The sequence below is a fragment of the Ixodes scapularis genome, unplaced genomic scaffold (genome assembly GCF_016920785.2).
Source record: "Ixodes scapularis isolate PalLabHiFi unplaced genomic scaffold, ASM1692078v2 PGA_scaffold11__112_contigs__length_91849675, whole genome shotgun sequence".
In the NCBI taxonomy this organism is placed as follows: domain Eukaryota; kingdom Metazoa; phylum Arthropoda; class Arachnida; order Ixodida; family Ixodidae; genus Ixodes; species Ixodes scapularis.
Window position 1 is genome coordinate 13,677,892 of NW_024609837.1, and position 69,307 is coordinate 13,747,198.

The 69,307-nt window shown below is 46.4% G+C and overlaps 1 protein-coding gene across 2 annotated transcripts; it reads right to left on the minus strand.

Moving 5' to 3' along the window:
* Positions 1 to 4,762: 4,762 nt before the first annotated feature.
* On the minus strand, positions 4,763 to 31,552 carry LOC8028531. 2 transcript variants are annotated; one of them, XM_029994519.4, is made up of 12 exons: positions 31,309 to 31,514; positions 28,634 to 28,753; positions 25,922 to 25,975; positions 23,852 to 23,911; positions 23,679 to 23,738; positions 23,519 to 23,566; positions 23,360 to 23,419; positions 23,241 to 23,291; positions 19,932 to 20,362; positions 19,064 to 19,175; positions 17,424 to 17,590; positions 14,377 to 15,350 (listed from the first exon to the last, which is right to left on the minus strand). In XM_029994519.4, the coding sequence occupies exons 2-12, from the start codon at positions 28,710 to 28,712 to the stop codon at positions 15,246 to 15,248; spliced, it is 1,227 nt and encodes a 408-aa protein (XP_029850379.2). In that variant the 5' UTR covers positions 28,713 to 28,753; positions 31,309 to 31,514; the 3' UTR covers positions 14,377 to 15,245. The 2 variants fall into 2 exon arrangements, with proteins under 2 accessions (XP_042144760.1, XP_029850379.2); XM_042288826.1 differs by lacking the exons at positions 14,377 to 15,350; positions 17,424 to 17,590; positions 19,064 to 19,175; positions 19,932 to 20,362 and adding exons at positions 4,763 to 7,176; positions 8,622 to 8,891 and having other exon boundaries at positions 31,309 to 31,552.
* Positions 31,553 to 69,307: the final 37,755 nt, after the last annotated feature.

Genomic DNA, 69,307 nt, shown 5'->3' on the forward strand with positions numbered 1-69,307 from the left:
GATTAGAGCCAATCACAGCTCGGCGTTCTGACGTCACCACAACCACTGCAAAAGAAGCAGACGAATTCTGGCGCTTCGCATTACTCCGCTCACGTGGTGAATACCGCGAGCATCTCATTATCGCTCGTCGGCCAATCAGGTAGCGGCATTAGCCGATTAGAACACCGAGGAACCAATCACGAAGCGAAAAGCGTGAACACGAGCCCCGCGCCTGCGTTTCTTAAAGCTGTCAGTATAGTTCCTGTAGAATACGGAGACAGCCAATAACGGCGAACAATGAAAGGATCCCAGCGAATGACGTACGTTGCTCAGGGTACGATTCGATACGAAAAGGGCCCAACATTTGTCGAATGCGTCGTGATTGGCTAGCTGTCAAATGCGCCGTGATTGGCCAACCAGATTCGCGTGACGCGTCCGCGCATGTGACGTCACGCCGGTCGTCGCCGGAAAAAAATGGGGTCAAGGCGCCAAGTGTGCGTTTTGTTGAAAAACTTAAAACAATACGTTTTCAATAAAAAAAAAGTGAGCCAACAACACTGCCAGTAGATAAATGCGTCTCCCTTTTGTTAGGCGCAAGGTCTATAAAATATAGAAAGTATCAAAGGTTATTGGAAAGAGAACAAAATGAGAAATTACTGTCGTGCAAATGTATGAGCACATAGAAATACAGAAAGTTTTGTACCTGGATAACAATTTGGGTGCACGTGAATATTTTGACGAGCGTGTTGACGTGTGCACTGCCCGTCACTGTTAACGCGAACACGACGGCGGCGCTTTTCATGTTTTACACGTTTTACAGGCCATGAAAAGAACCAAATTGTACTGCTAAAGCAGCACTGCTGTTACATCATACAAAAGACAGTTTGCGGTCACTTTCTGAGACGTGTTTCTTCCCTTTATGTATAAGCATGCATGTGGAGGAACGAAGTAATTGTGCTTTAAACATACTTCAGACGTGACTACGGCTTAGGTGTTGCGCTCTGAACATTGTTTAAAAAAAAATGACGGATTTCCTAAACCCTTCCTTTACAAAGAAGGGTCAGCGGAGGCATTTTTTGGAGGTCTGCGAAGCCCTTGCCCGTTATTCAAACTAAATCAATAAGACTTTGTCGTGCACAGAACACCACACTTTTGCGTGATTTTCTTTTGCATAAGAGAATTAAGCGAGTCTATTTTAACTCTAGCAGTTTTCCCATTCGCTTCAATATAGGTCGACGCATTGTTTCAGCCCTGTCCTCTAAAGATAGAAATCGACCCCATTGAGCCGTCCGAAATGCTTCCCCGCTCCAGCGGCTTCTCCGATCACGTCGGAGCAAGGCGGTGAAGCTTGACTCGCGCGCGTCGAGGCGAATAGCCGTTTTCAAAAGTCCCACAAGGCCCCTCGGCGACCCCATACTGCACCGCGCGGCTCGGGGAATCCTGGGGGGCACCATAGTTCCGATGCACGCTCGGGCCGACTCGAAACACTGCGTACATCCTGGCAGCGATGCGATGCCTTCTTTCTGACCAACACAGAGTTGAGGACACAAAGATAATCGAATAGACCAATCGCACCGAGCATTCGGCGCAGGCATGTCGCCGCCCTAACTTTGAACGATATGGATCATGCCGTGTCATGCTCTGCACGCGCAGAGCTCCAGCGAGGCCGCTGCTCGTGCAAAAAGACTAAAGTTCCCTGGATGCATCGCGGCAGTAGGGTGACCACCCGTCCCGCGAATCGCGGGACTGTCCCGCATTGAGGGCTAGTGTCCCGGGTCTCGCAAGGAATTCTCAAATCATCAAAATGTCCCGCATTTCACACAGTGGTAAAATTCACTCCGCAACTCATGGCGCTGCAGAACAACGGGGCACGGGGAAGCGCCGAGGTCGCTGGCGATCGTGTGAATCGCAATGGTACGCAATTTTCTATCCAAGCATTGCGGGAAGCGACCGTCGCTCTTGCAGGTGAACCGACGAGCATGCTCCGTTCTGTTTCTCTTATTGGTGGCAAAATATTGTAAGAAAAATTGCTCGTTAAAAGTTTAAATAAAAGATGGTGTAATTATTTCCAAATCGCTGTCTCAATGCGAAAGGGTTGTTATGGATTTTTTTCTTTGTTTGTTTAGCAAAGACAGTCACACAAGGCAAAAGCCTACAACTCACAACGGCCGAAAATGAACATAATATTAAAAAAAAAAAAAAATTTGTAGGACCCCGTCGATAAAAGTAAGCGCTGACGGGAAACAATAACCCGAGAAAGATTTACTCTTTCCTATTTCCATTTGATGCATTGAGTTCTGCTACAGACAATTTGTATGTTTTCAACTTCGACACATTTAATAACATTTTTGGCATAAAAATATATATCACTGGGAGTGAAAATTATTTGAGCTTAATTGCTACAATACATTTAGCAGGTGTATAAACAGCACAGGATTTTAAATGGGTTACCAGAGCCTCGGATCCTGTTGTGCGTGTTAATAAAGTCTTGTCGAAGGTAGGAAGCTTGCGCTAGAGGCGGGCTTCCCTACCTTCGCACCCTCCCGTTCTCACCTTGTGACTGTATAAGAAAACGATCTCCTAACACGTTCATAACCCGATATTAAAATCACATTTTAAACTTGTTTTGACAGCGTGTTATATCTTGATTTAAAATGTTTATTACACCTGGTTGTGGGTGTAATGTTCATTATTTTATTACCCACGCCATCCAGTTTGCAACTTCCGGACAATAACACTCTATGCTTCCAAGCTGCTTGCGGCTAGGGTATTCATAATAATCAGTTCGAAAGAGGCGCGTGAGCAAAGCGGCGCGTCCAATTTACCCGGAAAGCCACTTGTGGCGCCACCATGTGTTTGCTTGCGCAAACCACCTGCGATTCTTCTCGTACGCGGACCAGAAGTGTGCTAGGGCTACCCGATAGATAGCGCCTCGTTGCCGGTTTGGCGCTAGGGAGGCTCAAGTATGGTGCCTGGAACGCGTCTCCGACTGGTGTGTTTACCGCGGCCAAAAAAGTGGTCCCTTGATTCCCGCCTGATGACGCCATAAAAAAACATGCTGTCGCCGGTCGCGACCCTGGCGGCGTCCCAACAGCTGTGGTGTCTGTAGCAGATGCCTGTTCTGCTGCAGGTCGCTTTCCACTGTGACAGTTCACGGAAGCTAGAGCAGCCGGAGTTGGGACGCCTGGGATGCCTAAAGGGACGCCGTGACGACAGCGACACTCGCGTTCGCTCGTGCTTTTCGCCAGCATTTCTACGGCCAACCGCCAGGATCGCGACAGGCAACAGCATGACACTCGCGTCATTTGTTGCCACATCGGGACCACTTTTGATGTATGGGCGGGATAGGACGCTAAACACACCAGTCAAAGACGCGATCCAGGCACCATAGCTCAAGTGAGGGTGGGTGCAACTGCTAGATCGGCGATCACGCGACATGGACGCCATTTAATTGCTAAATTTTGCTGGGAGTCTATGGGGCAAAGGGTCGTTTTCTTTCCTAACTCAGGTCATAAAAGCCCATTAAGGTGCTTGAATAATTTACGCAAGGTATAAATGATTACTTTTCTATAGCCACCAGTTTTGTTGCGATAGGTTAAGTATTTTTTTAACGCGAAAAATGGTAAATTCCGCCATCTTGGACGTTGCTGCTTGTCTGGCAACCCTGCTTTCTCCGCTCGACGTTTGCAATCCTCGGAGCGAGAAGGAAGCGAGAGAGGCTGCGCCAAGGCGCTCGTTGCTTGCAATGGGAGGCGAGAGGAGGAAAGGCGCATGGAGCAACAGAGTTGCAACAGAGCAGGCGCTTGCTCTCGTGCAGGCAACACTGGCGCATATCCTTTCTCGAATCCTCTCCCTCAGGCGGCATCATTAAATTGCAAACGCTCTCCAGGTTTTGAGTTGCGCGGGCGCATGGCGTAGATCACGACAGGTGTCGACACCGACGCTTTCGCTGTAAGGTTGTGCCCGTGTGCAGCATTTGGCACGAGGATCCTAAGGGCAATGCCCCTGAATAAAAAAGGTAGAGACATCTTCTCGTTCTTTCTCTGACGCGCACACCTTTTATCTTTATGTTTTGCTTTTTTACACTCGCGCGTCGACTGTAGCGCCGCCTGGATCGGTCTAAAATAGCGGGCGCCATCCTTCAAAAGATGTCGCGACTTTTCCATATAAAGGGACTTTAGCTAAGGGTAGCTCGGGTTGTGAACTAAATCACCAAATATGAAGCGAGGTCCGCAGTGTTGCTCGGAGAGCGCTTGTTTCTTCAAAGCAGTTGTTTTGTCTGAGGAAATCCTTTTTCCATACGTCTCATGTAACCCGTTCGGCAGCAACACGCGTATCAGCTGTTCTGTCACTCCCGATAACGGTATTTTGACGCTAGCTTTGCGCGTTCACCATCCGCACAACCAGAACTCGACGACCTCCCACTAAAAGCTACAGCTGCTTTCCTATCCTGACGCAGTCAGGTACAAGGTCCATCGTAACTTCCTTTTGCTGGAGACCAATTGACACCCAAGATGCATTGTCATGAAGAATTGTAGCCCTTTCTGATTGACTTTTTGGGTACAAATGAAGGGCATAAGCTGTCTAAAGAAACCTTTTTCTGACATACTAAGCAAAGCGTGCAACAAAGAGAAAATCGGGCACCTAATTTCATGCAATAGCGAAAAAAAAAGTATAATACATTTAAATTTCCTATTAAAAACAATTAGTTTTAGTTATAAATCAAATTAAGGCCGGACCTCAAAATGGGAAAGTAGTTGGAGGATCAGCAAGGAGACTGCTATTCAAGGTTCTAAAACTTTATTCACCTGTAGAGCACACGACAGATAATATAAGAACCAGAGCACTTGACACGTTTGCACTCGGAACTACCTAGTATACAGATGCGAACTGGGGAAATCTGCTCTCTTTGCATACCAAACTCGTTGGAGCACTCACAATATATTGGCCCAGGAGCTTTATGAACCCTTTTCCTGTAAAAATCCAAGGACACTGCAGAAGTTCTGAAGCATTACACTGCATTCACAAAATGATAAAAATACTCATACAATCAATGAATATGAGATGATAGGCTCGAGGTGCTGCTTACATCGTTTGGACAAGATTTTCTCTAATCCAACAAAATTCATTGTATCTCGAATATAAAGGTATAAAGCATAAGCTGCACAAAACCACTTGAAACCAGACAGAAAAAGAGGAGTCGTGCTTAGTACTTCTGCAACAATTTTTCCAAGTTTGGTGGGGAAAATATTAAGAAAAGGAGATAGCAAAAAGGAATCCTGTTTACAAAGCACACTGCAATGCCGTCTGCAACAAAGGGAGCCCACAAACTTCCATACTGCACAATAGGAACAGGTGGCACGGTGCTTACGGCTGAAGTGTGCCATCTCATCAAGGATGAGCCAGACCACACCTTCACACCTAGTCCTTCCACGAAAGCATGTTGGGTTGGTCACCGGCATCCACGAAAACAGAAACCAAGTGACAAGGCTACAAAGAGTCACACGCACAGAGACTGCGAACAGCGGAGATACGACCCCGGAATTAATCACACCTTCGCTGCTCCAAGCATCACCTGTGTCCTGTCGGAAGCTGGGACTCCTTGTAATGTTACTGCAAAAACTGACTCTTCAAGTACCAAAGACTTCATTCGAATTCCCTGCCGAAACACCGCAACGCACGTCGTACTGGGCAGGAGGTAAGTTTCGTTTTTCTCCCTTTTCTGAAGACAACACTTTGCTTCCTTGCAAAGGGCAGCTCACACAGACAACACCAGTTTTGCGGTCCATCGTGCATTCTGTTCGTGCCGTTATATTGCCAGCCGTCAAACACTTGTTCAAGCGCTCCCCAAGTCTCAAGGATCATCGGTCTTGTTGGGTGACAGCACATTTCTGTGGGTTCACATTTTAGTTTCTCTCACATCCTACTTAGTCATGATTGATGACAGACTGCAACATGCACTATAATGAAGTATGTGCAATGCAGCAGGCAGTGTAACATGCCTCACAATGCACATTGTGATGTGCATTTCAATGCATGTTGCAAACAGACGCACTGGGTTACATGCACGGGGCACGCAATACATAGCCCAAACACGGCATAATGCCATGATATTCAGTCAAGGCGTCGCACCGTGGGACAATACTCCATTCATGTCTAAGCCGACAGTGCGGCGAAAGAAACATGCTCGTTAGGCAGGTCACACGCCTTTCTTTGACCACCGCGACCATGCTCCTACCCATATCCACATGCAGAGCGGGGCCAGGTGATGAAAGCGAGACTGTCGATTTGTCAGGCAAGCACGTAGCTTTCACTACACCATCAGGTCAAGTGTGAACGAGCGTAATAACTCCCTCGGCACATGAAACATAAAAAGAAAAAGCGCCAGCGAAAGAGTACTTTACTAAGAAACGGTGCAACGGAATGCATGCCAGACTATGAGACAAAATACAACTACTTCAAAACAGTAAAAAACAAAAGAAGCTTCTTCCCCAAGTGTCCTCCAAAGAAGATACTTGAGCTTCTTCCATGGGAACACTTGGTCAAGTTTGATGACAGATTGCAACATGCAGCGTAATGAAGAACACGCGTCGTAGTGCGCAGCGTCAAGTACACTACGACACGGTAACACACAATAGCACAAATGGGGCATAACGTGTCAGTCGAGGCATTACACCTCCAGACCAATGATTCCTGGGGCCCACGAAGCACCCAAAGAAAGTGCCACGACGGCGCGCGCCGTTCCGCAAAGAGGCGACGGTATGACAAAACGCACATCGCACCGTGCTGCGCAAATCGGACCGCCAGACCTTCCGCGCCGTGCAGGTTAGACTCCGATGGAATCCATGATGGTGTTGAGCTTCTCCGGCGGGAACTTGCGGCTCTGCAGGTGGCGCTGCAGCGTGCGCTCGGACGGCAGGGGCTGGCCCACCTCGCGGACCACGTTGTAGCCGCGCGATCCGCACGAGAGCCAGATCTTGAGGGCTTTCTCGAGGGTCTTGTCGCTCCACAGGGTCCCCTGGACGTTCTCCTTCTCCAGGCACCGGACCTGATCCTCTTCCAGGAACTCCGAGAGGCCCGAAAGGATCTTGCGCTCCCGGTCCTCCGCCTCCTGCTTCTGCCGGTGGACCAGCGACAGCGTCTGGCGCAGCGCCTCCAGCTCCGCCTCTAGGCGAGCCATCTTGGTCGCCGGCGACTCTGCAAAAGCGTCAGTCCAAAATCTTTATTCATCCGCAGACCTCCTTGCGACGTCACTGTCACACGACACGAGGTCGCATGACTGTTAGCCTTGTCATCTGACACCATCCAGCTACATAGTCTCATAGTTATAGATGAGTGTGTCGCACTCCGCGCAGACAATGGCTCCTCGACGTAAGGTGTAAGATACCTAAGTACGAGATATGTAAGGATACACCATGGCCTGATAAGGTGTCGCGGTTATCGCTCTGCCTGTACTCTGGATTCACACAAGACTGTCCTTTTCTTTTACGGCGAAGCTGTTTATGTCTAGGGTTGCGTGGATTTTTCATGTGCATCAAAAGAAACTCTTCGCTTAGAACAGTTAATGCTGCAGACTCCGGCGCCCGCACGCGCATGCCTTCCCCGTATAAAAGATTTCGAAGTAAATAACAAAATAAAGCCTTGACGAATGCGCGTGCAAGACGCCATTTGTTTTAGGCTTTTGCTTTAGAACAGTTACAGCTGCAGATGCCGGCATGTGCAACACCATTTCCTGCATTTTCCTTGATGCTTGGGTAATTTAGCAATAGGTCTATTCAGTAGATTAGTTATCAATGGGCACCATTTTCAAGACTTGCAGACTCTCGGGTAGATAATAAAGGTTTCTCCAAGATTTGCCGCTGTGTGACCCGCGTCGGCTATGTCTACGCTCGCACCGCCCCCTTTCTTGCCATTCCAAGCCCCACCTCTTGCCCCCGTGCCGTTTCTTTCCTTTCCGCTCTTTCAGCGTGGCGGTGCTGTCCCGAGTGTCTACTTTCCGCCAGGTGGCGGTCCCGTCGCGCGTGTCTACTTTCCTCCAGCTCTTCGGGGCAGCGATAGTCGTCCACACAAAATAATGACTACCGATCAAGACACTAAGTGTGGTCATACCTTTGTTCAAAATTCTGTGTCACGTCTGTGTCGTGTGCAAAACAGCTTCGCAGGTCGTCTACCTTTACAGAGTGGAATGGCTCATGACTTTTTTCCATCATGTTGCCCGGTAGAGTACCTCATAGTAAGGTCGTCTCGCCTTACTGTAGACTGACCCCCCCCCCCCCAACACTAGATTGGCTGCAAGATAGAATGTCTCAAAAGAAAACTCGTGTTTTTATACGAAAAAGCTTTATGAAATTAGTCCCTCAAATGTTTCTACAAACCTGCGTTTGTCGAATGCCAGCTCGCCTTCTGCCACTTGCACCGAACAAGTGTCTGCGACTTCGGTGAACCTTGTTCTTGCCGAAAGTATGGTGCCTATAATGTGTCTTCGACTGGTGGCTAGCCCTATTCCTAGTCCCATTCCGTCCATGCATTCAAGGTGATCCCAAAGTGGAAACCGACGACGTCACAAGAGCCTCATGCCGTTGGATATCACGACCCCGACGGCAGGCGGTAGAAGCCCCGGCAAAAAGCACGACCAAACTCACCGGGACGGGTGGGCTGCGCCGGCAAGATGACGGTTTGGTCCAGCTCGGCGCCGGGTTGGACCGCCACGACGGGCTGCGTCGACACCAGGGGCTGCGCCCCGACGCCGTACTGCTCCACCTTGTGGAAATAGATGATGTTGGCCGGCTGCGCTCCGTCGGCGCCGGCGGGGGGCGCCCACTGCGGCTGCTGGACCAGCACCGTTCCGAGGCCGCCGGGACCGACGGGGACCAGCTGGGGCTGGACCCCCTGGAGAGCTGCAGCATCCAGACCTGGAAGCGGCAGACGGATAGATGGCACTCTGAACAACCGCAGCTCCGAACGTTACTCTTAAAAGCCTCTTAGGGACCTCATACATAAACGAGCGTTAACTCAGTATTAATCAAGCTCTAACTCAGCATTGAGGCAGCACTGATTTCGCAGTATATCAGTGTAAAACCTTAAAAAAAAAAAAAAGTAAATAAATTAAAAAAAAAATGCTTGGAGAGGACACACGTTTGCTTCTATTCCGCATTTCTAGATAGAATCGCATAGAATGCGAATAGAATCGCATTTCTTTGGAATCGCTCTTCGCTCGAAAGGAGCCTCACCACGTAAATGTTGGGCTAAATATAGGGTGATGTAAGCTGAGCTTCCACTGTAAAATGAACCAGAAAAATCGAAAAACAGGTGCGAGCACATAGAAAGCTCAAACGTTTACCGGATGAGCAGGTCAGTTTTACCATACAAAATTTCAAGGCACAGTTCTCTTCCTGTAAAAAAAACGAGAGCAGCAAACTCGCCCAAGTCGACGTTGGGTGCATTTGCAGACAGTCGAGTTAATGACTCCATTCCTTTGTGGCACCACCTCCCAACGGGCAAGGCGAGCAGACGATGCACTCTGTCATCTGCTTGCTGCGCACATCCACGTCGCTAAATTTTGTCGGCTAACGTACCCAATGTTGACTTAGGCAAGCTTGTTGCTGTCCTTTTTTTATAGGAAAAAAAACTATACCGTTTTCATAATTTTTCAGCTCGTTGTGCGGCGAAAAATTCGCTTGCATCACTCTATAATCTTTTTATTGAAGGAAAGATTTTTTGTAAGATGCATGTCTTAACCAGATGATTAAAAGAAATGCTTTATTTGGGGAGTCGAGTGTCTCTTTAGAATACACAATTAAGTTTGTTACTTGAGCGGAAAAACAATTTTACAAATACAGTTGATTTCCACAAATGTTTGCCGGCATAGGTACAGTAAGCACGACTGGTGAGCAACTGTCCCATTTCCAAAGCCAAAAAAGTTGTTGGCAAATTTGTTTTAATACCACACCCTGGTCATGGTAGAGTGAGACGCAGTAAAGGCGTCTCACTCTGCCATGACCAGGTTCTGACATAGACGCAGTCTATGTTAGGACGCAATATGAATTTCAGCACCTGAATTTCAGCACCTGAACCATAGTCATAAGTTGCTCTAAAAGGTGCAACAAAGTGTGCTGCTATTATAATTTAATTGTACTAACTTAAGAAGTATGCAGTCACTGAACTGCAGCAAATAATACTAACTTTGCCACTCTTAATAGTTGGATCAGAGCTCCGCTAGCTGTCCATCGTACGAACCCAGAAGAAAATACTTTCAGCCTTTCCACTCTGGTGAAGAAGGAAGAGCAGCAGAGCTGTAGCTTCTGTTCACAGCGGTGGCTTTCCAAGCGAGCGATCTGCTCTTCTTTCGCAAGGGAACCCGAAGTGCTCGACACAGTGGAGGTTTAGGCGATAGCGGCCTCGCGGCAGTTGCAGAACCATTCGCGCTGCTGCGCACATTGCCGCACGTTCCGTTCCCGCTCTTCTTCCTCCGAAGAAATGTTGCCGCCACCTATGAGCGCCGGCTGCAACCAGACAACCGGCAAAAAAACACTCTGGACAGCTACCGCCATCTATGAGCGACAGCGGCAACCAGAGTGTTGTGTCAACCACGAGTGTCGACATCTGTTTGGTGTAACACCCAACTGCTCAATACGGGACATTCCCTTGAACTCGCGTGTCAGGTAAGTACCACAGACGCCAGACTTGTCAACCCCAAAGTTGTCCTGGAACGCATCAATGGTATGATTTGCGTCGAGGACGTTGCACTGGATGAGATGCCAATGATCCAAACATTCATTACGCACACTCGAACAAAGCATGTAGATGACAAAGTTGTAGCGAAGCCAGTCAAAACATGGCGGACAAACGATTGCATCTGCTTGTCCCTACACCTTTTCTGTTCATGACCAAGTTAAAAAAGAAAACATGTTTACGTTTAGGCAGCGAAAATTAGTCTGCCTTTAAGAGTAGCGACACAGGATTACACCGTGAATAAAAAATTCAGTGAGTGCAACACAACTGCAAGCCTGGAGTCTCCATGGCGCAGTAGTGAAGGATGACCGCACGCCAGTTCATTGCTCATCCAGATTGGAATGGGAGGGGGTGGGTATTGAACTTAGGATTTCCAGGTGCTGCAGCGTGAGCTTTCACTCCACATGCTCCGAGTTAAAGCAGTCGATGACCACTAAGCGATGCTTTTCAGCTTTGTGGCAGGCACGTTCTGAGACCTAAACAATAAGTTTAAGCCTTAAAACGGCGAAAATAAGACCAAACTCTACTGTCGAGCGCTTCTACTGCTACCGTCGACAACGGCTTCTGGGATCAAGTGCCAGTTGCCGAAGGCTGCTGTAGCGACTGGCTTTAACCTTTGATTAAACAGGCGGCAGATGATCGACCACTTTTGACCAATAAGCAAGTCGTCCTCCTTTCAGTGTTCCGGTTTTTTGGGGGCTTAGGGCAGTTTTCGGGGCACTGTGGCAACTGTGAGCGTCCGTTGGTTACCCGGAGAACGGTCGGCACGCTGGTCACTGCCATGGTCCAGCGCTTCAGCCCAAGCAAGATGCTGGACCAATGGGTACGGCGTCACATGAGAAACATGTATTCCTGCCTTCTCTCTTCTTTGTCTGTGCAGGGAACAACATTTCGCTTGTTTCTTATTTTATGATCCCGTGCTGTACCGTTTGCTTATTATGTCAAAACTTTCACCCCTATTGTTGTTTGTCCTTTAATGTATGTATGTATATATATATATATATATAAAAATAGGCACATTTGCAGTGGGTTGCAATCGTGTTAAAATGTGGAGAGTCAAGTGTGTTTAAGGCTGTCTTCCCATAACAGTTGTCAAATATGTTTCAGTGTTGTATCGGCATTTGCAATAAGTGTGCCGAATCGAGTTTTCGTAATTTAACGAATACTTATACATCTAATAGGTTATGTCATGGAAGCGACAATTAAAGTTTGGGAAAGCACTACGGAAAATGTTTTGAAAACATATTACTGGCAAGTAAAACTTACGAGCGATGTACTGTACCACATAGTTTTTGTCTTAGTCATCAGTTGGAAGAGGCACCCCTGATTTTGTACACCAAAATAATGAGAAAAGGCAGCTCACCAGGTTCACCTTCAGACTTTTCAGTTAGACCCATACTCGAGCCAGGTCCGCAGTTGCAAAGATTGCAGCAGGCCACCGAAACCGAATGAGCAGGAGGATATTGTCGCCCCGCTAGATTAGCTGACCCAAGAGGTGGACCGACGGTAGGACAGGGCAGATTTTGTTCAACGAAAGCTTCGTGCGGGCTAAAACGAGCCAATCACTGCTTACCTGGCTGATCGTGACGACGAGACATCACAAGGGCGCTGCGTTAGCGAATGAATGCTACCTTGAAGGTGCCATCGTAAAGGGTAGCCTTCGTCGAGTTACAAAGTGCAGCAAAGAGCTGGCACGCAGCACAACCTTGCAACGCGACACGAGGTTGGCAGAAAATGGACCGAGAGTTCAGTGTGGAGTAGAGCACGGTGCCGGCACTAAGCCCAACCGCGTGAACTACTGCGCACATTGAACGCTATGACGACGATACGCGACCGCTGGGTTCTCTTACTGTTACACGCAAACCACTGCAAACATGTGCCCACACAGTCACAACTTCGTGTTGCAAACCATGTTGTTGCTATCGGTTGGCTGACAACTTTTCTCTCTTTGCTTTCAAAATTAGTGGCTCCAAGATTTATTGCAATCACTGTCTCGTTTACTGCCACATAGAGAGGCAACTAAGACACAATGCCTTGGTCCATAAGCCATATGATGGTCCTATGATGACGATGCATTTCACAAGTGTTGTCATTCAATGATTTCAGCAAGATTAATCTGTCCCGGGCATCTACTGGTTGCACTTATACTTATTCCCTTGGGAATGAATACAAGTGTTAAAAACAGTGAACATTCCCAAGGACACCTAAACATTTAGATTCTCTATCATGAATGTTCAAAGTTGGGGACGCCTGCACACGTTACAAAGAATATGGAACAACACGAAGAATCCAAGGACAATTAGAAGAACTGAGTGGTGCTTGCATCCTTCTACTGGTCTGCCTTCTTCACTGTCTTATTATTCATGGGCTTCTTTCTAAAGCAGCGATTCTTAAAAGGGGTTCCGTGGACCCGCCGGGGTTCGTGAAGCCCTCGCCTCAACTCACCATCCTTCTCCTGAAAAAGAAAAAAAAAAAAGTTGCTTTTTTGTTAAGGGGGGACACTACCCAAAAAAGTAAATTTTTGAACAACTCGTCTGATTTGAATGACATTTACAAAACTTGTTTCTGTTGATGTTGAGAACATTTCTGCCAAATTTTGTTAACCTGGGTGAAGTACAATAAGAATTGCAAATGTTTAAAGATGAAAGTGGGCGTGTCTGCATAGGAAAACTATTGTTTTGAAAATACTTAAATTTGTCGTTTTGACGTGTTATATTGCTTTAGGACAGTCCAGAACGGATAGCTATGGAGCTATATTTCTATATTATTACATCTTTCATGACAAAAAAGCCACATAAACTCAAATACTGTTTTTTAGATTTCCATTCTTTGTCCAAAATTTTCATTCTTGAGCATGAAAAATGACAAAAATAAAAAATACAAGGTCATAGCTATCTTCCCGTTTAAATTTCACGCTAGAAGAACTCATAAAAATTAATCCAAGTTACATAATAACAAAACAATAGTTTTCCTAAAGTGATATGTATGCCAAAAAGTGGAACGGAGAAAAATTTGTTCAAAGTGTTCCAACCCCTGCCTTTTCTTTAGCATCGGAGGACCGAAAATAATTTATAAAAAATTAACTATGCAGTGTAAACTAATGAAACTTTCTGGGAATACTCTAGGTGTTGGTGGATGTAAATATGACATTTTCTAAAATCAACTTTTTTTGCCGAAATTGTTTTTCTGGGTAGTGTCCCCCCTTAGACCCGGCTGAGTGGAACAAGCTCCCATTCTAAAAGGTCCAGCCGTCACCGCGTATCCATCCGTTCATTTCTCACTTCTGTTTAGAACAGTAAAGGATACCTTTTCCACACTGCAATTAGTTGTCTTATTTTATACCCCCATCACATTTGGTGGGTACCCAAAAGGACCCCGAAATATCAATGCTTGAGAACGATTGTTCGAGTGTCGGGCATCATACGGCTAGTGTTTCCGCATGCACCAACCTTGAAGGTGCTTGATGGGCAGGGAGGTAAACCTCCAAACACCGTCAGCCTGTATACCTCATTGCATGTGCCAGGCAGCATTCAATTATGAGAGCGACCCAAGGCAGCCTGTGACCAAGGTTTCGCACAAAGTTTAACACTCAGGCACCACCCTATGCCAGATCAGCGAGGGTGATCTGTGCTAAAAGCACTTGCTATGATTCTACGTGTGTCCAAAAACAGTGCCTCAGCATAGTGTCTCACAACAGATTTACTTCCCAGAAAGCATTACAGATTACAACCGTACACAAGCAATGTCTGACAATTGCCTGCCACATGGTCACTCGTGTGAAGGTCATTCAAACATATTTACAAAAAATCTTATAAGCAGGGTTTCATGTTTTACGTAATATTTTTTTTTACAAATTCAAGGATGTTTTTTCGCGGTTGATCCCCCCCCCTTGAGATTCCGTGCTTTTCAGAGTCAATTTTCGGTGCCAGACAAAAATTCGGCATACCAAGGCTTATTTTGAAGAAAACGGTAAATGGGCCTAAGATTCTCGACTCTAGGAAACATGCGTACGATTTTAACACTTGGATATCGTACGAGCATCGATACGGGAAGGAAACCAGGTAAGGGATGTGGTTCCCAAAGACAAAAAAAAAAACAGCCTCACGGACAGTTCGATGTGGGCTGTGGTTTTCTTCATTTAAGGTTTTTTGGTTTTCCTCATTCAAGGTTTTTCACCTTTCCTCATTCAAGGTTGTTTTTTTTGGTTTTCCCCGCGATTTTAATAAAACCGGCTGGGGGTTAAATTAATTTTCGGGGTTTATCGGTAAGCACTGACAAGGAACCCTACTTATAAGATACGGATGTGTGAGCATTCCAGGTAGAGACAATAAAAAGTTCGCAACTGTATCACAGAGCAGTTCCATGCAAGACGAAACAGCGAACAATACGAAAGATGTAATGGAGCCATCCACCGGCAGGTGTGGTAATCTGGATGAAGGGGGGGGCTCCTCCTATGAGACGAAGACAGGCTTCGGTGTTTGAACGGCACGACCAAAATGAGTCCTTGGTGCAAAGCGGGGTGCAAACCCCGTTACCTAGTCGAGCCCGGAGCCTGCCCCCATGCGCCGTATTGCCAGGAAGGCAATCAGGCACATGAGTCCAGAAGCCTGAGTTCCCACCCGGATCAGCTCGTTGGTGGCCTGTGTGAGGAAGGAATTTCGGCTTCACTCTCTGCACCGGTTGTTCGTCATACAGACTGGCAGACTGAAGGGATTCTACGGCAACAGCAGTTACAGGCACTTCCCAGCTGCATACACGGCGGCGGCGGCATCGTGCCAGGCGAGACACTCCGTTTCACATGCGCTCGCGCGTGGATTGGACCGTCTCGCGGCGTCGAGCAAAGTGCACGCACTTGGCTCTTGCCAGGAAGCTGTCTACTACGTCTGGGAGGGGGGGCGGGGAAACGACAGATGTCGCTACTCATTTTCTCACCGCAGAACTCTATTTGCACATACTATCGGATGTAACCTGCCATTCGTGGCGGTAGCCATTAAATCTTAGGTAGTGACGTTGGCTCATATATGCAGCGTGTTCTTTTTCTTACATACTTTGGTAACAACAAGGCGGTGTTACGAGCGATCGAGCATGTAAAAAACAGGTGTTACCACATGCAACAACAGCTGTTGTTTCTTTGCAGGCTGCAACGAAAAGCTTCGGATTTTGTCTAAACACCTACAAACACGACAACTTTTTACTGCAGACTGTTATTTTCACGACTTTTCTTGGAAGTAGATGCTTAGGGTGTTGCATCGTGTTCAGTGGTCTGGCCGTCGGATGTCACGCTGTTGCTTAGCTGTAAAAATGGTAATTTCAACGGATCACTATATATACACCTGAGAGAAAATCTAAAGCAAGCAACTGCTTTACCAGCTAAACAAACGAGGCAATCGGGAGGTATATCTCGCTGCGAGTCCACTTCCTACAACGCGTCGTTAATATGCCGACTGCATGTCATTTGTTCCATACTCTGTTGCAGATTAAGGAGACACCCTGGTTTTGAAACAAAAACAAAAAGCTGTTTTTTGAAACATTATCTTTTTTTGATTTGTAAGTCACAAACGACATGTATTGTAACTACTACACTCAGGAAGTGCACATTTGTATAGTTGCATCAATTAAATATTTCATATGCAGGCGTTTATAAGCATGTTTTGAAACACTTTTTCTGTTTTCTTTGAATTAATTTCTCCCATCACATCTTGGTATCTTTGGACCTTGGAACTTGGACCTGAATACTTTTATCAGGGTTTAATACCTCATAAATTAGAGAATGCAGAAGACTACTGGAAAATGTTAGCTACAACTTTTTCCAACAGGCAGACTTTAATGACTTGTTTCTAATTATCAGCAAAAGGAATTCAACTCGTGATAAAGGTGGTAAAATTAAAACAATGGTATTGTAACACCTTCTGTTGTTTGTAGAACATGCTGGCACAGTTTCTGCCATATTTTCAGACGATCGGATTCTAAAAAAAAAGTTGGGCAGAAACATTTGTGGAAAAGTTCAGGTTTTCTCGAAAACTATAAAGGATAAAGAAATCTGAGCTTATGTTCATGCTTAGCGCAAGAACGTGAAAATTTAATACAAACTATACTCCGCGACAACTTTTCTTGGCAATGCAGTGGAAGGTACGTCCCACGTCCCCTCTCCCATTTTGAGTGCACGCAGGCTCTCCTCCTCTCCTCGGAAATGGGGGAGGAGGAGAGCCTGCGTACACTCAAGATGGGAGAGGGGATGCGGGACGTACCTTCCACTGCATTGCCAAGAAAAGTTGTCGCAAAGTCTAGATCAGAGATGACAATGTTCAAGAACAGGGAATCCCCTAAAGAAAAGCAAGGTAAGCTTTTACCAGAAAGACCTCCCCTCAGTCCACTCTAGATGAGTACGGTAAGTGCTGAAGAGGAGGCTAGACCCTGCTCACCTCTCTTCCAGTGCTCACTCCGCTAAAGTGGGAAGAGCCGAGTTCTTTACAGGATCCTGTTGCACTTTTCTTAACCCGCAACAAACTCTAGTGGCTAATAAGGACCCCAAACAACCACTTTAAGAGTAACAGCTTAAAAAAAAAAAAAAAATGCCCACTAAATTTAGAGGCAAAATGCACAGACAGACGAATAATTTCTCAAATTGGGGGTTCTTAATAAAAAGCTATTTAATGCTTACAAAAAAAAAAGTGTGCACGCACAGAAAGAAAAGGGTGGTCAAGGTGGCTCACCTCGACCTGCTGCCGCCGGATCCTGGTGTCTTCTAGGACGGCCTCCGTGAGCCGCGCCACCTGCGCCACCAGCTGGGCCTGGTACTCGACGAGCAGCCGGCCGGACTCCTCGCCGGAGTGGGCGGTGCGCCGGTTTGAATTGCGGGAGGGGCGATGGGGCACGGCCTCTAAAAGGAGGGAAATCGCCGAAGCGGAGCAACAGGTCACCACCTCCTCTCGTTCAAAAAAAACTCGCCCCCAAAATTTATTTATCTAAGTACCCTTAAAGGACACAGTGGGGCATTACATAGAAAGGGGCATCGTAAGAGCCCTTTAAATAATTATGCGCTGCATAATTATGTGTTGCGCAACGTCACAGTGTCAATTTGTGGTGCCGGCGTCGCACAATGTAATCTGACGGCACGACTTCTGTAGCGTCGCACGATGTCGTGCTGTCACGTGACTCTACGGGTTGTGACGACCGTCACACTGATAATGTTGCACGAATGCCGTGACATTGTTGTGGTGTTGACGTGATGACGTCGTGAAGGATGTTTTACAACGCCCATGATGTCACGTGAACACTGCGACGTCACCGGTTAGATTTATAGTGAACCCCAGCCTGAACAAGATGTTCAGATAAACAAACTTTTGTTAGAGTTCCCCAGCAAGATTTCATTGTGTACAATGCCTTCAGCTGAGTAAACTTTCACTTGAGCAAACCTTTTTCTTGAGGTCCCGAAGTTTGTTTGAGCGGCATTACAATCTATTTGTTGTGGGACTTATTCGGGCGATTCCAAAACATGCTTCTATTTCGAGGTGCTTGTCTCAAAATGAAGCATGCTCTGGAACTGCTCGTAACTTAAAGGGAAGCTACGGAGCTTCTTGGAAAAAATGAGTTAGAAGTGAATTCTAGTGTATTTTTACCCCGTGAACCCGAATACCCAAACCATTTGCTGCGTAAGTATTGTTAAACGCGAGAAAAACGCGAAAGACAGTCGCTGTCCGTGACGTCATCGACGGCTCTTTTGGCTGCCCAAGGCTAGGGGGGCGGGGCTTCAGCCCTATTTTGAAATTGCTCTTGTGGCTCTCCGGCGCGTCGCATTGAAGTATAATTTTGATATCTGCTATTCTAAAGGCCAAATGAACGCAATTCAAGCGTTTTTTCTCAAATGTAGAAGTGCCCCATCTTCCCTTTAACATAAACCTAGCAACATAAACAATGTAAAAAAAAAAAAAAATTAGAGGGGGGGTGGAGGATAAAAGAATAAATTTAATTCTGTGAAAGGAAATTTTTTTTCTTTTAAAGCATAGAGGTAACTGTCATTGATTTGGCATTTAGATATATTATTACTATAAACCAAAACAAAGTTCAAAATTATAGTAATACGGGATACAAAAAGACCTGTTGTTACAAACAGTCAAACTACTCAGTGTGGACAACGTCAAGCCCAGACGCATCACAAAATTACTTTTGTGGTAAAACATCCATCTATTTTAACAGATGTACGTATAGGAATCGTCCCGTAATGTATTTAGTTGTCCCGCCTTACCGCATTCAATTTAATAAATTTAAATAACAAATCATTTTTGCGCTAGACCCATAATAGTATGTCTTCGGTTGCGCCTGAAAATTAGTTTTCACTGGGGCAAAGACCCACCTGTGTCCTGCCCGTTAGCAAGGCTCTCGAGATGCTCGTCCTCGCACATCCAGGTCGACGCCCCAGCTGCTGCAGTGCCTCTGCTGTCGGCACTGCTGTCTTCGGCCGGCGACTGAAATCGATTCGGACAGCTCAGAGGTTCTGGGTCACGGGGTGGTGTATGCACTAATCTCCAGAGTAGCATTCACCAATTCACTTATGCACAGCACACCAAAACACCAATCTGTTTGGTGTATCCCAGAGGCGCAACTATGAAATGTGCAGCACTTATGGGTTCTTTGTGACGTCACGGTGTCGTACGACGTGACACGACACCAAGGCGTCATGCGACATCAGTGTTGCATGACTTTGTGGCGTTACATGATGCCACGTCAGTCTCGCACTATGTAATGACGCACCACGACATTAGTGTCCTTTAACGTCACGGTGTTGCATGATGTCATAGTGTCACGCGAAATCTGTCACACAGTCATGGTGCCATGTCAGTGTCGTGCGACATCACTGTTGCGTGACTTCACGGTGTCGTCGTGAGACACCATGACATAGCGTCGCATAGTGTCGTGATGTCACACGTCTTCATGGGGTTAGGTGCCACGTAACGACCATCACACTGATAATGTCGCACAAATCCCATGACGTAATCATAGTGGTGTAGGCATGACGACCTCACCGAGGACCTTTCAAAATGCCAATGATGTCACATGAATGCCGCGACGTCATTGGCACGACAGCCCAGGGAAACTTCGTCAGCCAGGAATTGGGACACCACGACGAAATCTATGCTCGCATTGTTTCACACTTTTTGCCGGAACTTTTACGACCACCGCAGCGAAATTGATGGGTCAAGGCAAATGCTCTGTGGCCTCACCTGAGCTCCGAACCCGAGCAAGGGACCGCCGCACACCCCGGCTGTGTCCGCGCCCAACAGGGCCACGATGCGCTTGTCCTGCTGGGTCAGGGGCGCACTTGCGGCCCCCTGGGCCAGCTTCTCCCTGACGACCCGCACCCTTCCGCACCAAAAATGCTTCCACTCACTCCGACTCTTTGTTGCGGGCCCCAGTGCATTGAGCTGCTCCACGAGCTGGCTCCACCACAGCGTGCGCTCCTCTCCGATGGACCCCCCGGTGAATTCGTAGCAGGGCTTTGCGAGGGCCAGCCGCTCTTCCATCAAAGCAATCAGGGTGTCTATTTGCACTGAGGACGCGCGTGGTTTGAGCTTGCGACGCTTTGCGGAAGCGTTGGGGACGGACGGCGATGTTGGTCGTTTTGTCTTCTCGACCTCGCCGGTGCTACGTCGGCCTGAAGAGCGATAGAATGCTTGTCAACGCGCACAAAAATGTAGCAGCTAATATGGCCACACCAACAACGCTAATAATGTCTCATTCGGTTTTTCTTGTTTCATTTTCCAGACTTTCCGTTCACCCCAAAGAGACTCAATGAGCCTGACCCGGAGTGGAAGGGTGACGCGTCTCGTTCTTAAACTGTGCCTGTCCCCGAAGGAGAGTGTTCTTCCAGTCTAAGCACCATTTTAACAGATCCGAGTCACTCACCGACACCCAATAAGGGCCAAACACACCCTTGTATGTGCATTTGTAGTCTCCTGCACCACTCTATTGCACCGATGCAGAAACCACATCTTTGGCTGCCATTCAAGGCAGATGGGGGGTTTCTTGAGATCAAAGAGAACCTTTGCCATAAGGCACCGTGCAGAACCGGCACCTTTTAGCGCAGGCCCTGGAAGCCCTCGGTGCCTTGGGGCGGAATGAACGGCACAATGTTCTCCGCAGTAGTCGGAACTGATAAATCAGCTATGTGGAGCAGTTGCATAGCCAGGGGAGGGGCGTATCAGGATTCAGCCCTTCCTCGATGTCCAGTCGATCTTATAATACACGCACGCAAATGGTATAGCAGTTCTGCCACTATGCCTGCAGCCCTCGTTGTGCTCCTAGTTAAAGGGACCATGAAATGATTTTAAAATCGAGTTTCATCCACCGCACGTCGTAAAAGGTGTGAAAAGAAACACAAAAATAGGGAGCCAAAAAAAATTATTTGCTATAGAGCTTTTAAAAGAAAACTGGACTCTTTTGCGCCTTCCTTCCTTCGCCTGTTCACTACGATGCATCCGCGGAAATGGAGCACGTCAGCCAAATCCAGGTCGCCTATTGGGTAAGAGCCTACCTCACCAGCTCCGCGATCGTAAACAATAAATAGCCGGCGAATGTTTCCTAAAAGTTTTGTTAAACAATATTCAGATCCACATTTTGCAGCATAATTAGAGATGTGTGGCGAAAATTGCCAAATTTGATAATGCTAAGAGCCAAGCGCCATCTATCGTGTGGTAAACGAAGCAACTACTGCGCGTGCGCAGTAGGGCAGGGCCGACAGTTCCTTGGGTGGCGGCGGCCGCCGACGAACGTTTATTTTCTTTGTTTTCCTTCCTCTCAAAACTCTGACTGACTGAACGTTCATTTTTCTACGTGTTCTTCCCGCACGTGCCGACTTCAAGCAGCAAGAAAACAGTACTTAAAACAGACCACGACGAACAAGAATGCTGGATCCACTGACTCCGACGAAGCGAGGTGCTCAGAATATAGGCCTAGCAGGCATTCCGACTCCGTGCTGCGTTGCTTCGTCGCAAGACCGTCTGCCTACGACCGGCTGGCGTGCTAAATGGAATATGCCCGCGCGACCCTTGTGGACCCTTCCCGTATTATAGTTTGATCACTGACCTCAATTCTAGTAAGAGGTGAGGTCAATCTCTTCCCCTTGTTTCCCGAGGCAGTGTTGACGAACACTCGTCGAAAAGGGACTCTCGTCGATTCTATCTTGTTTTGTGTGATATAGAGCTGAAATAAACGCCGTATGGATTACCTTCGTAACACGGTATGTACACTTTGTTATTGGTATGCCATTTTTATTCTGACAGACTGCACGTCACTGTCGAGCTATAACAGTTTGTGGGAGGTATACGTACAACCCCGGTCCAACCTTTCTTTGCCGAGTGTCGCGTCAGTATAGAGTTGCAATCGTAAAAGAACGGTCCCGAAGCGCTTACAAACAGCGCGAAAACAGCACTTCCATCGAACGCGCGCGTCCGCTCCGAGTGTAAACAGGTATTTACGTGGCTCTTGCTGACACTCGTAGTTCAAACGTATCTTTTTTAACGTCTGCTCGCTCCTGCATCTCCGAGGCCGCGAAAAACGCCATCTACGTCGCTTTGCAAACGACTGACACGGGCCGGCCCTTCTGCCAACAATGACAGGGTGGTTGACTTCTGGAGTCTTCACCGGAAGACTCGCTGCACTTCCCAACAGGCATACCGACGTATGGGACTAGTCCCATGCTGTCGCTGTAGCGCAACATATCTCATTGAATTTTGCTCAGCTGCGATGCGGCGATGAGAGGCGCCGATTCAGGAAATACGTCGGTGACATCAGCGCAGTAAAACCTACCGGCGCACCCCAACTCGTTGCCGCTAACACTCCCATTCTCCTATTGCCGAGAGAACTTCCGGTTCCGGAAACGGTTTACGTCACGGCTTGTTTTGCGGTCAGTTGGAGAGAATGAAAAAGTCGATATTTCAATAATTTTTTGTGTAGAAGTTAATAAACCGAGACGAAAACGGATGCCTGTTCGGCATTCAGTGAACATTGACGGTTTAATGTAAAAGTTATCTGGAAAAAGTAAAAAGGTCATTTCATGGTCCCTTTCACACTTGCGACCCCTTAGAACCGAGAGCCTTAAAACCTCAAAATCTCTTGCGACGGGAGAACACACTGACACGCTGGCGCCATCTATGCGGTGAGCCTGGAACTGCATTTCACTAGAGCGAAGGTTTGGCGGTATTTGCGAGGTCAAATGTATGTACTACTTATGAGAAATGTCTGTTTATAACATCGACAAAAGTTTTTCATGCCAAGAAAACAAGAATAATGTGCAAAAGAAATTGAAAATATACGGGACCGCCCAGTGTTCCATGATACCTGATAGGTGGTGCCAGTGTGACCTCTCATCATAAAAAATTTGAAGAGGTTCCAAGGCACTCGGTTGTAAAAAGTTGCAAGTGTGTGAACGGGGCTTTAACGTAGAGTGACATACAATTTCTCTCCTCACAGCAGAACATTCAACAGTTAATGGAAACTCCGCGTAACAAAAAGCAACGTATGTAACTACGTACCGGTCTCCATGGACAGCTCTGTAGCACCGCCTTCCGTCGGATCTTGCGGCTCTGCACACAAAAGGAGTTTCCGAACGTAAGAATCGCACCTGGCTGTAAACACCACGTAAAGAACACACCTGTCTTGATGGTCACCGCTGTTTCGCTAGGTTGCTCCATCCCTTCGGGAACTGGCAGCTCTGCAAAGAGCAAGGTCAGGTTAGTCTTTTCCCAAACAAGGCTGCTCGCCACTCCTCGCCAGTGAAATGTCGAAACTTCCAGGTTAGTGTTGTACGTACCTGTATCCATCAAGTGGATTGAATCCTGATTCATTACATCCGGTGGCTCTGCAGGTACGAAGAAAAGACGGTACGGGACGTAACGTTCAAGCCAGATGTTCTCAATCACATGAGGTGTAGTCACAAACATTTTTATGAAGAAACGCAACCACAAACGCACCTATCTTGACGGCCGGCGTCGGGCTGCTGGGCTCCCGAACTTCCTCGTAATATTCAGACTCTGCAATTAAAAAAAAAACGGTCCATTTTTTTTTTTTTTTTTTTGCTTTCTAAAGACGATGTGTTTAAACGAAGTGCAAAGCCCCTGAGACGGGCAGCGATTCAAAGACGGACCTGACTTAACAGATCCAATGGGGCTGCCAGGTTCCTCGCCCGGCTCATACTCCGGTGGTTCTGTAAACAGAGAGATGGTGTAGTGACATTTTAGATTACGTTGACGCATGACAAAGAAATCGAGTAAATGGCCTATCCCAGTGATATGTCCTGGTATTGCTTCCCCCCCCCCCCCCCCCCCCCCATTCGGTGTTGCCAATCTAGCAGTTCGCTGAGTCATCTGGCGGGAGAAATTACCGTTTTTGGGGTCAGCAGGATTTTTTAGCGGTTTTTGAGTCGTGTTAGCGTTGTTTTTTTTTTTTTCTGGCAGTTTAAAATGCTCTTGAATTTTCACGTTTGAGTCATAAATATCTTAATTTCTGTGGTTAGTTAGAGATACAGAGTCATCATTTTTGCTTACAGGTAGCGAAATATTTGGCAGAGAGTAACACTTGCCACACCATTGAGATATTACAATGACATATATACATCGAAACATGCCTTCAACTGATTTGTGCGTGAATGCATCAATTCGTTTTCCAAGTCTGCGAGGTGAAATGGGCCCGGTGAACTGATGCACAAAACTTAGAAAACACGAAGGAAAGAGGATTCTAAGCTTCGAGATTGGTTACTGGCAGCTCTAAGCGGCGTCAGACAAAATACCCTGGAAAATGGAGCTATTTTTTCCCAAAGCATCTAAATTTGGTCACAGAAGCTTTGAACTGCAATAAAATATTGTCGCATGCACAGCCGAGAGGAAACGTTCCTCCATACTTCCAGAACATTTCCGTTTACTGTTACCCCGAATGTTTGGTGCTAGAGCATTCTAGGAGGAAGGTACGGAGCGTAAAAGATAAGGTCGTCAGCATGGTCTTGCCGAGTCAGTCTCGTGACCTTGCCAAGTCACAGACTATCGCGCTAGCCAGCCGTCATGCTGACACCTCGACACTCATTCTTTTTTTTCCGTTTCTGCAGAAGTTCACGTTTAAACCATAATTTTGCAGTTTTACGCTTGTCGACCCCTTTCCATTTGCGACAATACTGTATTTAAGATGGGAATGGAGGTGTATGTTAGCAGGAATGGCAAAAAAACACACTTGGTAACAGTAAGGTCACGCACACACATTTCAGTGCATGGAAGCAATTTGCACTGGACGTAGATCCCTTCTAAGGGTTTGTCTATTTATTCTACCCTTTTTAAACTAATTACAGCAATAAGTCATGTGCACCCAAAATCTAGCAGTTTTTCAAGATTCACACAGCGGGTTTTTTATTTCGAAGTTGGCAACACTGCTTTAGTTATCACTTTTACTGAAGATATGTAAACTGATTTCATTTGCTTGTTTTCATTTTGATTGTTTCTACATTTTTTTATTGATTAACATGCTCATATACATATTCTCTGTTTCAAACCCCCTTAAATCCCTTAAAAAGAATAAAATGAAAAAAAAAAAAAATACTAGCTTGAGATGCTACCCATGCTTGGCTTAACTCACTATTACTTCGCCAAGACAAATGCCATGTGCTTGTTTGAAGGGAAGACAAAGGTCTCAATGTCCTTGAGTCACTCTCTGATCTGATTCGGATATTCACACCATTTTTACCTCAGGTGTAAAGTAAGAATGTAAGCCTACCCAGTCCTACAAAAAATGCAACAATACACAGACTCAATTTACTCCCTAAATTCAGCAGGGAAATGCTTCCTGCTACATTCATGAGGTAAGCCCGCTAAATTTAGTGTAGTTTAGCATGCCACTTGACGCACAAGTCCACTGAATTTAGTGGTTTACACTTCTGCATTGTTTCTTTTAAGACATTTATTTTATGGACCTACAGCCCTTGACACATTCTTTTAAAAATGAATAAGAAAAAACAAAGGCGAAGGGGTGGCGAGGCCGGGCTTCAGACAAAAGTCATTCACCAAGCTCGCTCGATTATTTCAATACCGACAGGTATGTACAGGTCACGCCCAGCTATCTGGCCCGTATGCTTCCCTGCAGGAACCTTGAATTCTGGCAGCCTCTGTGGTCTTATCGCTTTACCCAAGATGAGAAGCTATGTAATACAAAGACAATCCATGCAGCAACATACCTGTCTTAATAGCAACTGCTGGCATCACACCAGCACCAGTGGAACCTTCCAGTTCTAGAAGAAAAAAAAAAAACGATGCAGACAAGCTTTTAACAAAACTGGGCGACTCACTGGAAAGTTAGGCACTATTCATGTTTAAACACAGAAGTGGTTTGCACAGTGATCAATGTTGACACCAAATGAACTAATATCTTCCTATATATTTTCAAAAACTCAATGCTTCGCATGACAAAAGAAAAAAGAAAAGAAGGCTTCAGGCAACTCTTGGTCGCCGTACACACTTAAATGTGCCTACCTCAACGCGGAACTGCGTGCACCGCAGGAGTTGTTGCTCTTTGTTACGTCTTTGGCGCACAATAAAGGTTATATTTGCACGGTGTTTTTGCCTTGCTGAGGCTATTTATAATTTTTGTTTTTTCCAAAGAGCGGGACTTTATTTTGGCACAATAAGTAAAATTGTAACAAAGAAGATAAAAAACAAAACTGCTGTTTGCAGTTTTTTTTTTTTTTTTTACACATTCTTTCTTTTACACATTTGTACACATTCTTTTACACATTTGTAACTTGCACGATTGTCGCTTTGCGTTTCAGCTGCTCTGGTGGTAGTGGCAATCGCAGTGCCGGCACTTCCAATTCAAACTTCGAATGCTTTTCATAAGTGAATTGAGAGGGTCAAAGCTTTCCGTTCAACAGAGAAGCTCTGTAAAGTGCCTTCTCTGAAACAGTCTGAACACTGCAGAAGCGGACGAGCCAAAATTAAACCGAAGAGAAGAAAGGTGACAACTTTCTGCCTTTGATATTTTCATCTGAAAAGCTTGCACGCATTGTACATTCACCCTCTAGATAATTAGGAAAAAAAAAATAAACTCCTTTAGCTGACCTATTTCTTTACCCTATACCTTTGGAAACAAAATCCAGCTACTAGAAAACCTTCTTTGCGAAAACAAATTTGACCGTCAAAGGGTTAACACGAGGTTACATGCCTCGAAGTGCCATTCACACTCGAAGCCTTTTCGTACACACAATGCAGCACTATTCCAGTGCCTATTCAGCTGTGACCTTAGTCTTCATGCAGCACTTGCTACACTCCATTCACATCCAAGCTGACAGTGCCGCGTTATGCGTTCACCGAACCAATCGACCGCCTCCCTTTCGTCACCTGACCCCACTCTTTGCGCCTGGGCACAGGAACAAGCGCGATCACGTGGCAAAAGAAAGACGTTTGACTGGTCCAGCGAGCACGCAGCTTCCACCGCACGCAGAACACCCGATTTGCACCAACACAATACATCTGGTTTCTATCGCCTGGCGTGATGCCATTTTACCACCTGAAGTTTCTTCCCAGTCTTGCTTCGACAAGCTGCGGCGGCACTCGATGCAAGAAAGCTAATATCGACCTTGAGACAGTCAGTCAATCGTGCAGTGTAAAGACGAGTTGACCATTGAGGATCGTTCCCACACTTGCAACTGCATAATGCTGGTTCACACGCCTGCGACTGCTTACAATCGTGTGCCGTATCGTACGCCTCTCTTTCGCCACGTCATCGCGCTCCTGGCCATACCCACGTGCGGAGAGCCGGGTCGGGTGACAAAAGGGAGGTTGTTGATTGGGCCGGCAGGCAAGTAGCGCCCACTGTAGTCTCAGCTTAAGGGTGAACAGAGTATAGTGCTTCTACCAGGTGGTCGTAAAACGCTGGGCATTTCCGCACATTTCTAGGCAAGGTGGCGCAAGCTACTGCCCGATATAAAGGGTACGGCCATTAGCATTCATCCATCCATCCATTTCCTATTTATTTCCCGCATCATTCTTTCTTGGATTGAAATCTTTTGTCAAGGTTATAAATGACTTTCTCATAGATGGTATACCGGGTGTTTCAGCGATGACTCCCCGAAATTCCTAAAATTAGTGTATTTCTCGGGATCGCATTACTCGTGGTGTCGGATGTCAGAAAATGCGCAATACTTACTGATCACAAATTATTTAAAATAAATTAACTTTTTAATTAGTGAATATCGAGACATGGTTCCAATTACAAACTTCCTTAGCATCATCGAGGACCACTAAATTAGTCATTTTCAGAAAGACTGAGCGCATGGGAAGCATAGTAGTGCGCTGAGCTTACCATTCGTGGAGCAGGTACAAGGCTGGGGCTCTAATAAGAGACGGAAAAATCGCACAGACGCCTTATCGCATCCGCTAGCCCTGTACCTGCTCCACGAGTGGGAACTCCAGTACACTACTACGCTTCTCACGCACTCAGTCTTTCTGAAAATGACTGATTTAGTAATTTTCGATGATGCTCAGCAAGTTTATAATTGGAACCATATGTCTATTTTCACTACTTAAATAGTTGATTAGACATTTCTAATTAGCGAATTAGTAAGTATTGCACTTTTTCTGACGTCCGCCACCGCGAGCAATGCGGTCCCAAGAATATTAACTTTTTACCTCAAATAATTTTTGTCAGCCTTTACTGAAACATACGGTACACATTTGCATGTGCAAATACCGCAAAAACTTCACTTTAATTAAATGCAGTTCTAAGATCATTCCACAAATGGTGCTAGCAAGCCAGGTGTGTTTTCTCATCGTAAGAGATAACAAGAACTCAGTCGTAAGCAAGTGCAAATGTGTGAGCCACCCTTCATCCTGAGTGTTCTCTTTGGCATGCATGTCACTGTTGAGACCCTGAGAGACGTCACAATTCATACCATCACTGGTTTTCTCCTTCTTGACCGGTGGCTCTTCATTGTCCAGTGGCACTCCGAGGATGCTGGTAGTGGAAGTCATGGTCAGCTTTTCTTCACCAGTCCCCAAACAAGGTGTGGGTGCTGCAAGTGCACAGAGACCGGTTTTGTGAGGGGTGAAGCATCACTGTAGACCACGCTGCCACGAGTTTGCCTGCAAGCTAGATTTGACGCATTCTTTTACATACACTCTAGATATTTTGAAGTAAAAAAATACTATGGTTGCTCCAAGAAAAGAGTTTTAGTAGATCATTCTGTTAACTCCGACATTGACACTGCGCTGGCGCCTTTCGCGGTGCATCATATCATCACTGGAGTGTAAAAACAATCTACTAAAACTCCCTGGAGTTTCATAATGCATGAAATGCACTCGTTTGGTAGATATGAACTACTGCATTTCATGCATTATCAAACTTAGTTTCAAAGCAAAGCCACGTCTTGCACGCAAAGCAAACTCTGAAGGCATGCCCATTCTCTGTTGGGAACATTTGTTTGAGCAACACTTTAGAATTATTTAGCACTTTCTGCCCACCAGAAAATGCATTTAGCATTTTCTGGTGGGCAGAAAGTCACCAGCCCATCTTAACGACCATAATTTTATAACAAATGAATAGGTTCACGCAAAGCAAGACACCTTTATACATTTGTGGTACACTAAATTTCCACTGCATTATTAACCAGGCATTGCAAGCGTCATGGCACATTTGTCCTTTGACATAAATACTGGGTAGCGCTTCCTAACATAGCACTGATATGCTCCTCTAGCCAGCTTGAACCAACTCTAATTTAATGCGGCAATTTCGTGTCGTGTTGGAGTGAATGAAGTCTGGTGTAGACCGTGAACACCTCACTCCTATTGCTGCACGAAGATGACAGATTTTCACACTTCCAATATAAAGCTATCTGGGTGCAATCCTGCAAAGACAGTTTGTCTGCAGTTGTCCTTACCCACTCACAGTAGATGTTGTGCTACTAGTATACTCAGTTTCAACTTATGATTAACCGCAACAGATGTTACAAGCTATCCCAGCACTGAGAATGTATCTTGCGACTACGGCGTCCCGCACGTCGCTGCTCACCTCCCAAAGGTCACGCAACACACCACACGCCATTAGATTGGCTTCGATGGCGCACAGTGTCGTCTACGGTCCATCATAAAGTGAGGAAATGGAGTATAACTGTCTTCGTTTCTAAACCTATCACGATGCAGCTGACACTCGACTTGAATCGCTACTTTGATTACACCGATCGCATTGGTACTAATCAGTGGAAGTGGAAAAAAATGTGGAGCAGGGCGCGCTAAACCACTAAACCACGCTGGACTCAGTTTCGTCGAGCTCTTCTCAGCGCAGCGTAGTAGGTAACGTCAGCACAATTACATTCAGAGCCTTAATCTAAGACGATGCATGCTCGTCCTCGGCGAGGCGGCCATGAACCTAACCCACAGCCAATAGATATTTTCTGAAACTGTGAAATGATGCATAGATTATGCGCAGCCGCCATTAGTCTGGTTATTTCCAGCGTGAAGGCCGCGATTAGTTCTCAGGTCGCACCGAGCACCGACGCAGCTCTCGTGTGGAATGCGTTTCAATACGAGTGCAGTCTGAATGCTGACAAAACGCTCCTGTCCAATCCGTGCTCACAGTGCATGATGTCTCTAATAAGTAGCAAAGCTCAAATGATTTGCTCAATTTCGTAATTTTTCATTTGCTCGTAACTCCCAAAAATAAATTGCATCTCCAAGAACCAGTTTTTCCTTTGTGTTCCTACGTCCTGATGAGCTCCTCTGTCTCAGCGCAAATTCCAAACCAGTCTAGACATGATCACAGGGCCCCTTTAAACCAGCCTTCGTCAGATGGGTTGCACACTTTCAAATTAATCGTTTGTAAAGTGCTTGATGAAGTGCGAATCGGCATATTCCAAGGTGCGCGGTGCCAGCACAGCAAATGCGTTCCCATAGGCTGCCGCCGTAATGATGTGCGCGCTTGTGTTATGCAATTCGGCTCTTCGTTTTGGCAGACGGGGGTTCACTTTCGCGCGGCATCGCGGGCCTTCTTTTGTGTGCGGTAAAAAAAGAGCGTCGTGCGCGGAATCGGCGTCCTTATGCCACCAGAGGCATTACCGGGCACCGCTGCTTGGCAACCACTGCCGGCCGGACAGACGCAGGACAAGTTCCAGACATTTCATTTTGTTCAGAAGGCTTTTTTATGCATAAAAAACAGCGCGGTTGGCCGTAACTCTTGGGTTCGAAGCTGCTCGCGACTTGTCCATGCTAGGGCGGCTTCATGTGCACTTTGCTTAGGGTAGCGCTGCTTAGGGTGATGACATCTGGCCATTTCGTTCCGATAGCTTTTAACTATTTAATTTTTTATCCTGAAACGTCCGAAAGAGCGTGTCCCCGCACGTGCCCGTGGCGCCGACTGTGCTACGGCGACATTTTGGGCTCGGCGATTTCTTTGTATTTTCTCAATGAGCGCGGGCTGTCGGCATTAGGCACTACAAAGGATGGCGTCACCTTAAATAAAGCACTGAGGCATCCTAGTCCACGCTTCACCGCCAAAACTCACGATAGGAAGCGATGACGAACGAACACCACCAAACAACGGTGTACCGGCCCAAACCGGCGCAAGTTTAGTTACCTGTCAGAGTCGTGTATGTCCGTGAAACACTTCAAGCCGGGTGTATCAGCGAGGCCAGCGAGGTTCTTGTTCCCGCTCAAATCAGGACCAATTTGTTTTTCACTTTCTTCGCGAGAAGCAGCCGTTGAAACAGCCCGACAGCCCTTTGTCATGAAACACCCACGAAGTCAACGAAGTCCCACCAGTGAGCAGTGACCAGTACCTGGCAAAACTGGCAAAATGCCCTATGAAACGCCAAACACCCTCGAGGCGGCGCAGCGGCGCACCACTCGTGGTGACCGCTTGAGGGCGCTATGTTCCCAGGGTTAAATAGAATATTGCAGTTGAGAGAGCTAGTATGAATATCTGATGGTTCAGAATATGTCAGTGAGCATGAAAAGTATATGATAGGTAAGGGCAACAGAAATGCAGCTGTAATGAAAAATAGAGCACTTTGGAATTACAACAGGTATGAGGTGGTGAGAGAGATTTGGAAAGGGGGTCATGGTGGTCATGGTTGGTCATGGTGCCCTGGGTTACAAGTCAAGAAGGTAGGAGAAGCTCCTCCCACAAGTGTGATGCGCCCGTTTCAAATCTCTCCGCAGTCGAAAGAAGAGTTCACTGGAAACGCTCCTTGTTCCGCTTCAGTGGATTCCCACTTGTCTCCGATCCCACTTTTTAAGAAAGCGACCTTTGTATTCATCGGAGAGGGAACCGAGCCAACCGAGCCCCTGAAAGCAGCCTTTGTATCCATCGGGGGGGGGGGGGGGGGGGGGGGGGGGGGGGGGGGGGGGGGGGGGGGGGGGGGGGAGCTAATCCCCGAAAGTCGTATTTGTTTCCGTCGGTGGAGGAGAACTCTAATCTCCCTCTCGTGGCTTCCACAATGCTAAGTCAAAGTCGAAAAATAAAGCAAATATGTACAGAAAGGCAAGACCCTCCTCGCGCGTTGGCCGCGACGTCACGGAAACGGTGGGACGCTATTGGATGCGGAGGTGGCGGAGGGATATCCGATTCCCTTTGAGGAGCATTTGCCGCTACCTTCTTAACCTGTAACTGACAGGAGGGGGCACGTTGCAATATTGGTGAAGCCTAGTCATAAAAAGTTTAAACGATTTTGTGCCCAGCGTGACCGCAGATCTGTCTGGCGATTGGTGCGCGTAACATGTACGTGTGAGATGGATGGTTGATTGTAGAAAGACTCTTTGCAGGCTTGTGCGCGCTCCGTCCGGTAGGTTTTATCACATCGAAGGCTAGACTGTGGTGTCTTCTAGTACCCCATAGCAAGACGAAGGCCAGCTACGGTCACGTGATGTGGTCACGTTGGCATGGTAAGTGAGGAGAGTAAGGAGGAAAATGAGAAAGAGGCGAGGCGTCAAGGGAGCATGGCTTGTGGAGGCTACGCGGCCGACTCCATGCCTGGGGTGCTATGTTGCGCTTTTTGCACTCCCAGGAGACTTGGAAGAAGGAAGTGACGTCAACGACTAGAGCAATCGCAGATTGGATATTCACAGAAGAAAACAAAGTCCACATCCAATCTGCATTTGCTGCGTTGTTGACGTCACTTCCTTCTCCCTAGTCTCCTGAGAGTGTAAAAAGCGCAACATAGCCCCCCTGGCTTGACTTTTGGAAACGCAGTGCTATGCATGAAATCCGCGACAACTTTTCTTGGCAATGCAGTGGGAGGTACGTCCCGCGTCCCCTCTCCCATTTTGATTGTACGCAGGCTCTCCTCCTCCCCCATTTCCGAGGAGAGGAGGAAAGCCTGCGTACACTCAATATGGAAGAGGGGGCGCGGGACGTACCTTCCACTGCATTGCCAAGAAAAGTAGCGCGGAGTAGGTAGGCTGGCTTTAGGGGCACATTGCAAAACGCCAAATTAGGGAATCAGGCACGTAGCCAGGGGGGGGGGGGGGGGGGGGGGCATGCACTCACCCTCGAAATTTTCCATTTTGCTGGGAGGCACCCAGGGATAAAAAGAGGAGAAAACATAAGAACAGGCATAAACAAACAGCACAATCAGACATTGGTATATTAACATGCAGGGTGGTAGAAATAGGTTAAAATGGGAAGAGGTAGAGGAGCAACTAAGAAAGGAGGATTTAATGGTGTATGGGTTTGTGGAAACACATCTCAGAGACATGGAGCAGCCACCTTGCAACCCTGACTATGTGTGGGAAGAATGCAACAGAATGGAGGGAACGAGGAAGGGAGGTGGAATTGGAGCATTTATTAAGAAGAATAGGAACGTCCAAAGGATCAGAAAGGAGTGCGCCGAACATTTGTGGCTGAAAGGAAAAGTCGCTGGGGAATCAACAGTCCTTGGAGTGGTTTACTTATGGACAGGGACAGGTGCTAAAGAGGAAAACAGAAGAATGATTGATTGCATATCAAGAGACATTAGTGAACTAGGGGAAGGCTCCGAAATAATTATTATGGGAGACATGAATGCCCATATTGAGGGTCTGGATGGGTATACGGACTCAACTGGAAGCATATTACTAGAACACCCTGCCCGCCAGGGTGTTCTAGTAACTCTAGTTCTAGTTCTAGTTTTGGATCCGCCGAGGCAAATCCAAAACTCCGTCTTTTTTTTTTTTTTTTTGGGGGGGGGGGGGGGGGAAAGGGGCGAAAATTTTTTTTTTTTTTTTTTTTTTTTTTTGCGTGTGGGGAGGGGGGTATTTAAAGTAAGATAAACAGGACTCCGGTTGCGACCTACCCTACTTTGAATCCTCTTTGAGTACCGAGCCTTCTACGACCTGGCAGGCCGGCCGGTAGTCGTTTTTATTTCGGGGGGGGGGGGGGGGGGGGGTCGACTTTGTTTGGGCTGGGGCCGGCCGCCCCCGTCCCCCCCCCTCCCCTTGGATCCGCCCCTGGTGGAAGGCGGTGAAAAGTTCTGCACGTGGTATTATTTTAAAAGCGATACAAATCATAGTCGACTAAAAAAAAAAAATCCGCAGTTTAGGTTACAGTTGTTTGCGGAGGCATGTTTGGAGATTTTTAGAAAGATTGGAGTGACGTATAATCAGGGGCGGATCCAGAACTCCGGTGTGTGTGTGTGTGTGGGGGGGGGGGGGGGGGGGGGGCGGTAAATTTTTAAGGATACCAGTGTTGCGGAGTTGCCACTCCGGAGTTGGAATGGTCCCGGAATCATTCCGAATTTTCGCGACCCCGGAATGGAATGGGAATGGAATGGCGGAAACGTTGAGGGGAATGGAATGGATGATGGAATCAGATGCCTTTTGCTCGGAATGGAATGGGAGTAGAATGGGGGCCCGGTTCTTCTATTTATTTATTATTATTTTTTTTTTTTTTTTGTTTACTGTTAGTGAACTTGAGCCAGTCAGCGAGCCAGTTTCTCAGAAATAAAATGAGCGGGCGGAAAACAGCTAACCGTCTTGGAGCTCTAACAGACTTATACGCAAAAAATGCAATACAAAAAAGTGTCAAAGCAAAGAGCAGAGGGGGAGGGAGGGGAAGGGGGTGGGGCTGGTGGTGGCGCCTTTCGCGCAGGCGACGGGCTTTACTGGCGTTACACGAGAGCGAGCGAAACAAGAAACCAAGCACCAAGCAAAAGAAACGAAGGCATGGAGAATACACGCGCGCACTGACTGAGATCTGGGAGCGGGGGACGACTCATACATCGCAGAGCTCTGGTAACTCGTTGACTCGCGCACCGCCGAAAGATGATCAGTTATTGTTTTCGTATAGGGAGTATTCACTGGACGCCATATTTGTGGGTGCTGTTTATTGGAGCGCATGCTCAAAACGAGCTCACATTAATAGGTTGCTAAGACCGGCAATCTTGGTGGTTTGGAACGCACGTTGCAAAAGAACTGTGGAAGCTCGCCATCAGCACGTGCATAGCGTTCGCGCACACAGCTATGGCCGCCACTGAATACTCCCTATAGTTCGAGGAGCGTTGTTTAGCAGGCGGCCTGTTGCCTTCCACGTTCATTCGCGCGCACTCCTTTGAAGTGCGAAATCTGGGTTTGCTTCGGCATTAAAACAAAGCGAGATTCACTTCTCTCCTCTTGCGCTTTGCTCCGACGCTTGTCTTTTTATACTGCATTTTTACGTGAAGGTCCGTCTTTTACTTGGTCTTTGTTCCGATGCTTGTTTTCTGTGCTATATGTTTTACATTGAAGTGGGTTAGGTTTACAAGCAAGCTAGCGGATTCCCGCTCATTTCCTTTGACTTTAGTCTCTGCCTACTGTGTTTCACCTTGTGATGGACCGCTGCGGACGCTACGAGTCACCCCAGGCAATCCAGCACCGTGAGGGGGACTACACGCACGGCGCGTTGCTGCACCCCAGGGTCACACGACACTCAGAAGAAGGCACTGGATTGGTTTCGATGGTTCTCGTGCTGTTGCGGTCCATCGTAAGGTGAAGTAGATTGTTGCCACCGCTCTTGTCGCATGACCAAACTGACTAGACCTGTAGAAAGACAGTTTCGTGACATGGTATATACAGTCTCTCGTGCTGTGCCGTAGAGGTTGCACTTTGTCAGAGGATGTGCTCTTGCCACTGTACATGGAGTCGCCTCCAGCAGCATACTAGCCGTATTGCTGTGCAGGTATTTGAAGAATACAGTTGTATATCTTATTTCTGCGCCACGCACGAACTGGACATTTTTATGGTCTTATCAAACAAACACGCTCACCGCGTATGTCCTAGAAAACAAATGCAGCGTGTGACTCGTCGCAACTTTAAATGGCAGACCAACTACACGCTGTATAAATATCCCTACAACCCAATTATTATTATTATTAAAAAACAAATGCAAAAAATTTTGCAAAAAAAAAATTGCGGATTTAAGTTTTGCTGTTTGTTGCGAGCCACGTGGTCGAAAGACCGACGTTTTAAACACGCATCGAGATATCAAGGGGCTTTCTCGGTGTTTGCATACAATGCAAAGAAACAGTTTGTGCCACCAGCGCTCCGCTTAGTAAAATCAGTGCTTTTTTTAGGAATTTAGAATTTTATTGCAATAGACCCTTTCCGAAATTCAGTCTGGCCACTTTGATGACTATCATCATCTGTGGAACGACATCTGTGCCATACCAATGGCGGCCTTCTAGTGACTGATAAAGGAAGACGTTGAAGGTACTCCTAAGCGGATCTTGCGAGGCCTGTACATTCGGGGGTTCAGTACGACGCGACGTAGGAATGGAACACAAGAGCTACGTAAGCGTTTGCTTCTAATAACTCACATTCAGTCAATCTGATGGGCGGCACACAATCGGCTTTAAAGCACTTTGGCGTATAGAATTTTCTCGAGGGACCTGAGTGGGTTGGAGCTTTGTTCTGAATGTAGGTTCTTGGTCACCATCGAACTGAGAGGGATTGAGAAAGAACTCACACTGAACAATTTCTCGCGTGCCGTTGACTTGCGAAAGTGACGGTGCCGATCCAAGTTCATTTCCGCCATTGATAGGGCAAAACCTAAACTGCTTTACAAACCACCAGATGGCACTGAATTTCGGAATGGGTCTATTGTCTATGCATTTGATAATGTCACCTTTACGGTGCTTATACCGGCAACACAATGTAGCTGTCAAGTGCCAATTTTTACGTTTCGGAATTAGAGGAATGGAATGGAACGATTCAGCCATTCCAGGAGTGGGAATGGGCCCAGTGTTCCCATTCCTAGGAATTGAAAGGAATTGAATTATCGCAAACTCTAATTCCCCGGAATTGAATTGGAAGGGAATGTGGGTGCCCATTCCGGGGATGAGGACGATTCGTCACATCCGCACTCGTCACAGGACGATTGGTCACAGGACGATTCGTCGCATAGGAACATTCGTCACAGGATGACTCGTCATGCGGGCATCTGGTCACATCGATCGGGCGGGGGACGATAGTAAATTATAAATTTCAACAACTTCCCACACTCCCTGATGAAGAGTTTCACGACTTCCCACTGTGACATAAACCAATACGGTTAAAAAACTAATCGTACAATACTCATCCGCTTTTCCTTGCATTATATTACGAGCCTTCAGCAGGTTGATCTCAGTTGCTGGCTTGAACGAGCAATAATTCGACTGGCAGCCAAATCAGTTTTTACTTTTGCCTTGCATACACCTACTCGACAAAACCAATACGTATCGGAATTCTTTCTGCTGAATCTGTACGAGTACCGCTCGTGCAGCTGCATGGCTCTACCTCTCTCTGTTGCGATCACCTCCACCTTTTTGAATGTAGTCTGAGTTTAAAAATATTCGCTCTTATATGGCCTTCGCATTTGAATCCCGAAGAAAAGCTCACCGGAGAAAAGCTCACCGCAAAATCGGCGGATGCGGAGAAAAGCTCACCGGCCATTAGGCGTACGGCGGAAAAAAGATCACCGATTTTTTCTTCTTTTTATATAAAGGCTGTTGGATCACGCGTAACATATGTCAATTTATTATCATTAAAAATCGCCGGCTTTGTAAAAAAAGAAAATGCCCTTCTTTTGTAATATTTGTTAAGCTTATTGGGTATATTGCTCCCAAATCAATAATGGCGGGTGAGTGTTTTCTGTGGCTTACTCTCTAAGCAACGAAAGCCTAACTGAAAACTTTATGAACTTGAAGAACAAGAAAAAGTTCGAAAACTTAACAATGTCTGCTTAAAACCTAAAAATCCAAACTGTAAATGCCGAAAATCCTTAAGTGCATGCGCAACAACGCGGTGCCTCAGATTCTTTTTGAAGCTTTTGTTCACCTTTGAAAACAGGAAAAAAACAGTCAGTAGGATATCGAGGCCTCCTTCTTCCATGGACATGCACGTTTTCTAGCCGTTCGCGCTGGTGTTTCCACACGTTGCCTTTCTGTGATAGTGCCCTTCTATGGCGAGCCACCCATGACCTTCAAGAGCTGCACACTGGCACCGTTGTTACTCGTGACCTATAAGAAGTGGTCCTCTGTAAGGTTTCATTTTTGAAACCTTACAGAAAGGTTTGTAGGGCGAGTTGGTAAAGGTCATGCATGATAAAAACCGCTCGAACGACGACTACGGAATGAAGACAACAAACACGACAGGACGAAGCTGTTCTCGGAACTGAAGTTTTGTTAGTGAAATTAACAGAAAGAAAACAGCGTAGCCGACACTGATTACATAAACAAACACCTGCTTATCTATTAGGCACTACCAGGGCCGCACCCAGAAAAAAATTTCGGGGGGGGGGGGGGGGGGGGGGGTTTTCGGGGACAACGGCGGCCATTTTGAAAGTGTCTATTGTCTTATTTTCGCCTATGAATCATGTGCATCGGTGGCATATAATGGAGAGTTACAGCAAACCGGAGAACCGGTCCCGGTTTGGTACCCGGTAGCCGACCGGCGCCACTGCGCGTGCGCAGAGGTGGAGATTAAAATCGGCTGGCTGCCAGTGCACCGAGCAGGGCCGTACCCAGAAAAAAATTTCGGGGGGGGGGGGGGGGGGGTCAGAACCCCCTAACCCCCCCCCCCCCCCCCCCCCCCCCTGGTTACGGCCCTGGGCACTACATAATATTTGGAGCTGAGATGGTTCATACACCGCTATTCATATTAGCTCGCAAAGAACAAACCTCTTTATCTGACAGAGCTCCTGACGGTGCACTGTCAGCTGTCAATAAAGCGTTGTCTTTCTTTACCGGTGTACGATGTTCTGATTTTATACTTGCGGCTTCATTAATAAACAAAATGGGTGATTACAAATTTCTGAGGAATTAGTAAATATGCCCAATGAACCTGAAGAATATTACAAAAACGATGACATATTTTTAATGAAGTGACGAGTGCGAATTGTGTTAAAATGCTACGTTTGACACAGAATCCTCCTATAGTTAAACAAAAATCGGTGAGCTTTTCTCCGCATCTGCTGGTTTTGCGGTGAGCTTTTCTCTGGTAACCTTATCTCCGGTGAGCTTTTCTCCGGTGAGCTGTAAAAGGGTTGATAAGTGGGCTAGTTGGTAGTTAGACATATTAACGGCATTAGCGCACACGTATGAGGAAGAGAGAAGGGACAGAAAAGAGCGCTACTCACAACTGTATTTACAAAGATGAAGAAAAGAAAGAACATCGTCCAGCTCCCCATAAAGATGAAAAAGGAAGAAGAGGAAGCAGAAATATAAAACAGGAATATAAAACACAAAGTCGGGTGTTCCCTCGCGCGCACAGGCTTGATACACTGGTTCTTTGATTAAACCCTAAAACCTTTTTTGGCTGTGCCTTCGTTGTCGTGGTGCAGGGTGTGTTTGCATGTCTTCGCTCGCGCCTGGTCACCCGTGTCAGGGGGGAAGACGAACCCATCATCCATGGTCGGCTGCCGCTGGGTCGTCGTGCCTGATGTCTCGCGGCACCCGTGACTCATGCGAGTTCTGCATTGTCCGTCTTAAAAAGTCTGTTTCCTTGCTTGTCAAGGCTACCGATGCAACACTAATGCATTTAGTAGCTGCGGATATGATGTAGAAGGCTTCTACCACTTCGCGGGTCATTTTATCCTTGTGCCTCTCTAGGGTTATTGTTTCCCCGAACAGCGGATTACAATTGCACTCCTTGCAATGTGTTCCAAGATGGCCTCCCACTGTGGCTCTCAAAGAATAATCATGCTCGCGAAGTCGGTCGTTAAGACACCTGCCTGTTTGCCCTACGTAGACCTTGCCGCACGAGAGTGGAATCTTGTATACCACGCCTGAAGTGCACGGAACAAAAGGTTTAGCATGTTTTTTTGTGCACCTCTGTCTTGTGGCACCTTCGGCTTGCGAGTTGACTATGGAGCAAATTTTGCTCAATTTTTGCGGGGCTGAAAATACCACTCGTACCCCATACCGACCTGCCACGTTCTTTAAATTGTGTGACGTCTTGTGAAGGTACGGGATTACCACCGGTCTTGTCTTTTCTACATCTTGTTTGTTGGCTTGGAGGCCTTTTGCCCTTTTCAACAAGGTGTCCGCTACATTAGCCAGTAGTGGTAACGGATAGCTGGCTTTTCTGAGTCTTTCAACCTGCATCGAGAAGCTGGCTTCCATTGTGTGGCAACATGATTTCTTGAGCGCGGATCCCAAACATGTCAGAGCAATGCCCCTCTTGACGATCTTAGAGTGAGCCGAACTGAAATCCAAAATTCGTTTCTTGGAGCGTGGAGAGTACGTCCAGCACACATGCGTATCACCTAAGTGAAGCGAAAGGTCTAAAAACTGGAGAACGTTTTCTTGAGGGACCTCATACGTGAACCTGAGGCCCCCTCCATACTCAGTGAAGGTCGCCAAAATATTGGTCACCTGTGTGTGCACATCGGTGTTATCTTGAAGAACAACCAAGAAGTCATCCACATAGCGGGCTACCTTGTTAACTCCTCGACTTCCAAGCTCCCTTTCAATGGCACAGTCTATTGCTCCCAGATAAATGTCACTGAGGACTGGGGCTACACAGGAGCCAATACAAACTCCTGACTTTTGTACATAGCACCCATCTCGCCACCCAACAATCATGGACGTTAGATAAAAATATAAAAGCTCTAAAAAGCTCTCCGTTGAAATTCCACATGAGCCCCTGAAGGAGAGCTCTCCATTGGCTTCAATACATGTCTTCACAGACTCCAATAATTGTGCATGTGGCAATGAGTAAAACAGGTTCTCCACATCTATACTGAAGGCCGTACCGATCTCATTGCTCTTTAACCGGAGAAATTCGACGATTTCCTCAGAATTCACTACTTTGAAGGGGTCCTGTATTTTTAAAGATGACAGATGTTTTTGAGATAGGACGCGACTTGTCTTTGCCAGGAACCCTTTTCGGTGACAATCGCTCTAAATGGGCTTCCTTCTTTATGCGTCTTTACTGAGAAGAAGACTTCAAGATGAAACTTGTCAACCTTCCCGATTCTCGCTGCTAACTGAGTTAGAGACAGACGTTCACAAAGACGCTTTGCTGCATCCCGAGTTTTCTTGGTGTCCACTTCTACCCGTTTGAAATTTTTCGTGATTGCTGTTGAGGCTCGTTCATTGTACATGTTTTCTGGTAGAACCACAAACTGTCCTTCTTTGTCTGATAGTAAGACACGCAGTCCATTGTCACCCATAAAATCCACCAGGGGCTTAAAATGCCCAACAGGTTTTTTCTTCTGCTGAGCACTCTCAGAAAAAAAGGTGTAATATTACACCCGTTGTCCCATATAGTACACCCCAAAACTTCAATTCGACGTACAGCGCCCCATAATCGAACAGGCGGCCCCAAAGTTTACGAGGAGCTTGATAGCCGTGCGGTACAACTTATTAAGATAGCTGATGTACGTATTATTGACTACAAAAAAAGATTATCTGAGTTTTCTTCGCCGTACTGCAAAAGCTCCGTGTTTTCTTTCTTTGGTCTTTGATAACGTACTTTAACAATTTAATAAGTTATATCGCACCGTTATCAAGCCCCTGGTAAAATTTGGTGCCGTCTGTTCGACTATAGGGCGCTGTACGTCGAAATGAAGTTTTGGGGTGTATTATATGGGACAAAAGGGTGTAAGGTGATACCCTTTTTTTTTAGAGTGAGGGTGAAGGCTGTCAACGCACTCAGAGATGCACCGTGGTCTGTCCGTTTCCACTGTCCTATGGGCGATTTGCTTTGCTAGTGTAATCAGCTCCGGTGGGCTTACCACAGGTTCGAAACAGTACTTAGGGCCTACCCCTAGACGCTTGCCAATATCCGGTGGCATCCTTACCTCCCCCAGTGTTGTGTAGAGACCCACCGTGGAGGGCACCGGTTCATTTGCTTTTTTGGTCGGGAGATGTGGCCTGATCCTTTCCCAGAGGAACTCCGTAGAGTCTTTTGCTGTGTTGTTCATTACATGGTAAAACCTTCTTTTTTGTCGTTCGTTGCCATTACCCGAAAAGCAGGCAACTCTCAGGCAGTCCCTCAGGAACCTCTCCTGACGCCAGTATTCGGATCGTAGGATACGGCAAATTCTTCTTGTGTGTCCTATTGAAGGAACCAAGAAGCCACATAGTCCCCTGAGTTCCACAGGACATGTACCCCTTCGAATGTGCCAAGAGGCCACCCGAGCACTGCACACACTCTTGGCTATCAGGTCCACAAGGACACACGGAGGCAAAACAGGAAGGTCAGAACTCAAAGGAGAAGGGCCCGATGCAAAAGAAATAAACTGTAAAAGGGTTGATAACTGGGCTAGTTGGTAGTTAGACATATTAACGGCATTAGCGCACACGTATGAGGAAGAGAGAAGGGACAGAAAAGAGCGCTACTCACAACTGTATTTACAAAGATGAAGAAAAGAAAGAACATCGTCCAGCTCCCCATAAAGATGAAAAAGGAAGAAGAGGAAGCAGAAATATAAAACAGGAATATAAAACACAAAGTCGGGTGTTCCCTCGCGCGCACAGGCTTGATACACTGGTTCTTTGATTAAACCCTAAAACCTTTTTTGGCTGTGCCTTCGTTGTCGTGGTGCAGGGTGTGTTTGCAAGGAAACAGACTTTTTAAGACGGACAATGCAGAACTCGCATGAGTCACGGGTGCCGCGAGACATCAGGCACGACGACCCAGCGGCAGCCGACCATGGATGATGGGTTCGTCTTCCCCCCTGACACGGGTGACCATTCGCGAGCGAAGACATGCAAACACACCCTGCACCACGACAACGAAGGCACAGCCAAAAAAGGTTTTAGGGTTTAATCAAAGAACCAGTGTATCAAGCCTGTGCGCGCGAGGGAACACCCGACTTTGTGTTTTATATTCCTGTTTTATATTTCTGCTTCCTCTTCTTCCTTTTTCATCTTTATGGGGAGCTGGACGATGTTCTTTCTTTTCTTCATCTTTGTAAATACAGTTGTGAGTAGCGCTCTTTTCTGTCCCTTCTCTCTTCCTCATACGTGTGCGCTAATGCCGTTAATATGTCTAACTACCAACTAGCCCAGTTATCAACCCTTTTACAGTTTATTTCTTTTGCATCGGGCCCTTCTCCTTTGAGTTCTGACCTTCCTTTTTTGCCTCCGTGTGTCCTTGTGGACCTGATAGCCAAGAGTGTGTGCAGTGCTCGGGTGGCCTCTTGGCATATTCGAAGGGGTACATGTCCTGTGGAACTCAGGGGACTATGTGGCTTCTTGGTTCCTTCAATAGGACACACAAGAAGAATTTGCCGTATCCTACGATCCGAATACTGGCGTCAGGAGAGGTTCCTGAGGGACTGCCTGAGAGTTGCCTGCTTTTCGGGTAATGGCAACGAACGACAAAAAAGAAGGTTTTACCATGTAATGAACAACACAGCAAAAGACTCTACGGAGTTCCTCTGGGAAAGGATCAGGCCACATCTCCCGACCAAAAAAGCAAATGAACCGGTGCCCTCCACGGTGGGTCTCTACACAACACTGGGGGAGGTAAGGATGCCACCGGATATTGGCAAGCGTCTAGGGGTAGGCCCTAAGTACTGTTTCGAACCTGTGGTAAGCCCACCGGAGCTGATTACACTAGCAAAGCAAATCGCCCATAGGACAGTGGAAACGGACAGACCACGGTGCATCTCTGAGTGCGTTGACAGTCTTCACCCTCAGCAGAAGAAAAAACCTGTTGGGCATTTTAAGCCCCTGGTGGATTTTGGACTGCGTGTCTTACTATCAGACAAAGAAGGACAGTTTGTGGTTCTACCAGAAAACATGTACAATGAACGAGCCTCAACAGCAATCACGAAAAATTTCAAACGGGTAGAAGTGGACACCAAGAAAACTCGGGATGCAGCAAAGCGTCTTTGTGAACGTCTGTCTCTAACTCAGTTAGCAGCGAGAATCGGGAAGGTTGACAAGTTTCATCTTGAAGTCTTCTTCTCAGTAAAGACGCATAAAGAAGGAAGCCCATTTAGAGCGATTGTCACCGAAAAGGGTTCCTGGCAAAGACAAGTCGCGTCCTATCTCCAAAAACATCTGGCATCTTTAAAAATACAGGACCCCTTCAAAGTAGTGAATTCTGAGGAAATCGTCGAATTTCTCCGGTTAAAGAGCAATGAGATCGGTACGGCCTTCAGTATAGATGTGGAGAACCTGTTTTACTCATTGCCACATGCACAATTATTGGAGTCTGTGAAGACATGTATTGAAGCCAATGGAGAGCTCTCCTTCAGGGGCTCATGTGGAATTTCAACGGAGAGCTTTTTAGAGCTTTTATATTTTTATCTAACGTCCATGATTGTTGGGTGGCGAGATGGGTGCTATGTACAAAAGTCAGGAGTTTGTATTGGCTCCTGTGTAGCCCCAGTCCTCAGTGACATTTATCTGGGAGCAGTAGACTGTGCCATTGAAAGGGAGCTTGGAAGTCGAGGAGTTAACAAGGTAGCCCGCTATGTGGATGACTTCTTGGTTGTTCTTCAAGATAACACCGATGTGCACACACAGGTGACCAATATTTTGGCGACCTTCACTGAGTGTGGAGGGGGCCTCAGGTTCACGTATGAGGTCCCTCAAGAAAATGTTCTCCAGTTTTTAGACCTTTCGCTTCACTTAGGTGATACGCATGTGTGCTGGACGTACTCTCCACGCTCCAAGAAACGAATTTTGGATTTCAGTTCGGCTCACTCTAAGATCGTCAAGAGGGGCATTGCTCTGACATGTTTGGGATCCGCGCTCAAGAAATCATGTTGCCACACAATGGAAGCCAGCTTCTCGATGCAGGTTGAAAGACTCAGAAAAGCCAGCTATCCGTTACCACTACTGGCTAATGTAGCGGACACCTTGTTGAAAAGGGCAAAAGGTTTCAAGCCAACAAACAAGATGTAGAAAAGACAAGACCGGTGGTAATCCCGTACCTTCACAAGACGTCACACAATTTAAAGAACGTGGCAGGTCGGTATGGGGTACGAGTGGTATTTTCAGCCCCGCAAAAAATGAGCAAAATTTGCTCCATAGTCAACTCGCAAGCCGAAGGTGCCACAAGACAGAGGTGCACAAAAAAACATGCTAAACCTTTTGTTCCGTGCACTTCAGGCGTGGTATACAAGATTCCACTCTCGTGCGGCAAGGTCTACGTAGGGCAAACAGGCAGGTGTCTTAACGACCGACTTCGCGAGCATGATTATTCTTTGAGAGCCACAGTGGGAGGCCATCTTGGAACACATTGCAAGGAGTGCAATTGTAATCCGCTGTTCGGGGAAACAATAACCCTAGAGAGGCACAAGGATAAAATGACCCGCGAAGTGGTAGAAGCCTTCTACATCATATCCGCAGCTACTAAATGCATTAGTGTTGCATCGGTAGCCTTGACAAGCAAGGAAACAGACTTTTTAAGACGGACAATGCAGAACTCGCATGAGTCACGGGTGCCGCGAGACATCAGGCACGACGACCCAGCGGCAGCCGACCATGGATGATGGGTTCGTCTTCCCCCCTGACACGGGTGACCAGGCGCGAGCGAAGACATGCAAACACACCCTGCACCACGACAACGAAGGCACAGCCAAAAAAGGTTTTAGGGTTTAATCAAAGAACCAGTGTATCAAGCCTGTGCGCGCGAGGGAACACCCGACTTTGTGTTTTATATTCCTGTTTTATATTTCTGCTTCCTCTTCTTCCTTTTTCATCTTTATGGGGAGCTGGACGATGTTCTTTCTTTTCTTCATCTTTGTAAATACAGTTGTGAGTAGCGCTCTTTTCTGTCCCTTCTCTCTTCCTCATACGTGTGCGCTAATGCCGTTAATATCTCCGGTGAGCTTTTCTCCGGTGAGCTTCTCTCCGTCGTCCCCCGCATTCACCGCTCGGGACGGACCCAGAAGCTAAACTTGGGAAGCGAACGACATGCTAAGATAAGAGGTGACCCACTTTGTCAGGCCGAACCAACATTCAATGTTCGTGACCGAACCAGAAGCTAAAACGTTTGCTACAAATTTTTCGGCTTTCAGAAGCCAAAGGCATACTAAGATATGAGATGAGCCACTTTGTCCGCCCGAACCAAATTGAACAATACATTTTTGGGGGGACAAACTATTCTGGGACCGGTTGGCCGCGTGACGAGTAATCCTATAACGAATGTTCCTGTGTGACGAACCGTCCTGTGACCAGTCGTCCTGTGACGACGAGTGCGCTTGTGACGAATGGACCGTATCCCGTGCTACTCCACAGCATTGGACTTTGCTGGAGCTCGTCAACACCCGGTTCACTGCCTCGGCATCTGGGTACGACAAAAGGAGGTCAGAAATGGCGGCTGACGCGTGTGCAAAGTGCCTACTTCTGCAGCGCACGTTTCGTATCCCCAAGTTTGTTTTTCTTGGCATGTAGATATTACCTCCAGCATGGTGCGATGATATCCTGAGCAAACTATACTTTTTCGCAAAGCATCCAAAAGACAGTAACTGAAATCTCCCGAGGAAGTGTGGCTTTGCCCAACCTGTTGATTGTCTTCTCTGCAGACGTCAGGCACAATTGAGCTCGCTTTCATGTTTTGTTGGGACGCGGTTTTCGTTTGCGACATTCTCCGAAGGACGCTGAAAAAAAGTTTGTTTATGACCCATGAAACTATTCGTTTCCTCCAAGTCGACCGGTGTAACACCGTCGGCCAAATCGTGGTGCGCCTGTTTAGATTATGGAAAGCACGAATGAAATTTCGTCGTGCATGCCAACCTGCATATTAAATCGGCTCCTGTTTGTTTCATAGAGGTAGTAACGCAGCTACAGTTCGTGTACCGCAGGACTCCTGGTACCCGACTGGGCACGCTTGTTTAAAGAAAGAAAGCAAATCTAAGAATTTTAGTGAGCCCACGAGTGTTTGGGTGGTTCGTGTGTATATTGACAGCGAATTTTTTTTGTTTATTTGCTGCTTCCTGCGATCATTAAAGGAAAACTAAAAACTGAAAAAGTGCAGCGAATGACGGGGTCGAAACACGCTTCCTTTGGAAAAGGACGTTTGGTACGTGGATGTTATGTTTTACACACTCACGCCATGCTTAGTGAAATAACGCACTTGTCTTTTTATTTCCATTGAACGATTGGAACTACTTTTTTCTACATGCCACAGATCGTACTGTATCAGTGAACAGACGGATAGATGGATGGTGGATGGATGAATCCGGCTGAGCCCTTTGGATCGGGCGGTAGCTTACGCCACCTAGCCAGTTTGTTTTATCATTTAAGCTTAAAATATTTAAATATGAAAACTATATGCACTCCGACTGCAAAGAAAGTGAGGCTATTAAACCCCCTTGCCATCAGTTAATAAAAAAATACCTAGTTTTCTCTCGCTTTCTGCCACCATTCATTTAATCTTTGCTTGGTAATCTCTACTGTCTTGAAATCCACACTTTCTTCGCTGTCTCTAAAACGCAATGACTTTATTAAATCTATGTTGTCTTCGGTAGGCATAGGGTGAAGCCCTTTACAGTAGAGTATCAAGTGCTCAGCCGTCTCGTCCTCCTCTCCACAAGCAGTGCACACTGTATCCATTTCCTGGTACTTCACTCTGTATGTTTTGGTTCGCAGAACACCCGTCCTCGCCTCAAACAACAATGAGCTTCCCCTAGAATTGTCGTGAATGCTTTCTTTGTCAATAAGTGTTTTTTTTAAATATATAGCTTTCCAGAGCCCTCTCTGTCTGCATTTACCCTAGCCACCGATTTCTTTCTGTGGTCTTAACTTTCTTCTTAACTGAGACCTGCTCTTCCGTAACTCCTCTATAGCCCAAAAACTTTCCTCTTAACTTCCTAGTGCGCTGTCTCCACTTTGTGTCTATACTCCTCATGTATAAATAGCTGAAAACCTTACGTGCCCATTGCTCTCCATCCATTTGCCTCAACCGATCCTCAAATTCTATCTTGCTCACCGCTTCTCCGCTCTCAAAAGACGCCCATCCCATGTCTCCTTGTACTCCCTGGTTTGGCGTTTTGCAATGTGCCCCCAAAGCCAGCCTACCTACTCCGCGCTGTTTTATTTCTAGTCTCGCATGCACTTCGGATTTCATGCATAGCACTGCGTTTCCAAAAGTCAAGCCAGGCACCATGACCCCTTTCCAAATCTCTCTCACCACCTCATAACTATTGTAATTCCAAAGTGCTCTATTTTTCATTACAGCTGCATTTCTGTTCCCTTACCTATTATGTACTTTTCATGCTTACTGAGATATTCTGCACCATCACATATCCGTACTCCTAGATGCTTGTATTTACTAGCTCTCTCAACTGTAATATTCTGTATCTTCAGCCTCTCAACTTCATCCTCGTTAAAAATCATGACCGCTGATTTTTCGCTACTGAATTCTAAACCTAATTCCTCTCCTTCCCTACCACAGATGCTCATTAATTCCTGCAACTCTGTCCAGTTGTTAGCCATTAGTACGATATCATCCGCATACATCAGTCCCGGTAAGGATTGCTGAATTTTTTTGGCCTAGCTTACTGTACGAAAGGTCGAAGCCAAGCCCACTCTTCTCTAGTCTATCCTCTAATTCTCTCAGGTACAACATAAACAGCCAAGGCGATAACGGGCACCCCTGCCTAAGGCCTCGTTATCTCTATTTTCCTCGTCACCTTTCCTTCCCATGTTATAATCACCTTATTATCTTTGTATAAGTTCCTTAATATTGCTGTTAGTCCTTCATGTAGGTTTAAGCTCTCCACTATGTCCCACAGGTTCCTTTGGTTCACATTGTCATAGGCACCCTTGATATCCACAAATGCCAGCCAGAGTTGTGTTTTGTTTTTTTTTGCGCTATTTCTACACACTGTGTTGGAGAAAATATATTGTCCTCCAACCTTCTCCAATATTTTTCCACTAAAAGACGACACCAAGTGGCGAAAACTAGGAGTACGTTCGGCGTCTGCCACCTCAAGAATGAAAGATCTCTTGTTTGTGTTTTCTTTTGTCTGCTTTTATTTAGGCGCGTAAAATGCAGGGCAAGCGCCCGTGAAAAACTGGGCAATTGGCGCTTTTGTTAGGTCCTCTGAGAACAAAAATTTCAGAAGAGGAACAGGGTAGGGCGGGCTTCACCGCTCGTGTCCACAGCTTCACCTTATAGCACCGGTGCGCGCGCGCGTCAAAGCTTTGCCGCTTTGCACCTGCGTGCTGGGGAGGAGCGGCTGCAACGGAGGTGCAACTCCTGCCACGAAGGACAATCTTGTCCTTCGTGGCAGGAGTGTGTGCGCATGTGTGGGCGCGCGTGTGCGAGTGTGTGCGTACGTGCGCGCGCATGCGTTTGCCTGTCGCGCATGTTTCATACGTTCTTTTTTTAACGGTCCTGCTCTTGTGAGCCGACAGGCGGAACAGGGAGACCAGACGGCTTCTCTTTGCCACCGCCGGCACGCGAGACGGTGCTGCCATTAGGGATGTCGCGAACCACCCTAGGTTCGATTTCGAAAGGTTTCGATATTTGCGAAGCGAACTGAGGTTCGATTTCGAAAAATTTCGATATTTTCGTACCGACCGAGGTTCGATTTCGAAAAATTCGCAACTTTTGTCCACAGCGGAGTTTCGAATTCGAAAAGTTCGAAGCTTTCACGGTTTCTAAAATTTCGAATTCGAATATTTCGAATATTTTTTTACTTCAGGTTCGATAAATTCGAAGATTTCGAAATTCTTTGTAAAAAAAATTCGAAAACTTCGAACGCTTCGAATTTTTATAGACATGGTTCGAACAATTCGAAGATTTCGAATTTATTTTTGCATAAAGTTCGAAAAGTTCGAAGGTTTCGATTCTCTTTTACCGCTAATTTAAAAAAAAAAAAAAAAAAAAAAAAAACTTCGAAGATTTTGAATTTTTTTCTAATCCAAGTTTTCAAATTTCGAAGTCCGATTTTCAAGTTTTTCCACAGTTTCAGTTTCAAATAACGTTTTCACGACTCACTGGTTTTCACAAAATCAAGTTTAGAAGAGTTAGGGTGTGATACCTAGATTCTGCGAAGTTGGTCAGGCAATTAAATGAGACGACGAGTGTCCCGGACGTGCTAGAATATTTGCCAGTGCAGAATTGTGACCGCCAGACCCGGGGGGAGGGGGGGTGGGGGGGGGGGGGGGGGGGGGCGGGGGGGTGGGGGGGGGGGCTTTAACCTGCATCCCACAGTAGTGATTGCACGAACACACTGTTTTACGAGACTCTTCCAGTTCGAAACGGCCAGGGGCGAGCAGGAGATTGAGGCTCAGAAAAACCGTGAAGCGACCTGGCAAACTAGCTCGCCACCCCTTGCACGCTGGTAGTAATCCGATCCGGTGAAGTTTATAATTGTCCTGGAGGTTTATTTTCTGGGACGGAGGAATCGCCTCGCAAAAAGCACAAAAGCCGACACAACTCGAGGTCGAGGAGCGTTCTACCATACAAGTGGCGTCGGAAGAGGAAAAACGGGGGGAAAGAAAAGAGGGTAGCGGGGGGGGGGGGGGCTTTAGTTTCTTTTTCCCCCTTGCAGGTATTTGGGACTGTTAAAGAAAACAATACGGGGAAAGAGGGCGTGGTCGAACTTATTTTAATCTGAAATTATTTATGCATATATATAGCTGCTGTCGCTCTTCACTGCATAAAAGGTTGCGTAGATGGTCATTGTTAGAAACTCGTTGTCAGAAGGCACTGCTCGTCGCATGCTTAGTGGTTCGGAAGTTCAAAGCTGTCTTTTCGACCTAAACACCTGTGCCGATAGTAACAAAAGAAAAAAAAAAAAAGAATAAATGCGGGAATAAAAAGCAGGAGAAAAAAAAAAAAACTATCAAGAATTCGTCGGAAGTGTTCTATTCTTGCATATTCAGAGGTTCAGAACTTCGAAACAAGTTTCTTTTACCAAAATGTGTACAGGCTAAAAGAAACACGTCCCAGGAACGTGAAGCGAAAAAAAAAAGAAAGTTTTCTTTTAATGACGTGCTGAACTTGAACACTACTAGAAATCTTCTCCCATGAGTTAATTTATTCCTTAACGTGAAAAAAACAATAAATATATTATTTTGTATTCTGCAGATGGCAACGATGTGTACTGTCTGTGGTGTTAATTTAAATGCGATACCTCAAACAACTTAGACGAAAATAAATATCAAGTTTAGGTCATAATTGCATGCGGATACATGTTTGGACATTTCTTCGAAACTCACGTTGAATAACAATAATCACATCTTAAGACGGCACTTCACTAGGCTATTCATAGATCATTCTTAAAAAAGTATAACTTATGTACCATGAATAGCTCCCGCTGCAGCGTGCTTCAAATCTGGCACAAACGATAATCGTCAAAAAACCTGTCGTCCTTCCTCGCCCCTTCAGGGATTTATTTCTTTAAACCTAAGCATGCCAGAACATTGAAATAAACGACATTGTCTTTCGTAAGGAACGCAGCACCGCGTGTAAAAGTTCGAGAAAAAAAATTACGAATGTACCCCACTACTTGAAATCAAATGAAACCGTCCGCCGGTCTTTCGAAGTTCGACGAACGTCGAACTTTTACCCTAAAAGTTCGAAGTTCGTCGAACTTCTGACTTTTCAGAATTCGAAAGTTCGAAACTTTTCGAATTCTCTTGATAAATAAGTTCGAAAGTTCGAAATTCATCGAATTTTTTGGTCAGTCAAGTTCGAAAGTTCGACAAGCATCGAACCTTGCAGCGCAATAAATTCGAAAGTTCGAAAAAGATCGAATTTTTAAGCGTAATAAGTTCGACGGTTCGAAAAGCGTCGAACTTCTTAGCTTAACAAGTTCGAAAATTCGACCTCCGTCGAATTTTACGATATAGACAATTCGAAAAATCGAAATCTTTCGAAACTTTCGAACCGCTTGATTCGATCATCGAAACGTCGATTCGAAAAAAGTTCGCGGCATCCCTAGCTGCCATCCAGTGGGTAACTTGCGCAACGACCCGTTACCTTCGGTCGCTATTTGATAGGCCCCGCCGGGCGCCGCTAACAAAACAACGTAACCTGGGGCTCTGGCGTGCTTACACTTGCGGATGCGCGAGGGTTGATCAGCGCAGGCGGAAAGTGGATTTTGGAGCAAGGTGGCGAAATCGACTTGGTCGCTGGCGGAAATTTTTGGATATGGGTCTCCACCGGTCAAGAGTTTTCGCAACCGACGAGACGATTTCTCCAAACGGCTCCAAAAGCCCCTTTCCCCCTGCTCTGATCCGCCCTCGTGAATCCCCAAGTGTAAACGTGCGAAAAATGTCGGCGAGGAATCCGGTGGCCGTGATTGGTCGCCGCCGCGTTTGAGCTTCGCGCCGCCGAAACTTGAGCGCGGCTTCTCTTTTTTTATTTTTATTTTTCTTCTTTGCTTGCATTTTTTGTGTGTATTGGTGCTTTCAAGCACTATGTTTCACTTGTGTTTAACAAGTGTGACGCAACCATCCCTTACAAAAATGTTTGCTACCGATGAGGCGTTTTGGGGCATGCGGCGACAGGTTGCACGGCCCTTGCCAGCGGTGCGGCCACGGCCACGCGGATTGCGTCCAGCGTAAGTCCTGCGCCACCGCCGCCCGGCAACCCATCCCTCTAAGGGTCTCTACGTTTCTCCCCAAACACTCTAAAAAAACGTCTGTGCGTCTACTTTCACACACAACACTGGAAAGCCAATCACCGCCACTTGGAGGCAGCTCAGCGAATAACGATGCGAAAACATATGTTTGGACCAAAAAACACAGTCTCAGTTGCGACATTAAGCAATGCAAGCGTGACGTTTTGCATTGCTTAATGTCACAACTGGAGAGCGTTTTTTGGTCTAAGCGTATGTTTCGGCACCGTCATTCGCTGAGCTGCCTCCGTAAGTGGCGGTGATTGTCTCTCCGAGTGTTGTAAAAAAAAAAAAAAGACGCACGGGCTTTTTTTTTTTTTTTTTTTTTTTTTTTTTTTAGAGCGAAGGAAGGAACGCTCTTGTAAGCTATGTTCCTTCAGAAGGGGAGAAATTTTCGTCCTGAAAGCAGAGGAGCAAAGTTTCTCCGTCGCCTGCATCTCATTATGGCGGCCCCGAATCGGGCAAATCGATCTCAATAAGAGCAGAAAATAAAAGCGCAACACGAGCTTTCCGTAAACTGTGTTCATTTCCGAAGCTATAGCTTCCCCCCGCGAAGTAAAGAAACTTACGTTTCCAAAGCAGTTACTCAGTCTTCTCGTCGTCAGCACTGCGATGTTAAACGGAGACAAACGATACCCAGTTACTTCGCGCACAATAAATCTTACCTTTGCTATTCATCTAGCCAGAATTCCTTCGTCAACCGCACATCACGGAGGAATGGTAAACCATTCACGAGACCAAAAGCCGCTCTCAAAAAAGCAAATTCAAAGCACTCTATTCGCGACTCCAGCAAAACGGACGCCGCCAAGCGGGAAAACCGGGAACCAGCCGGTCCAGGTCGCTCCGCGCCCCTCCGCGTCTCTGGTGGCTTTCGCGGAGACGTGTTGTTGGCGCGGTGGCGAACAATGTAACTTGACGAAGGTCCGAATATTTCTTAAGTTCGCCTGAGTGATCATTAGTGTGGTGAAGCCTCAGTAGATTGTTTTCTTCTATTACGTGTTTGAATGCCCGTTTACTCCAAGCACACGGTCGCGTGCTTTCGATTTCTTGGATGGGGAGGAATCACGGAAAATCTTTTTGATTTCTTGTCTGTTTCGAATCACATTCAAAGTGACGACTGCTTGGTAACTGATACTGGATGGAACATCAATGTTGCAGTCAAGTGAATGGGAAGGTTCGATAGCTGCTTTTCTTGAGTTTGGTTGTGTTCGGTTAGCTTCAAGTTTGAGCCACCCACGCCGGTCGGTGCGTTGGCTATTCATCTTCGCTGTTTTTCGCCGAAAAAGCCTCTGGACCACACTGAAGGAGTTGGGCTGATTTCGCAATTACTTGATTCAGGAAAACTTGCTCGCTGCAAATGATGAATGAGGGAAATTATCTGTTTTCAAAAGGTGGGAAACAAGTCTCGCAACGTTAGATGCTGTCACGGCATTTTGACCGATCGCGCCTCCAATATTTATATTACGAGGATGTCGAAGCCAGCAGCAATATACGTCTACATTGGTCAGGTTGACCGGCCACAAAAAATACTAATTTTCTCCGTTCAGGATTCGAAGCAAAGTTCAATGCAGAGAGGTTCTGCGTGGATCTTCAATACACACTCTCTTCAGTTTGTCTCCGTGCTGCCGGCTATAGAACCATTTGGCTAAGTTTAAGTAGTATGTCTCAGCTAGTCAACTAAGCTCATATTTCAACCCGAAGGATATACTAATATCGCTTTAGTGGGACCATAGTACGTAATATAATACATAACCCGCTTGTCAAAATGACTTCTCGATTGCTACTAAAACCTGAATTGAAATACGAGTATCAGCTGCTTAGTGGGGCACCGGCGGGTTAACATGGTCCTTGGCTCAAAAAGCGGTTGCTTAATTTTCGTAATTTTCCTGGAGCCTGTGTTGTTGGCCGAGCAGACGACTGGAGCTGTTTCGTAAACGCGGATACGCACAAAAGCTCGATTTCGCGGACAGATAAGTCGCATGGTCGAGGCATGCGAGTTAGCTGAAAAGTTACTCTCTGTGGAACAATTCTATAGTCATCGCCGCTTTCCTTAGATGATCAAAACTGATTAGTATATTACCGTCTCTCCGGAGCCCGTAGTTTCGGTTTTGAACGAAATCTCCGAAACGAAAGTTTGACACGAAAAGGACAAAAAAAAAAAAAAAAAACACCGGCAAAACAAAACTATGCTTTGCAAGTTTATCTGCACCGGCTACACTTAACCGTCTCAGTTCAAATGCCTATAAAATTGGGCATTAAACAAAAGAAAATCTGTTAAATTGAACGCGCCACCTGTTCAGGCGGCCCGGCTACAGCCCGGCCGCGTATTTCCAAAACCTGGCCCTTCCACTGCCGCGGAGCGGTGTGCTCTGATTGGCCAGATTACCGCCGCAAAAAATATTGACGGCGACGCACATACGGCGCCGGTCGCCGGCAGGAGCGTCTGCTACACTCCGGCGGATACTTTGGTGTTGTGGTGACTTGGTGGGCACGCTGTTGTGTAGAATACGTGTTGTTTCGTCTACCAGTGCATATCCATTGAGTTATTCCGCATATCACGCGCATAAAAGTCGGTAGCAGAAGTTTCGAGCATGCCGATGTCCACAGTTCGACTGCTCCAACCTCGGCGATTCTTTACCCAAGCTCGAATGAAGTAGGCCTCGCTGCTCTGTTCCGTAATTGAAACCGTGTACACGTGGAGTGCTTGCAGTGCTAATGCGCAGTGCTTTTCAACCGTAATTCAAGAAGCGAGAACGATAGCCCTGCACAGCGTGTGGCTGGTGTCAACGTTTTCCGTGTGGCTCTTATCAAAGTAAGCCTTGTCGCCTTCCTACGCGCCCGCGTAGCGCCCGCAATGTTGTCAATCGTACTGCTCAATTAATTCGCTGTTTTTCTTGCTCTGAAACGCTATGCAGATTTTATATCCATTTCAATGCTTCACAGTTGAATGAACACTTGTTTGTGCTGAACAAGATTGCCATGAACGGATTTACTTCCGCGGTTTTACGCCCCGCAAATGTTTACTTTTTCTGCCGTATTTTCACGTTTTATTGCACAGACTGCTTTGATTTGTACCGGTTTTAGGCTATTTGGCGCATACCAAGTTTTGTGAAAATAAAAGGACGCGAATTGGTTTCAAGCTGTTTGTTTCTTACGCCTATCATGATTTCACGTCGTGTTATTTTGATCAGCACTGGAGGTGAGCTAGGACTGCTCCAATATGTCTTTTTAACCCCAAGGAGCAGAGAATAAAAATCCATACAGAACTCGGTTTCAATAGATAGGGACCTTTTCCTGGTGCCTTTTTGTTCACTGTTCCCTTCTCTGCACTTGATACATAGGTATGTGACCTGTTCAGTTACCTGGAATGTCACCTTCCCTTTCAGCCTGTGGAGGTCCATGGGAATTAGAACAGAAGCATTAATGCCATCTTCAGAATTACTGGTGCATCAAATCCTGTTACCCACGGGACATTCTTGTGTGAATCTGAAGTCCATGCTATTATACAGTCTAGTTTTGTCATCTTTATTTCGGTCCCATCAATTTCCAGCTGCTGATGTCATCACAGTGTAATGCTGAAGTTCTAAAGGCCCCATAAATTACAGGCACATCCACACAAGATCCACAACACTGAGCACAACGAATGCAATGCTGCTGGTTCTTACGACCAGCGACTTATACGCACACACCCCTAACATGCCCCAGGTCGAGTCCCTAATAGCCGCATCCCACTAGAGCAACAGCAACAAGCGACAGACGACAATGAGCGACATACGACACCGACAAACAGCCTGTTTGTCGGAGTCTGCTGTCCCACCTGGCAGACACGACAAAGAACACGGGGACAAGGAAACTTGTTTCCTGGTGGGACTGGAGTTGTCAACAAAACACTTCAAAATACAGAGACAAACAGAGTATGGCGACGCGATTTTCTTGTTTTGCTCTTTGGGCGTCAAACTCGCTGACAAACACGGTGAAAATGGAGACGATTACTTTATTCCTTGTTTAAAGCTTCCGCTTGTCTTCATTTGCCGTTGGCGACTTTCCGAAAACAGTCGTGACAATCGACACCCAACTTTTTCCGAACTAGAATTCCTGAATCGTTCCTTTTTTTGGGTTGTTCAAAGCATTCCAGGTGAGCGTGACGGCTTTTCACGTCGATTTGAGGACGTTTTTAATTTCATATCCGAATGACCGAATGGCAGGCGTTTTACGGGGGACAATCACAGGATGGATGCAAGTCTCTCAATTTGCCGGAATGGCTTGTCGCAGAACTGGCGGAATGTCGTGTCCTACTTCGTGGTGAGCGGTCTTTGGTCAGTCCTCGCACATGGGTGTATCCATCCTGATGCAGGGGCGTAGACTTCGGCATCTTGAAGCACCAACTAGCGCACCAAGTTTTCGTGAGCAAAACCAGCCACAACGAATTCCCTTTTGCAACACGACATCTAGCAAGCAAGCCGCACCCGCGACTACTACGAGCAATCGAGGAATCGGAACTGCGGGAGCGGGAACGATCAGTGGCCGCCAAGGACTGAGTCATGGGAGGAAGGGTAGGAGGAGGGTGAGGAAGACAGCAACAGAAGGCACAAGCGGGCGAGAAAATTAAGTTTGTCCCCAAGTGATGTTCCTCGGTAGGACTGCTTGCTGCGCTTCAACTTCAACGACAGACAAGAACTCGTCCGTCGTCGATGGTTTGTTGGCGTTCGTCGCGGGTGTTGGCCATTGCAGTGGAACAGCATCAGCAACACAAAATTTTGTGGTGTTGCTGGACAAAAATCGGTGTTTGTCGCTCTAGTGCAGGGGTGGCCAGGCTGACCTGGCCCAAGAGCCACAAACAAAACTACAAAAATTTCAAGAGCCGCGGGGGGGGGGGGGGGGGGGGGGCTTTTGTCTAGAGCAAGTAACGAAACTCAAACTACTTTTAATGTATCCGAGTCAAAAGCACTCCGACTGGTCGTAAGGTAGCAGCAGCACAAGACTACCAAACTGCAACCTGTCTTTCGACTTAAAACGCGTTCCATTTCTTTTTCTGGGGAAGTGCTCGTGTGATCGGGAGGGAGGCGGGCGAGGGGGAGGAGGGGGGGGGGGGGACCGCGAGCTGAACTTTAACACGCGAAGTCGCAAGCCGCAGCTCGGCCACCCCTGCTCTAGTGGGACGACGCTATAAGAATTTTCTTCTCAAAGTACGCAAATCTATCCCTTGGGAGGCCTTTCCCAGAATTGGCAACACCCTCCCAGATTGACAATCATGGATGAACCCCTGGTCTCAATCCTGGAAGTGTTACAGCAGTGGAAGGTGGGCACCGCAAATGCCTGTTCTGCTGCAACTCACTAGCAAGTCAGTCGAGGGAGATTCAAGGAACTCCAAGTTGGGACCCCCCATTGCGACCAAAGCACCATTTTCCCCCCTCTGCTTGGTCTTAAACTTCTAGAACGAGCCACACCGGGATCAATACAATCTGCACCAGTACACGGCAGCTCCTATGACCCATCTTGTAACGCCTTCATCTCAACCGCCATTCTCCAGCAGTTCTTTTAGGCACAGTCTTCAGAAGGTAATCAAAACAGCATGCACAAGCTACGTCAGAGGTCCATGTGCAGTTCAAGGTCTTGCATCCAAGAAATATTTCTCGAGACATTCACAACATATGTTGATGAACACCAGTGTTGCAGGCAAACATCTGCCAAGAAACCACACTTGATCATGCAGACACTTGCTTCCCAGAGGTCGATTGCGCAGAACCGGATGGTGCAGCTTGATCCTGCCCATCAACCAGGCCTTTGGCACGTTCCCTCTACTGTGTAGCATTGCAGATGCTTGAAGTACAGTAGACTACCAGCCTGATGGGGAAAGAAAGACCAAGCAGTCAATCCAAGCCACTCTTGAACCAATGTGCAGAAAAGGAAATTCAAACATGGAGGTATGAAACATGCTGTAGTCAAGACAGATTGTAAGTCGCTATGCTTGTTCTGGTTGTGTCCTGATCAATCCATTAAGTGGGAGTCGGAGACTCGCCCTTTTAAAAAGCCCCTGAAAAAAAAAAAGTTTTTTTTTAACAATCTATGGTTGGTGACAGGTCAAGAATGAAGTGTAAGCTCGTCCTACCTCTTTCCACTTTAGCAGTGCGAACTCTGGAGAGGAGGCGAACTCCTCTCCACCGTTTGCCCCGCTGAAGTGAAAAGGGGTGGGAGGAGATTCCACTTCGTTCTTGACCTGTCACCAACTATAGTTGGGACACTATAGTTGGTGTCCCAACTATAGTGTTCTGGGTGTTCAAAAAAAGAAATTCACGTCAGGAAAAAATTTTTTTGAGCAATATTGACGGCGCAAGACGCGATTTAGTTGGCAGTCACGTCCCTTACCGCTTGTTTTCTTACTCGGCATTTCAGGCGCGTGGAGCAGAGGTAGATCGCCTTCGCCTTCACGACCAAGATGGTCACTTTGGAATGACCCGTGACGTCATGGGTTTCGCGCACAATTTCAATTAAATCTCGCAATCAATATTGCTCTAGAAAAACTTTTTTTTTTTTCATGAACTTTTTTTTAGCACATGTGTCCCACTAGACTGTTTAAAAAAAACTTTTTTCTTTCTTTTCAGCGGTCTTTTAAGTTAGCCATAAAGTTACTTCCCAACCAGCAAGTTATCCCTTGAAGTCCTGCTGCATGCTACCTTAGGAAGAAAGTTGAAGATGGGAAATATGGATCGGAATGAGCAAGAATGCCTTCCAAGGCGAAAAGCATTGATGTGTATGCTCCGCCAAAGTGCTTACCCTGCTACATTTCACTAAAATGTGATGAATTTATGCCTACATTGCATCATAAGGGAGTTTCCGTTTATAACTGCCAAAACTAATAGTTCAGGCGTCGCAGTACTGCCAGATTGTTCCTGTAACATTGTGCGAATCGTTCAGAACTTCCGGTTATCGCTTAGAATAACGTGTGATTTGATTAGATTTACACACCGAACATGACTCAGTACTCGGATGTTTTGTGATATCTCTCAATGTAAGTGGTATGTTCAGCAGTCTATCTCCATTGAATGCGCTTCTCACACCACGCACTGGTGCACTGCCGAGAAGCGACACCCGTAAAGTAGGCATTGCAATTCTGCATATGTCGCTTTGCCGCAGCGCAGCCTTGTCTTAAAGGGGCACTATAGTGCTTCTTGAGATCCTCGTTTTATTGTTATAACTCAATCTACGAGCACTAACCATCCTAAGAAAACAAAAATTACATTCATCTGCGGCCAATTTGCATACTAAAACAATTGATCAAAATTCTCGAAACTTAGCGTCAGCGCAGAATGACAGATGGCGCTACCGAACCTTGGTGAATACGGTCAAACAACGGACGTCACGTGTTGGCCACTCGTGAGCGATTGGGTCCACCGTGGACGAGCTGCCGACCAGTCGTGCTTGTCCACGCAAGAACCCATCACTCGCGAGTGGCTGCCATGCGCTGTCCGTTGTTCGACCATATTCAGCCAGGTTCAGTAGCGCCATCTGTCATTCTGCGACGATGGTAAGTGTCTGGAACCATCACTTCCTTAAGATACAAATCGGCCGTGGATGAATGAAATTTCTGGTTGTTTAGTATGATAAGAGCTAGTAGATTGAGGTATGACCATAGAACAAGACTCTCAAAACACGCTTTAGTGGCCCATTAAAGGAATATTGAACCGAAATTTGGATTTTGCAAAATAAGGATGCATTAGCGTTGAACAAGACGCTTGGAACTTCAAGACGTGACTCGTGCATCAATATCTCAACCGGATGGCCACACTTTTGGAAAAGAAGGGCGTGATCGAGCGAGGTCTTTGACATCATTGTCCTCCGGCAGAATTTCAGAATGAGGGGAAGCAGCCTCGCTTCTCTCCTCCTTGCTTCAATTCACTAGCTCGAAGGGATGTAGCGAGAAAGAGAATGGGAATCGTGATGAGACTTGTCTCGTCAACCATGTTCACTCATGCACCTCTTTTCCAAAAATACAGCGATCCGATAGCGATATCGCTGTATGAGTGTTGTTTTGGGGTTTTGCAGCGTCCCGCCTATCCATCCAGCCTCGTTTTGTGAGCTCGAAATTTCTGTTCACTATCGCTTTAAGGGTAAAGCACTATTCCAGAGTGAAAAGATGAACAAAGCATGAATTAGAAAAAAATATATATATGTGAAAGGAAAGGGAACTTGGTGAATGCTGATGTGATATTTACCTTGCAGTAAAGTTAGCTAAATAAAAATCCGGTTAGTCTATATGATAGACTTTGACACCTTGAAAATATTAGACACAATTCCTTTATGTGGTTAGCATACCTATTTAATTATGCTTGCTTATCCAAAGTGCTCATCAGTGAGTAAATAATACATTCATCCCCAGAGCCTGACCTGTGATTCTGGGGGTATGCTGTGTAGTACGTCATTTATATATGTCAAGACTGACCCCAAAACAGAACTGTGAGCTACAGCCGAATATGCTGGCAGAGGGTTCGCAACATTACCGCTGCTTTCCACACTTTGGCTTCAATTTGTTAGGTGGGAATCAATCCAGTTAGTTATTACTGGTTCCATCTTAAATGTTTTGATTCTGGCCACAGGTCTCCAATGTGGCACTCAATAAGAGGCCTCATATAGGCCTACAAACCATATAAACCTGCTCTGTCATTTAGTGCTAATGCAATGAGCTGTTTCCTATGGTCTGTTCACTACCAAGCTGACAGTGCGGTGGGAGCTACACATTCACTGGACCTATCGACCGCCTTCCACTCGTCACTGGACCCTGCTCCTGGCGCATGGATGTAGGCGGGGCAATGTGATCAGATGGCAAATGATGGGCGTACAACTGGTCCAGCAAGCACGTAGCTTCCTATGCACCGTCAGCTTAGGGGTGAACGGAGTATACCAGTTGTGCGACTGTACATAGGCCAGGTCAGAACCCGTGTCGTCTAGGATTGTGGCGATTTAGCTCTGCCATAACCCAGGAAGGAGCCAGACCATCTCATTTTAAAGCGCAGCTCTTAGGCGCCCGTTCCCGGTCTGAGCGGCGTCGCCGTCGGCGTAACCGCGCGGTGCATTATGGGTAAATTTCCCCGCTAAATCTAGCAGAAAAATTTTCCCGCTAAATCTAGCGGAAAAAATTTCTCCGCTAAATCCAGGGGAAAAATTTCACCGCTAAATCTAGCGGAAAAATTTCCCCGCTAAATCTAGCGGAAAAATTTCCCCGCTAAATCTAGTGGAAAAACTTCCCCGCTAAATCTAGCGGAAAAATTTCCCCGCTAAATCTAGCGGAAAAATTTCCCCACTAAATCTAGCGGAAAAACTTCCCCGCTAGATCTAGCGGAAAATTTTCCCCGCTAAATCTAGCGGAAAACATTTCTCCGCTAGATCTAGCAGGGAAATACTGGTCACGTGACCTGGGGGGTCACGTGACCCCTCCCCGAGGTCACGTGACCCCCTTCCGAGGTCCTGTGACCTCGGGGGGGCACGTGACTCTCCCTCCGCGAGGACCCCCTCCCCTGAGGTCACGTGACCCCAACAAGGTCACGTGCCCTCGGGGGGGGGGGGGGGGTCATGTGTGACCCTTTCCCCTATGTCACGTGACCCCCGAGAAACCGTGGCCCTCAGTACACTTCCCTCCTCCTCCTCAAGAGCTGCGCTCCAATTCGGTGTTACAGGGAGTGGTAAACGGCTTTCACTTTTTTCTCCGACACGATTCACAGTGGTCCCACTGGAAGGAAATGAGATACATTTAATTCCCTCATGAGCTACAATGGAACTAAATAGCCATAAAACCTTTATCCATGACGACACACACGCAGCACCCGAAACGAAGGTGTGGGATGGCGATATGTGATGCCATTAAATGACAAAGCAGTACAACATCATGCTTGTGTTTAATATCTGTTAAAGTGCATGGTGGTTCTGCAATAACCCGCACATTAAGTTGAGAAAACTAATTCGCAACTAGCAGCATGGTTTTGTAAAAAATATTGTTTGGAATTTTTGTGTGCCACTTGATGTCCCCATCATTTAGGTTCATCAAAATTGAGTGCTGAAAAAACATTGATTCAAGGCTTTTACAGTACCTCTTTCCTCATTCCATTTCATTGAACGGCAGTGACAGCACCATAAGAATTGAACAAAGAGTGAAATCTGCCACCTTGTTGACAAACCTACCTGCTGAAGGTGGCCACGAGATTCCCTTGTCACCACTTGGTCACTTGAATAAGCCGTTAACTCTTGTATCTAGTTGTACTATGGCAGCAATGTTGTAGCTGTGATGCTCGTTGGGCCAGGTCTCTTTCAGATGTGCATATTCCCGTCAGAGAGTAGGCCATCGCCATGGCAGCTGGTATGACAAGAGTATAAATACATTAGCCAAAAAATTGAACAGTCAGACAAGCCAGTCCACATGCCACACAATTCTACACATGGAGACTAAAAAAAAAAAAAATAAAATGAAAGCAATGCAACATTGTTTTTGCAGGGCTGTGTATCTGACCTCTCTTCCCTAGCCCTGCGTTGACCAAGACGTGATGTGTGCATACTTGCAAGTTCAGACGAAATGGGACAATCTACCTACACCGTCTCTATAGTTTGCATGCCAAAGGCAAACCATGTTTTTATGTCGGCAGTCACAAGGGGACAACAGGCATAATCTGAGGTTCTTTTTCTTTTTTTTAGAGCATAACAATTCTGTAAAGCAAACCCACACGTTACAGCCTGTACCATGTCTAAGTGAGGTGACACAAATTCTGGTTGCTCTCCTGATTGTCTATAATAAAGCACTATACACCTAGCTGTGCTATAGCATTTCTTTGTCAAAGGCTACCCAGCAGCACAAAGCGAGTAAGACACAGAACTTCCTTCAGTTGTCTAAGACCAGAGAATGAACCTCTCACAGGGGTGAATTTGCACGAAAAACACCATTTAGAAATGTATAACAATGAGTGCGGGCCGGATGTAGAAAATACGACAGATGTATAATTTATGACGCCATCTGAGCGTATGTACAGTCAGCACGGAATGAAACCCGAACGCCGCAACACGTGGCCATCGACACAGGCTGCTCCACTTGGAGGGCCCCTGAGAACTAATGAAAATGCACCGAGGTGCCAGGGTGCGTGTCCTACTAAGCTGTGCTTGACCCTCGACCACCGGCGAAACGGGAAAGTCTCAGATACGCCGCGCGAGGGTCGAGCACATCTTAGTAGGACCTGCACCCTCGCTCCAAGGCACATTTTCATTAGTTCTCAGGGGCCCTCCAGCGGAGCAGCCTGTGACGATGGCCACGCATTCCGGCATTCGGATTTCATTCTGTGCTGACTGTACAATGTCTAGACATGCGAATTTGCTGTCCAGGCAAGCATGCTCCCCACTGCTTTATTCTGAGCGACGATCGCTACTCAATAACGTCACTGCAGCATGGTGGTTTCAGACGGTGCTGTGTCATTAGCTATTTTCAGACGTCGGAAACTTAGCAGCAGACGGAAAAACTACTGTCGCAACTTCTAGATCCATTCAGCCCAACTAGCTGACTAGATAAAATCATAACTAGGGATGTCACAAACCTGCTGAGGTTGGAGGAGGTAAGGTTTGAATTTGAAAAGTTTGCAAATTTCAAACCCTGCTGTGTTTTGAATTTGAAAAGTTTGAAGATGTCAAGTTTCTGAAAGTTCAGGTTTGAAGATTCCAACTCTCTTTACAGATTGAGTATGAAAATTTTGAATTTCTTTGCTATTTATGTTCGAAAAATTCTAATTTAGGTTTTCGAATTTCAAGGTACAAGATCAAATACCACAATTTAAAATAAAGTTTTTAAGGGCTCATCCGGAAAAAAACGTGGAAGTGCTACAAAGTTGACTAAAAACGCTGCACATTTTATCTTGTGCCATAAACACTACTTTCTTCTCGGTACCGGGTTCTTAGGATACTTCTCGTTATTTATCATGATTTATGAAACAAGCCTTGAATTGGATGGTTCAGCGACAAGCCATGAGGCGGTCTAGTGTGCATCAGGAACTGCTACCTCTTTGCAAACTGGAAGCAATGCGATTGAATACCCCTAAATGAGATGCTGGCATGAGACAACGAAATATGCAAGATGATGCATGCAGACAATGTCGCCAAAGCAAGACATCTTGCTTTGCGAAAGTTTGTAGTTGCTCTGGGCGTTTATTTCCAGTGGGATGGCCCGTGGGGCAGAGAAAACACTGCATGCACGTACAGCACCCGACAGAGCTCAAGGCCAAGGAGCATGCAACCAGAAAAGCTCGCAGGTCCCCCGCCCCCCAAGATACAGCTGATGAGGTAATGACCGGTCGTGCATCAGGTTCACTACACTGCCGGTTTCTTTGGCACCTCAGTGGCTCCAAGGAAAGGCACCGGCCTACAGACCCCAGGTGGCAGGTTTTAATCCCAGCCCAGGTGCCCACAATTTGACAAAGGCTTATTGCCGAGAAGGTCGTGCAATCAAGCTTTCTGTTGCACGTCAAATGATCCCCAGGTGGTCCCAATTAACCCTCACTCGTCTGCTGAGGTGTTCCGAATGCCCGTCGTCTGCTTGGCTCGTAAAACTCCCAGATTTATTTTGCATAGCTGGTTCTTCGCGCTTTCCTTCTTAGAAAAATAAGAAAACAAGTGGAGATATTAGTCGCTTTTAAAATGCAACTGGATACTGACGATAATGGATCAAGTGCCTATCCAGTGTTGCCTCTCACGAATCGGTGTCGCTTTCAGTGCGCACCTTTCCCCAACCAGCCACTAACACGAGGAGATTGGGCAACTTGCATTCAAAAACAGCTAGGGTTATGAACAACCATGGATGAAGAATAAAACAATTAAAACAGGGACAACACAACCACACAACAGATGAGTAAACTTTCCACAGCGAGCAGCCGACTATACCCAGGAGGGAAAGGGGGGAGAAGGGGAGATAAAAAACGCAAAGTGGAAATCAGAGAGGTGGGTTTGTCTCGGATTTTAGAAATTGAACATCAGTTTTCGTCAGCAGGAGGGAAGGGTTTGACACGTTACAGCAGCAGGGAGATCATAGAGTCATTTGCCATGACCAGAGCAAAAAACAATGTGTCAAACCCTTCCCTCCTGCTGACGAAAACTGAGGTTCAATTTCTAAAATTCGAGAAAAACCCACCTCTCTGATTTGCACTTCGCGTTTTTTATCTCCCCTTCTCCCCCCTTTCCCTCCTGGGTATAGTCGACTGCTTGCTGTGGAAATTTTACTCATCTGTTGCTAGTTGAAAGATGCGGTTGTGTTGTCCCTGTTTTAATTGTTTTATTCTTTCTTCATGCATGACTTGAACCAACACACTCTTCTCCTAAGCAAGCTTATGAACAACGCCCCAGTAAAGTGCCTTTGTCGGATTTCAAACCTGCAGACAAGGGACCTAAAGGTTACTTTGGGGCAACCTACGCAGTTTTACACGGTACGACTTTCAGGTACGAGGCCAGCCGCCACCACAAGCGAGTCGTTGGTAGCACCACCACATCTTTGTGTTAATAATATTTAAGACCTTATACGATTTGGTTAAAGTTTCTTCACACTTCGTCAAATTTCTGTTCAGAAGTTTGAAATTCGTCAAACTTCTGTATGTTTCACCTTGAACAATTTTTCCCCTTGAACTGGAAACCTCAAAGATTATTTTTCGGTTTCACTCCAGAATGCAAAAAAAAATTATAATGTTTCGGTGTGATTCCGGTTTGCACACAAATAAAAGTTTTTTTCTGATGTTCAGTTTTCTTTTCCATTCAATGCCCTGGTGCCCAACAGCTCAATACTACTCAAAACCTTAATCCTTTCTTTTTTTCTTTTATGAAGAGTGTAGTGTTATCATTCCATGTGAGGGAAGCCCTGAGCGACAGTCTCGAGATTACGAGTCACAAACATTCTTTTTAATGTTGGGACCTTCTTTGTCGTGTTTCTGTAAACTCCGGAAAAACATAAATACCTCGGTGCTTTACAATTTAAAATACGATAACATAAACAATGGCTTAAAAGAAACGATATTTATGTCATCTCCAATGTTATCGTCTTTTGAATTGTAGAATATAAACTCTTCGTCAGGTGTTCTAATTTCAAAAAATTAGGTGCAAACTGTAAGGAAATAAGAAGCACAACCGTGCTTGCAACGTTATATCGCGCAAAAGGTATCCATATCACTCAAATCTTTAGTAGAGTTAACAAATACAACGTCGCTCGTGTGCTAAGCTTCTACACTCCGTAAATTACAACTCGTTCAATTTTGTCTTTCGGCACCGTCGAACAATTCTATTCGATCCGAACGTTTCATTCCCTTGTGTAGCTTCTATTATTTCCTTTTTTCAAGGCCGCTTAAGATGATGAAAATGCCCCGTGAGCCATGCTTTAAGGAATATCTTCTGATACTTGCACAAGAAATCTTCGTGAATCGTGAATACATACCGTTGTTAAGGTGTACCGTTGTGTTGCAGCGGGCGACTGCTCAGATTCAAATCACTTCACTCCCAAATGTATTTTCAGCTCTAATTAAATAGAAGGGCACGCTACAGCTTTATTTATAGCGTGTCGACTTTTCAGAAATCTCGTGTCGAATTATAGTGGTGTAAGAGCTTACAACTAAATCCAGCAACGTTAAATGCTGATAACTTGACCACCACCGCAGCGTCAACTGGTCGCAGCCATTTTGCTTGTTGTCGATTTCGTTTCTGTTCATTCGTAGTCGTTAGGTTCGTTAACGTTAAGTTAACGTATTAAAACATTAAACAAAATATAATAAATAATAAATAACAATTGTAGTTAAATATTTTGTTTTGGTTTACATATAACGAACGTAATAAGTAACCAAAGTTGATGTGCGAAACTTTCTGCTACATCATAAATTCAAACTGTCATGGCTGCGCCCATCATCTGGCTACACCACAGTGTCGTTTCTTCCACCGTGGGCTACACCAAGGAGGGCTACATGAACCTACGTCGCCTGCGGACTGCGTCCTTTGGCAAGTTTGCTCTGATTGCTTATTAAGTGACGCTATGCTCCGATATATGTGAAACATTTTGATGTAACCTTTGGGTACAAGCATCAAGTCTGATGTTAGCCATATAATGAGTACAGAAACAATCGTGGTGCACATTTCGCATGCCGATCAAAAACAAATACCCAAATAGCAGGCTGCCAGCCTTGATATGATTAAACTTCAGAATTTGTTGCGGAGTCTCTAGCGGGCAGAAAGAGATCGGTATAGCCCCGTTTGATTTCATGTTGTTGAAGGCAGATTTCGAGGTAGTGACACATTTTAATTCTGATTTCTTTGCACAAGAGATTGGTGCGTACACGACAACGCGCAAGGCTAGGCAGAAAGGTTGCAACCCTTACGCATGTGTGACTGCTAGCCGGCCACCGTTTACGCTCGAGCCAGTACATGGATCGTATTAAATTTTCCAGGATAGAAGAATATACATAATTTATTAGGTTGCATGTACGATGACACTAGTATCTCACACCAAATTACTTGAAAACATGCATATCCAGGTGTCAGTTTTGTTCTCAGTGCCTAACCCACGTTTACAGGTCTCATATCTGTGTTTGCAGGCTTTGTATACATGCCTTGCACGGGCGTCATATGACACCGTACCAGCTGCCATTGCTGCATCGTACCTTTTGCAGCATACATTTCGCACCATTCAATTTGTTTCTCTCGGCAAGCCTTGCCCAGAAGACAAATTTGATGGTGTCAAATGTATGCTGCAGAACGTACAGAAACAGGCGTATGGTATGGAGCAATGGCGGCTGATGTGACGTCAGTGCTAGCCATGTATACCTGGGTGCATCTGTGAACTCAGAGAGAGGAGGAAAGGGAAAGGCACCATTTTTGGGGGCTCTCTCGTCCACTCAGTCGCTCAGACAGGATTGGTTTGGCTTGACTACCTCCGCTATTCTCACGGCTTGGCTTCATAATTGTTATGCCTCATCACTGTGCAGCTGTAGGTTGTGCAAATAGCAGCAAAAATGGTTCAAATGAAAATTTTTTATAGGGTTTCAGCAGCCTTTTGCGGGTGGTGCACGAAAGCACCCAATGTGAAGCACCCCGCCCCTTTTGCCCTGCTTTCAAGAGCTCATGTTTCAGAAGCCTATGACGCGAATCCCCCGTGTCAGCTGGCTGGGTTCTCAATGTGATGGCGGGACATTCTGCTTTTACCCAGAAGACGGCTGGCCGGGGTCACACCACCTATACATCATACAAAGGACAGTCTGCACACGCATGTCACCGCAATATCTGTGGTTCGAATGTTGCATGCTAAGTTTCTCCTTGAACCCATTGCCAGGCTGCATTCGAAGCATGGATCTCACGGTGACTTGCCCTCAAATCTGTATGCAGACTGTTTTTTGTATGATGTATAAGCAGTATGACCCTAGCTTAACGTAATCAAGCTATACCCGGTACTTAAGTAAAAAATAACTGGATTAAGCTTTTCGTTCTTAAGGCCTGTTCACACATGCAGCGGAGCGCTACAAGCATAGCGCTGACCTCGCGCTAAGCGCGTGCTGACGGCAACGTTCACCAGTTTTGTATTGCACCGTCAATACTGTTGCTCATGGCAGACGATAAGTAG

What these genes read in the sequence shown, in the direction of transcription:
- LOC8028531 (XM_029994519.4), bottom strand. Translation starts at nt 28,712, where the DNA reads ATGACTTCCACTACCAGCATCCTCGGAGTGCCACTGGACAATGAAGAG. An exon ending in GACGCCGGCCGTCAAGATAG is followed by an intron (nt 23,567 to 23,678) that starts GTGCGTTTGTGG and finishes TCGTACCTGCAG; the next exon opens with AGCCACCGGATGTAATGAAT. An exon ending in AATCCACTTGATGGATACAG is followed by an intron (nt 23,420 to 23,518) that starts GTACGTACAACA and finishes TGCTCTTTGCAG; the next exon opens with AGCTGCCAGTTCCCGAAGGG.